General features: G+C 40.8%; 1 protein-coding gene across 3 annotated transcripts; it reads left to right on the top strand.

The window, feature by feature from the left end:
* The first annotated feature begins 500 nt into the window (after positions 1–500).
* RANBP3 (RAN binding protein 3) lies at positions 501–53,852 on the top strand. 3 transcript variants are annotated; one of them, XM_041469400.1, is made up of 18 exons: positions 501–626; positions 15,736–15,791; positions 24,223–24,426; positions 29,805–29,841; positions 29,930–30,016; positions 32,520–32,591; positions 33,760–33,825; positions 35,333–35,425; positions 36,539–36,642; positions 41,138–41,257; positions 41,803–41,906; positions 44,250–44,328; positions 45,604–45,706; positions 46,573–46,697; positions 48,901–49,021; positions 50,590–50,732; positions 52,407–52,590; positions 53,464–53,852. In XM_041469400.1, the coding sequence occupies exons 1-18, from the start codon at positions 605–607 to the stop codon at positions 53,505–53,507; spliced, it is 1,764 nt and encodes a 587-aa protein (XP_041325334.1). In that variant the 5' UTR covers positions 501–604; the 3' UTR covers positions 53,508–53,852. The 3 variants fall into 3 exon arrangements, with proteins under 3 accessions (XP_041325334.1, XP_041325336.1, XP_041325335.1); XM_041469402.1 differs by lacking the exon at positions 24,223–24,426; XM_041469401.1 differs by lacking the exon at positions 35,333–35,425.
* Positions 53,853–60,948: the final 7,096 nt, after the last annotated feature.

Raw genomic sequence — 60,948 nt, 5'->3', positions numbered from 1 at the left:
TACAAAAGGAATCAGGAGCCTGGCCCTTGGATTCTGCCTTATGCTAGCGTGATAGCTTGTGAGGGATGTAGCCAAATGAAGGGCACTGCGCATGCCGTTGTTAAATGAACCCTGAAGCAACCACTAGGGGTAAGATGAGAATCATTAATTGCTCAGTTTCTGCCCCCTGTGCCAGCGCTGTTGAGCGCAGGACGTGGCACCAAGAGCAGCTCACGGCCTGCCCGCCCGGGCTCCGCAGCCACGGGAAGAGGTGCAGAGGGCAAGGCCGCGCACGGGACGGAGACGCGCGGGCAACTGGCCCCGCTCCGACCGCCGCGGTACACACGGTGCGCGGGCCACAGGGAGCGATGGGCCAACGGGAGCCCCATAACGAGTCGGCCCACGGGGACGCTGCCCAGACCGCCCGCCCGGAGCTGCGGAACCGATTGGGAACCAACATGGCACCGCGCACCGCCCCCGACCCGGAGGCACGGCCCCGCCCTCCGCGCACGCGCGGCGCCGTCCCGGAGCGGCCGTAAATCGGGGCGTGCGCGCCGCGCGGGGCCCGCGGTGAGCGGCGTCGTCCGGCCGCGCGATGCATTGTGGGCGCGGCTGAGGAAGTAAAATGGCGGACCTGGCGAACGAAGGTAGGCGGGAGTTGCAGGCGTCGCTACTGTAGCCCATAGCGGCCTTGCGCTGCCGTGAGCCTAGTCTAGCCCGGCTCGGCCTGGCCCTGCGATCCGCGTTCAGGGGCCGCTCCGGGAGCGCCACCTCCCTGCGGCCGTCCCGGTTCCAGTGGGGCGAGCGGCCGGACAAAGGGAGCGCCTTGGCCGGGCCACCGCGCTGTCCGCGAGGCGCGGGCGGACGAAGCCAGGCTGGGGCCTTCGTCCTTAGGTGCCTCCCTCGGGTTGGTGGCTCCGGGCTCGCGGTGCGGCGACTGCTGGGGCCGGTGGCCCGGGGCTGGTGCTCCCTGAACGCGGACAGCGGGCCCGGCACTGGGCACGGCCCCTGGAGCGCGGTAACGAGCGCTGTGTCTTGGCTCCGGCTCTGAGCCGCTTTGTGCCCCGCCTTGTCCAGTTGCTTTTTGAAGTTATTGTCCACAGCTTTCGTACCACTGTAAATCTTTCCTTTGCTTACACTCATGTTAATCCTTTCTTTAGTTCAAGGATTGATTTAAGGGCTTTGTAAAACAAGGCAGGGTATCGTAGTAGATGCATTATATCTTTTTGAGCTGAAAGCATTAGAGGTGGGCTAGTAAAGTGGCTTCATTTTTTTCTGAAGAGCATTAGAAGAACCTGGACTGCAATACTGCAGTGTTTGGGTATTCTGCCCCAAGGTGTGTATAGTGGTGTTTAGGTGGCAGTGGGTATCTATATTTTGCCTTTGGAAATGACATCTGTCTCTCAGTGTTTTGGCAAAAGCCAGTTTGCCCAGCTGTCTCTGTTGTCTCTCATCATTCCTCTCAGCTAATGGAAGAGGAAAAGAAATGCCCAGAGGGAGATGAACGAAAGTGTGTGTGAGGCCCCTTCTTTCAGGACTGTTTCTTACTTTGGAACTCTGTGTCAATGGCAGTTACTGTTCTGATATTAACGTTAAACAACAGGAAGCAAATAAATATTGTAGGTTCAGCCTTTGAAGATGAAGCCTATGAACAGCTAAAAATACAGTTACACTTAAGTTAAAAAATCCTGTGATGTGGCATGTCTTGGGCTGTTGGCTTCTAGACTCAAGGTGAGTTGTCAGTGCCTGAGGAGGCATGATAAGTGGTCTCAAGAATAGTAGTAGCCAAATCTGTAATGACTATTTGTGAGAAACTTAACGTCTGTACTTAATTTATATAATGCCATTATAATGACCTTATAATAAATTTTAATGGGTTCTTTTGTTCTCTTAGAACCAGAAGCTTGGCAATAGCTATCTTAAGTCATGCAAGCCCCTCACTTTACCTCCTCTTTCTGCTGGGGAACATTAAGCTCAACAGTTTACCAAGATTTATTACATCTTTTGATGATGACTTGTCGTGTGTTACTAGCTCTACTTCTCTTTTTCTGCAGGGTCTTGTAGGCTGTCTGGAATGGCAAGGGGGAGTGTGATCCCATCCTTATGATCCATTCCTGGCTCCAGAGACTTACCTCACCTGTAAACCTCTTTAGTTTATACTCACCTATCTTTCCAGAGTTGTCACCTTCATCTGTTGCTGTTCTGTTTCTTCTTGCAATAAGAATGTGATACAAGCTTTCCTCAGATGAAGTAAGATAAGCTTGCTTTGGAACTGTTGTCTCCTCATTCTAATATCATTGACTGTTCCTTTCAGTGCCATTTTTGAGGTGTATGTTCTTTGTATAACAGTGGAAATACATGCACTTCCTGGAATTCGCATATTTCTGCTGAAACTCAGAGAATTCTGTAGTCTTTCTACTTGGCTTATTTGCAGTCTCTGTCATGGCAAGGATCTTCTCAGGTTTTATTCTCTGTTTTATTCTCATTCTTAAACACATCAGTTAGTTTTATTTTTCCATTATTTAGGTGAATGCTTTACTTCCTTGTGCTCAGGTATTTTCATCTAAATATGTGAAGTAACTATTTTGGTGCCGATAATTCTTTGACCTTCTGCTTCATATTGATCTTCTATTGTTTATAGCATTTGATAGCTCAATGTTCATGTTCACAAAAAAGCGTGATTACAGCGAAGTTCTTAACGTTCCTGAATCTTGATTGATCTGTACAACAGTGCTGTCTCAATCATACTTTGTTCTTAGGTGTGAGGCTGATTATTCTTTGGCACATAGTCGACACAAGTACCTAGAATGAGGTTTCAGTCATTCTTGCAGACTGTTTTAGTTTGGTTTGTTTAAACAGTCCAGTGGACAGACAGCTTTTATTGTCTGTTCATGGAGATGAAACTCAAGATTTTTATCTGTTTGATTACTGCAACAAACCTTTTCCTGGCCTTGAAAAGTGCTGAGATTTGTGTGGCTTGTGTCCTCTCCTCTTACCAATATAAAGCTCTTTTAACCTGTAACTTTTACCATGACGCCCATCTTTAAATTCATTGATTGGTGTTTCTGTTTCCAACAGTATATTAGTTATCTTTACCTTCTAGGTTCTGATGTCTCTCTTGAACTACTGAATGTCTTAAATCACTGCTGAGCTGTCAGTACTGCCTCCAGGTAACCATTCTACCAATGTCCTTTGCAATTTTGAACTATTTTAATGGATGATCTTTCTGATGCATTTCTTCAAAGCTACAAGCATCCCCTCTAATAATTACTTCATTTTTTTCCATTCTTATTGTTCCTCAAATATTTTTCATCCACTTGTCTTTGTTTCTAGTGAGTCAGTGAAACTGCTCCCCTACCTCTTCATATTGGAGTGATGACCAGCTGTATCTTGACAAGGGAAGGTTGTTGGTTTAAGGGGGTCCTCTGCTGCATAGAAGGGGGCTAAAAGATGGCATAGTCCTAGTGCCACTTTCTGAAGAAGTTTGTACTGTGAAGTTTCCTAGGAACAGATCCTGGTCTTGGCATTGCCTGTCATAGTGGGAGATAAGTTGATAAGTGTGGAGCTAATGAAGAGGAGGAGAGAGTAGCTTCTCCCTAGGTGTGTGAAGTTTGATCGACTTCACTGCAAAGATTTAGTGACATTGTAATAAAGGGGACTTCATTGTGAGGTGATTATTGAAAACCAGGGGTTTAGACTGGTAAGGACAATTGTTATTGGTACTAATGTATAAAGTAGTTACTAAATGTTCTTAGAAACTTTCTTTGGAGTCTTTGGTACTTCACTGCCAGATGTGTGAAGTGTCAGTTTTAAGACAATCCAGCTAGAATACCGAAGAGGGCTAGCACCTTCCTGTTGGTCCTGTATATTTATGGGAACTGGAATGCTTTTTTCATTAACTTGTGGCTAAAACACAACTAGTAATTTGCTTGTCTGTAACTTACTGCTGAAGCTGCATTTTTAAGACAACAGGCTCCCCTTGTGTGGGGAATGAATTACGTAATCTTTTCAGTGGCTGAAAGGTGATACAAATTTTTCTCAGGGCTAAAATTTGATGGTTGTGTTCACATTTTCCTTTCAGGAGGTGTCTGCAACCTACTTGGCTTTATGAAATTGCTGAGCATACAGTTCACAATCATAACATGTTTACTGTATGTAACTGCCTTAAATTAATTAGAGGCTAGAGAGTGGTGGTGCAGGGAGGGACCTGGGGGGTTCTGGTTGATGGCAAGTTGGATCTGAGTCAGCAGTGCCCTGGAGCCAGGAGGGCCAACCATGTCCTTAGGGGCATCAGGCCAACTGGGTGAGGGGAGGGATTGTGTCTCTCTGCTCTGCACTGAAGCAGCCTCACCTTGAGTTCTGGGGGCAGTTTTGGGCACCTCAGTATAAAAGACATTAAGCTAATAGAGAAGTGTCCAAAGAAGGGCCACAAGGATGGGGAAGGGTCTAGAGGGGAAGCTGTGTGAGGAGCTGCTGAGGGCACTCGGTTTGTTCAGCCTGGAGGAGACTGAGGGGAGACCTCAATGCAGTCTTCAACCTCCTCATGAGGGGAGTCTTCAGCCTCCTCATGAGAAGCAGGTACCAGTCTGCACCACACTCATGACCAGTGAGAGAGCATGAGGAAACAGCATGGAGCTGAGTCAGGGTAGGTTTAGGCTGGATACCAGGAAAAGGTTTTCCACCCAGAGGGAGATTGAGCACACAGAGTTTCTCAGGGCAGTGGTCACAGCACCACGCCTGAGTTCAAGAAGTGTTTGGACAATGCTCTGTCACATGATGGCCTTTTTGGGGTGCCCTGTTGTCCCAGTTAAGGGCAAACTTGGGAGAAAACCTCCAAAGAGGTTCCTCTAGAAAGCAGATTCAAGCAGCCCCTCCCCAACTGGTCATGAAAATATTTCCTTGGAGAAAAGTAGATCTGTTTATTTAACAGGCAAAGCATTCACCAGCACAAAAAATTGAACAATATTAAACAATAAAACCTCTTGCCGCTCTGAAGAGATGACAAACTCAGAAAGTCCCCATCGTGGGCTGTAGCTCAGCTCAATCAGTCTCCTATCAGTCCCTCCGGTGCTGGAAATGCTGTGGCCCAGGCCCGGCCTGGTGGGCCACAGGTGTGAGCTGCCGGTGCTCTTCTGGTGTTCAGGTGAGAGCAGGTTTAAACAGTTCCAGGAAAAAGAAAAACCAGAGTTCAGGGAACTTGTCTGCCTCAGTGGTACTCAGGAATGTGCATTCTCCAAAAACCTATGGCACCTGGGAAAGCTTGTGTTTCCTTCTTGCTGCTTGTTGGAGACATCACAGTGGTCTTGTTGATGACCTCAGTGGGATTTTGATGCCATCCATCTTGCCACTTTACCCCCAGGAACTGGATCTCTCGAGCAGGTCCCTTGACTTTGCTCTTCTTGATGGCAAAACCAGCTTTTAGGAGAATCTGGATGATTTTCTCTCCTTTCTCTGGTGGGCCACAGGTGTGAGCTGCCGGTGCTCTTCTGGTGTTCAGGTGAGAGCAGGTTTAAACAGTTCCAGGAAAAAGAAAAACCAGAGTTCAGGGAACTTGTCTGCCTCAGTGAGCTAAAAACTAACTAAAAGCAAAGGAAAGCTCTGTCCGTGCTGCAGACAGCACAGTCCAGGAGAAGGATGTGGGGGAGCAAGTGCAATTTCTGATAACAAACTCTGTGTTTCTTCTCCCCGCCCCCCCCCCTTCGCTCTTGGAACCAATCTTCATGGTGCAGAATTTATTTCTGGGCTAAACAGACTAATAGGAATACAGGCATCATAAAGTCACCTCAGGACGTTTCACCCCTTATCCCCATATCGTCTGCTTACTACCAAAGCTAGTATGTATTCTAACTCAACACACACATACATTTATATACACATATACACAGTATACAGCTATATACAATGACAGTGACATTCAGCAGACAGTGATATTTACGCATAGTTCTCATCCAACAGTCAGATCTCCCTGAGGTACGTGTTGTATTGTTCCATCTTTATGCATTATCTACCATGTGTAACCTGGTCCCTGAGCGAAGACAATCCCACAAAGGGGTTTGTCTGTACTCAAGGCAGAATTGATCCAAACTGTCTTTCCTAACAAACCTCTGACATGCACCACTGTCTACTGTATGCAGGGGGAGGGGTTAAGATTAGGCAGGACCTGCTTGGTTAATGAAGCCTCGGGTGTCAACTAACCAGGTGGCCTTTGCTAGATGCTGCTCCCAGTTTTTGAAAGATCCCACACCCAATGCTTTCAAGGTGGTTTTTAAAAGTCCATTGTACCTCTCCACTTTGCCTGCAGCTGGTGCAGGGTAGGGGATATAGTACACCTACTCAATGCCATGCTCCCTAGCCCAGGTGCTTATAAGGCTATTCTTGAAATGAGTCCCATTGTCTGACTCAATCCTCTCAGGGGTACCATGTCTCCACAGGACCTGCTTTTCAAGGCCCAGGATGGTGTTATGGGCGTGAGGCACAGGGTAGGTTTGCACCACAACCATCTTGTGGTGGCTTCTACCATTGTGAGCACGTGGCACTTGCCTTGGCATGCCGGGGGCAGTGTGATGTAGTCAGTCTGCCAGGCTTCCTCATACTTGTACTTGGACCACCGCCCACCATACCATAGGGGCTTCACCCTCTTGGGCTGTTTGATGGCAGCACACATCTCACAGTCATGGATAACCTGAGATATACTGTCCATGGTTAAATCCACCCCTCTGTCTCGTGCCCTCTTATAGGTGGCATCTCTGCCCTGATGGCCTGAGGCATCATGACCCCATTGAGCTAGAACTACTCCCCCTTGTGCTGCCAATCTAAGTCTGTCTTTAATACCTCTATCTTTGCAGTCTGGTCTACCTGCTGATTGTTTTGGTGCTCCTCATTAGCTTGACTCTTGGGGATATAGGCATATAGATATATGACTGATTTGCACAGTTTCTCTGCCCTGGTAGCAATGTCTTTCCACTCTTCAGCAGCCCAAATTGGTTTTTGCCTGCACTGCCAATTAACCTTTCCAGCAAACCCCACAGAGCATTGGTTACCATGCAGTGCAGAGGTAGAGCTTTGGCCACTTCTCACTTTCAGCAATGTCTAGGGCCAGTTGAATGGCTTTGAGTTCAGCAGCTGACTTGATCCACCTTCTCCTTCAGTAGCATCTGCAGCCTCTTGTGTTGGGCTCCATCTGGCTGCTTTCCACTTTTGTTTCATCCCTACAATGCAAAAAGAACCATCAGTAAAAAGAATGTAATGTGTTTCTTCTGCTGGCAGTTGGTTGTATGGTAGAGCTTCTTCAGCACGTGTCTCTTGTTCTTTGTCAGTGACACCAAAGTTTTCACCTTCTGGCCAATTTGTAATTCTCTCCAAAATCCCAGGGCGATTCAGTCTTCCAGGATGGGTGTGCTGTGTGATGAGAGCAATTCACTTGCTCCATGTGGCATGGTGGGTAGAGGGAACCTTTACAATGAACATCCAACCCAGCACTGGTAGTCAGGATGCCAGGAGGAGTTGTGCTGCAGTGCCAGTCACCTCTGAGGCAGCTTGGACTCCTTCATAGGCTGCTAAAATTTCTTTCTGTGTTGGCTTCAGACCCTCTGTAGCTTCGACTCCAATATCCTAGTGGTTGACCTCGAGTCTCACCAGGCACCTTCTGCCAAAGGCTCCAGGACAGACCATGGCTCCCGGCTGCAGAGTAGAGCATGTTCTTCATATCTGGTCCTGTCCTGACTGAGCCAAGGGCTATTGCATGAGCGATCTTCTGTTTGATCTGAGCAAAGGCTTGTTGCTGCTCAGGGCCCCACTGGAAACTGTTCTTGTGGTTGACCAAGTGGAGAGGGTCACAATCTGGCTGTACTCAGGAATGTGCATTCTCCAAAAACCTATGGCACCTGGGAAAGCTTGTGTTTCCTTCTTGCTGCTTGTTGGAGACATCACAGTGGTCTTGTTGATGACCTCAGTGGGATTTTGATGCCATCCATCTTGCCACTTTACCCCCAGGAACTGGATCTCTCGAGCAGGTCCCTTGACTTTGCTCTTCTTGATGGCAAAACCAGCTTTTAGGAGAATCTGGATGATTTTCTCTCCTTTCTAGAGCATTTCTGCTGCCATGTTCCCCCACACAATGATGTCATTGATGTACTGCAGCTGTTCTGGAGCCTTACCCTTTTTCCAGTGTTCAGTCACCCCAGGACACCTGTGCAGGGCCAGGAGTTGGACTCAATGTTCCTAATGTGTCCCTTGCAATTCAGCATATTTTGTGATTTTATGAAATACACAGAAGGTGAGCAAACTGAAGTAGTTCCTTTTAGACTAATCAGTATCATTTCTTTACCAGACTTGTAGGATGCTGACATTGCTTCTGTGCTGTTTTGGTGGCACGGGCGAGGGGTTGGGGCTTGCCCTGATTGTTTATTCTACTTGTCTCATGGTAGCTTTTGGACAGAGGAAGGTCTGCTGTTACTTTGAGAGAAAATATGTCATTCACCACTGACTGTCTGCAGACTCTAGAAAGATGATTTTTTTTTTCCCTATGGTGACCTCAGATGGATTAGTGGGTGCAAAGTTAGGCTGAGTGACATGTCCAAATAATTTACACCCAAACACCTTAAAGAGCTATTTAATTGACAAGACAGGGCTGTCTAAATGCTTTAATACTTCTTGTGAACACTTTTTTGAATTCTTTATATATATTTTATCTACATTACCAAGTAGTTGCCCTGCCTCATGGCTTTTCTCTCTGATATGAAAATAAGCTACTTTTTTCTTTTCTGACTCCTAACATTTGCAGAAGTATCTCTTTTCACCATGTCAGTTCTATTCATCATGACATCTCTTGTGAAGATTGGCCATAAATTACCCAGTTGTGTTTCTTGTTGTTTCTGACATGAGGTGTGGCTGGATTTTGCTTGTGGAGGTCTTTCTGCAGAAAAGCTCTTAGTGGCAGCTTGCTCTTTGCTTTGAGTCTATTGTTAGCTATTGGAAGACAATCTTGTGTTATCAACACCTTTTGAATTTTATAATGCTGCAAATCGTCTATATCTCTTCATATGTTACATTTAACATGATTATTCTGCTCTTTGTAATGTAAATGGTGAAAAAAAATCCCCAAGATAATTTTCTGTGGCCTGCCATGTTCCAATAAGGATAATTAAACCTAACTTTAAACTTTTATTTTCTTGACTCTTAGATAAGTGTTTCACAAGTGACAAATTACCACTCTGAGTGTTTTAAGTCAGTTAACAGCCTAATGGCTGTTCTTTTTAACACTCATTCATGATTCACAGGTACACTTTTTCTCTCAGGTGATGTATTACAAAGAGTTACAGTTGGAGTAGCTATTTCCAACTTGTGTGCTTCTGGTGTCAAAGAGTGCTTCTTGAAATTGAAGCAAGGACTTGCTTGCCAAGAATTTGCACTGTAGGGATTTTTTTCCCCCTGCCTCATGCAGTTTGGCATGTCATCAGGCACTATTCAATTTCTAAATATAATTTGGAGTAAATTTAAAAAGGAAAAGTGTTTGAAACATTGTAATTATTAGCTTTAATAATAAATTCTCATCTTAATAATGTGGCTGCAGCAGATCTGGTGAGGTCTTGAAAGTTGTTTTCATGCCATGGTTCCTTCTAGAATTTAAAGATTAACCTGAATTGCCAAGATATTTGATGATCTGGGTTGCATATCCAGGAGGAGGAGACTGGGTGTGTTCAGCCTAGAGGAAAGAAGTCTTCAGCGAGACACATCAGGAGCTTATCAGGGTCTGTGAGGAAGTTGTTAGAGAGACAGACCCAGGCCCATCAGAGTGGTGTATGTTGAAAGGACAAAGACGAAAGGTGAGAGGAGGAATAAGATGTTCTGACTGGAAATAGGGGAAAGGTGGTGTTTTTGTGGTGGTAGTAGGTTTTTTTTCACCATAAGTACAGTCAAGCAGTAGAGAAGAGATTACCCTGGGAGGCTGCTCAGCCTCTGTCCTTGGATGTTAAGACAGACTGAATAACCTGATTAACCTGGCATGACATCATAATTGACCTACTTGAAGCAGGAGATTGGACTAGAGACCTCCAACCTGATTTATGTTGTATCCTTATGGTAGAGGCAAAATGGGCCTAGCAGTGAAGAAGGTGATTGCTTTTTTGGCCCTTGTCACTGCTGTGCCATGAGATATGCTCTGTGAGCCTCAGAACTCTACAGATACACACACTCCTGCAGGTGTTTATTTCTATTTTCATAAGAATCCATAGTTTGGGTTGGAAGAGACCTTTGAAGACATCTACCCCTCCCCTCCACCCATCCCCATTGTTCAGGGACACCTTCCACTACACCAGGTTGCTCCGAACCTCATCCAGTCTGGCCTTGAATGTTGCCAGGGATGCAATCTGCAGGTCCATGAAGTAACCTGTGCCAGGGCCTCACCACCGTTGCAGGGAAGAATTTCTTCCTAATATCTCATCTAAATTTACCTTCTGTCAGTTTGGAGCCATTCCTCCTTGTCCAAAGTCCCTCTCATGTGGAGCCCCTTTAGGTACTGGAACAGGATCTAAGGTCTCTCCAGAGCCTTCTCTTCTCCAGGTGAACACCCCCAGCTCTCCCAGCCTGTCCCCAGAGCAGAGGGGCTCCAGCCCTTGGAGCATCTTGTGGCCTCCTCTGGACTTGCTTCAGCAGCTCCACATCCTCCTGTGGTTCCCCAGGGCTGGACGCAGCTCTTCGGGTGGGATATCACCTGAGTGGGGCAGAGGGCAGAATCCCCTCTTGCCCATGCTAGGCAATGAACCCAGCACAGGGTGGGTTTCTGTGTGCCAGTGGCCGGGGCATGTTTGGCTTCTTATCCACCTGCACGCACAAGTCCTTCTCCCCAGGCCTTTTCTCAATCCTTTCTCTCCTCAGCCTGTGTTTATTCTTGGGATTGCCCTGACACATGTGCAGGATTTGCACTTGGCCTTGTAGAAGTTCATACAGTTTGCATAGTCCCACCTCTCCAGCCTGTCCAGGTGGCATCCCTTCCCTTCAGCATGTCAGCTGCACCACACAGCTTGGTGTCATTGGCAGACTTCCTGTGGGTGCCCTCACTCCCACTGTTCACTCTACCAAAATAGATATTAAGCAGTGTTGGTCCCAGACTTGGTCTCCACTTGGACATTGAGCTGTTGACTGCAACTCTGAGTGCAGCCACCAGCAAATTCCTTATCCAGGGGGAGGTCCATCTGTCCAATTTAGAGACAAGGGATCTCCTTCGGGACAGTGTCAGATGTTTTGCATAAGTCTAGGTAGACTGTCAGTTGTTCTTCCCTTGTCCACTAACACTGTAAGACAATCATAGAACCAAATTTGTCAGACATGGTTTGCTCTAAGTGAAGCCATGTTGGCTCTCACCAATCACTGCCTTATTTTCCACGTGCCTTAGCAGAGTTCCCAGGGTGGAGGGTCACGGAGGGTCTGCTCCATGATCTTGCCAGGGCCAGAAGTGAGGCTTGCCAGCCTTTAGTGCCCTAAGTCTGCCTTTTCTTCCTTTTTGTAAATGAGGGTCATGTTTCCCCTTTTCCAGTCACTGGGAACTTCCTCAGATGGCCACAACTTCTCAATGAAAGGAGAGTGGCTTAGCCACTTCCTCTGACAGTTCCCTTAGGACTCAGGAATGCATTTCATCAGTCCCATGGACTTGTGCACCTTCACCTTCCTTAGATGGTCTCAAGGCTGTTTTCCTGTAGCAGGTGGTCCTTCTGCCAGTCCCTGCTGCTTTCCCCTTTTATAATTTGGTTTGGAGCCCTTCTTGGTGAAGGTGGAGTCAAAAGCATCATTGAGTACCTCAGCTCTCCATGTCCATGGAAATCAGGTCTCCTGTTTCCTGCTGGATAGGGCCCACGTTTTCCCCAGCCTTTATGTTATCACCAGTGTACCTACAGAAGCTTTTCTTGTTGCCCTTGACCCTTTGGATTTTTTTCAATGAGTAATTTCATGCTGCAATAAAGGTCTGACACCTTGTGGCTGCTAGAGGTGCATCATGTGAATGAATGTTTTGTCTAGCTGTGGGAAATATGGTTGACAAGGGAGAGTTTGCTACAGCTACTAGTGGTCATGCATCTAGGTTAAAAATCTCATAGTAAATAGTATATATGACTTGAAGATGATATCTCTGCATGAGCTATGGAGGTAGTATTTTCCGTTTCTGAATTTTGATTTCCACAGCTTGTGAAGGAAGCTCAGCACATCTAATAGTACATGTTTTTCTTACAGCACATAGGGCATTTATTGATAGTTAATGGCTTGATGGTAAAATATGTTAAAGAAATTTAGCCTGTGAAATCCAGCTCTTAAGGTTTTTGTAGTTGTTCATGCAGGTTGAAATATCTCCGAAGTGAATAAACTGCAGGAATGAATTCTGTGGATTCAATTTGATTTGACAGCCTAAAACCATTCAGGTTCCAGATCTTGAGATTGGAGAGGTACTATCTCTGATGCTAATTACTGAAGTTTTGCTTTCCTTCTTACATGCTTGGACTTATCTGAATACCTTTATCAAGACTGACTTGGTTAGAAAATTGACATTTCTCCAGATCTTTGTTTTGCCATGTTTCTGTTTGCTTCTCTGAAGAAAAGAAACAAGTATAATCCTCAGTTTTTAAGAACTGTGTGCTCTGACTGCTCATCTCTTGGTGAAGGAGATCTCATGTTCTCTTACATGCATTCTACCTGAAGTTTGAAGGTAGAGGGTTTTTCCTTCATATATATTTCCTTCCTTTATTTTCTTTTTAAGTTGCTGACAGTTTAGTGGATTTGGCAGTTCTATTTTATCATAGGTCATCCTTCAGACACCCTGGTATAACAAAAGCTTGAGAACGTGACCGTCTGGCCCAGATGTTGGCTAGTACAAATAACAGTGGAATTCTTGTTTTGAACCAGAACTTGACTGGAAAAACCAAAGAACTACCTAACATCTGCATTTCTGATCTGCAAAAATAAAACCTGGTACGGGGGTTCTTCAGTTGATGGAAACATGGTATGTGTAAGTGCTTTTGTACGAAAAACGTTAAATGCTAGAAAGCTCTATGTAAATGCATTTGGAAACATAACTAGAAATAGGAACCAAAATCTGGAGCTGGGCATTTGAATGGGAAAATTGCCAGCAGTCCCATGCTTTTCTCTGCATTCTGCACTGTTGTTGGATCTGTTTTTCTTTCCTCTCTCTCATTACTCAATCCTTTGTTATGCACTAGAGAGACAAGTAGATTTTGTTCACTTCTCCCTGGTATTTGTGGAATTTGGTGTAGAATTCTCTTGTAAGGTGTGCATGACAATCAAGTCCCACATCCTGGTAGATTTCCCTATTGATTCCTTTGGCAGAGGACATGCTGCTGTAGCAGTAGCATTAATGAGCACTGAAGTATTGTCTTGGTCTGGAAAGACAGGTATCTGCTAAGGAAGGGAGAAGCCGCCCCTGAAATGGAAACTGTAAACCTCCTTCCTCCATGTTGTTATAATTTTGAAATTAAGGAGCTCTCAGGCAAAGATATGGGAGCAGGAATAACAGTTCTTTATTAGGAAACAACACTGACAGAGTCAGGATACGACCTGAAACCCTGTGGGTCAGGGTGTTGGTAGCAGTCCCATTAAATGGTGGCTGCAGTCCTCCTGTGACAGGTGTGGTTCTGTTGAAGCAGTGATCCTGTAGAAGGGTGTAGTTTTCCTTTGAAGATCCAGTGGTGGTGTAGATGAGTCTGGTCTTCCTCTGGGAACCCAGTGGAAAAGGCTGACCATGGTCTTCCAAATCTCTCCAGGTAGGAATGCTTGGCTCTTCCCTCTGGGCCGCACACCTCACAATGGGATGATGTAGTTTTTATCAGTCATGCAGTGAGACTCAGTGGCCCATTAAGAGAGGATATCTCCCTGGAGCGAGGATTAGTTGTGGAAAAGATAAAGAAAACTGCCCAATTAACAGAAGATAACTGTTCCACTTCTAACAGATAGGTTGGAAATGGGGGTGTGTATTCTATTCCTAAGACAAGTATAACACATGGTATTAAGAAATAATTGTCACTTTGAAGTCGAAGTTTAAAAGCTTGACCATTGCCTCAGTGAAGACTCCCACAGGCAGGTTATACTGAGGCCCAGGGAATGAAAATGGATCACTGGCTTGTTTCAAAAGACTCTGGGTTTTGAGACAGGTATTACATATAAGGGTCTGTATTGTTTTCACTTCTGAAATGGATTGTCTGCACATTGCTCTTATTAATAAGCATTTTTAAGATTCAGTAGTATTTGATGGATAGATGAACTTAAAAAATAGAGGGAAAAAGAGATCAGGCAAAATGATGTCATAAGTAGCTTGATTTCTTGATTAATTTCACCTTTTGTAGAACAAATTATGCCAGTCTTGCTAAATCAGTCTTGCAGTGGTTTTTGGTTTTGCTGGGTTATCCCTTTGAGTTAGATCCATAGAAAAAAATAGAAAAAGGCTCTTCTACCCTCACAATTAAATTCACAGTTCTGGTAATAATTTTCATAATTTTGTGTAAGTCAACTAAAGTTTCACTTTTTCAGCCAAACGGATCTAATATAGCAGTTCCCAAATTGACAGTTTCATCCCTTTTTCATTATATGGTGATCCAAGTACTTTACTTGTCCTACAAGATTTTGGGATATTGTTCTTTTTTTTGGTGCAAGGGACTGCTTGATAGCTTTATATTTCCTTTTTCTTTTATGCTAGCCTTTCAAACTCTGAAAGGTTTTTTTAATTTTCTTAGATGTCTAGACTTGTTTGTAAGACTGGATAATTGCAAAGGTGGAACTTTTTTATTTAATTTCTTTGCAAATTTCTAGTTCTCCATAAATCCCTTTTCCAGTCTGAAAGACAGACTGAAATACTGTACTCATCTTTATATACAAACATACAGGAGGGCTGCTGACTGCATAGTGTGTGTGCAGCTTCTCTTCAAATATAACTCACAGACAAGATGCACCAGTTTGTTGGACTCTCAGGAATTCTCACCTCTGCTTTATCACACACACTCCCCCATGTATGTATATTTTTATTATTCAGGACTCTGAAGTAGTTGTGAAATCTCAAAGGACAATGGAAATACACGCTCATTCTATACATTAGTTCTACTCTTGTAGACTAGGTGCTGATGTGCTTATTTAGAAAATGGCATCCTGCTAATATTTGATTCAGAGCTTTAAGATGAAAGCATATGTGTTTTTAAATTATGCAGAAAAGACTGGTTCCTCTGTAGTAAGTAATATATCTGGTTTGAATTTTAGACCTGCAAATATTGATTTAGGATCTTTCTAAAGTTTTCAGTGATAATGAAATACAGGTGTAATCAAATGTCAGTATTAGGGGACCTTTAAGAAAGGGGTATGTGGGGGTGTACAACAAATTCCCTTTTCATTAATGCTTGTTAATGGGGAAGGAAAAGAATCTGTTCAGCTACTGAACTGCTGCAGCAAAGGGTCTTTTCCTTCTGATGTACTGAAGTATGGTGCAAGTACTAGCTTCTAAGTGATATGGAGGGGAAACACAAATAGCTGTTAGACATTAGTTGTGTTGTTTGCCTTAAAACACTCCTTTTTGCTTTTGAAGATCAAGTCCTTATAAACATCTATTACCAGGAACTGGTAGAAACAATATGTGTAACTGAGATTTAACTGGCTTAGGGATTCATTGGTGCTAAAAGCATCATAGAACATAATTTTCATATAGTCACATATTTTCATAATAGTCAATATGAATGTGGTTGGAAAAAACTCCAATGATTTCTCTTTTTACAGAAAAACCTGCCATTGCCCCACCTGTCTTTGTATTTCAGAAGGATAAAGCACAGAAGGTAAGGAGATACTGATACTTTTTTTTGGTTTTGTTCTTAGCCCTGACTCCTCCTTTCCATGGTGATCAGTCTTTTGTATTGTGAAGCTGAGGGTGGCCAATAGAGTATTAACATCATTAATGGGTATAGGGCAAGCAGGTACTGAAGGGCTAAAAGTGGGAAGATGTATGGTGGTTTCACAATACAGGTAGCTTTTCAGACAGAAGATGGATCAATGTGGAAGAAAAAGTATGGTGAAGGTGTATCTTGAACATGTGTCAGAGGAGTGCTGACACACTCAGCATGACAAAGCTACAAAATGTTTTTCTGATAATAGGGTTAAGATAATGCAAAGAAAACTGGTCCAGATTATTGCTTTTCATCTCAGTGTACTTAAATGTCTCTGATATCTTTGGTTTGTATGCTGTGAAGTGTCTGGTTACCTTGGGAAATGGTAATTCTGTTCCCTCATCTCAATATGGTATTTAATTTTGTCTGGTTAATAGTAAAGGCTAGTAAGATTTATGTGGGGAAAAAGATCAAGGTTACTCTTGTTTCCGTTGAAGATGGTGGGAGCCAAGAGAAGTATGTGATACAGTTTCTGTTGGATCACTGGATGGGTTTGTTGTCTGTGAAGTCAGAAATGTTTAAATTGAAATACCTAGTCATTTTTCAGTTGATAGCTTTTCTTTAGTTTAGAACAAGTACCAGACTCAAACTTTCTCACAGGTTCAGTAGGCATATTCCTCAGCAGAAGCTTGAAATAGTTTCTCAGCTTGGAAAGGATTTGTCTGATGTTCTCCTAATATTAGCTAATCAAATTAAATCTGCTAGAGAGTAAGTACTTTCAAGACATTCTTTTAATTACATTTTTTACACTGACTGTTTACATATACTGTGGAATGAAGGGAGTGGTAGTGTTGGCACTACCAATTTTGATAATGTTTCCTTTTAGGAAACAGCTCCCAGTCACCCACTGTTGCTTAGACTGAAGTCCCTTATGAGTTGCATCATGGTGAGTGTTCTCTGCAGGTGTCCTTTACTCTAGTGGTGATTATAGCAGTGTGCAATCCAGGCAGAGTAACATGGTCCTGTGTGCTTTTTGCTTGGCCTGGTCCTTACATGCCAAGATAGCAGTTCTTGTACTGTCAAGTTCCTTCATGATGCACCTTTGCTGCTGCACCCCTTCAGCGGCCTCCGTATTGCATGCTGTCAGCATTAAGCTGTGCAAACTCCTGCATTGGGCTGTGACACAGTTCTGTTGCACTCTGATAGGTCTCAGTAAAATATTTGTAAAAATATATTAATTAAAGGGATGGCATGTTTTGGGGCTCGCAGAGATGATCTAGGGAGGGACATCTGTGATTTTAATCTACCCAGCTGCCTCTGAGGATGCTGAGGTGGTGCTGAGCAGATAGCTGTATTCAGGACTGCCTCAGCACAGGCTGAAGGTCTGGCTTTGTTGGGTAGAGAGTCTGTGGGTTCCTGAGCATCTTGAAGGCACAGGAGTTAGAGATAAGTTATACATTTATTTAAATGCCAGGTGGTGGTGGTGCTGTCACTGGGGCTAGCCACTGTAGCTTTGAGCATGGAATAAGTCTGGTTTGGGTGGGGAATAGGGCCTGTTCCTTGAAACAGATCAGAGAGAGTCTGGTGGTAGCATCTGTCAGTTAGTTGCCAATTTTCAGAGTAGTAACAAACATAAATGCCTGTGCTAAACTGTGTGTTGTGTGGAGATGTAGGATTTTTAAAGAGGAAGGGGGAATGGTTAATAATTATACTAGCTTTTATTGTGGTGTATTTGACACTGCAGAGAAGAACTTACAGAAGCATCAGTGCTGTGCTTCTTGCAGTTTGATTGAATTAAGAGCTTGTTGCTTGTGCCAGTAGTTGTTTTTTATAGTATAGGTACAGTAGTATTATAGTCAGAACATGATGCTGTGACCCCAAGGTAACAGCATATATACTATGCTGTATATATCAGAACCTAGCATTCAGGCAGTTTTAATCAGCTTAATTAAGGAAAAGTGCATCAGGTTACATACTGGTTGAGATCTTTCACTGTATTTTCAGAAAGACTTAATAGCTAAGTGTTCCCAAGAAGGGTAAACTCTGTTACTGTTTCTCTGTTACTCTCTCTGTTACTCTGCACCTGTAAAAGGTGCTTGGTTAAGTGCATTGCCTACCACAAAAGACTATTCTCCTTGAAGTTATCATGGAAATCCTGTAAACAGAGGAGTTTTTCCTTGAGCACCATTTTGAAGAAGACGCAAAAGTAACTTCAAAATAGTTGTCAAACAACACACTACTTGAATATGTAATTTCTTAATGTAAATTATAATTTTAATTTAGCAAAACGTCTGTCTAAATGTCTAAAAATGTCACGTCACTTTTTTCTGTAAGCAGAAGTGTTAGTGAAGGCTTTTTTGTGCTGACACAGCAGTCTGACAATAAGCTGAGGGGAAGAAAAAGCACTGCATTGTGTATTCAGCTAACTGTCTGTGGTGGTTGTTTATATGTTTGTCTACTATTTTTGCACATGAACTTGGATGTCCTGAACAGAATTATTTCATTGCAGTGTCTACAGATCCTCTCAGTATTACATCCGGATTGATAAAATTCAGTGGTCTTACTGATTTTTCTGGAACTAACAGTAGTGTCTACTCTTAAGTTAAACAGTGTTCTTTTTCTAGAAATCCTGGTATAAGTTTGTGCTTGGAAGGTGTCTGACATTTGGGTCATACCAATGCCATGGAACACTTGAGGCTTGGAGCAGATTGGCTGGAAAGCTGCCTGGTGGAGAAGGACCTGGTGGTGGTCCTGGTCAATAGTGGCTGAACGTGAGCCCAGGTGTGCCTGGGCGGCCAAGAAGGCCAATGGCACCTGGCCTGTACCAGCCACACTGTGGCCTGCAGGACCAGGGCAGTGACTGAGCACTGCCGAGGCATTTCAAATCCTGGGTTCAGTTTTAGGCCCCTCATGACAAGAAAGTCACTGAAGGGCTGGAGCATGTCCAGAGAAGGGAACAGAGCCGGGGAAGGGTCTGGAGCACAAGGCTGATAAGGAATAGCTGTGGGGCTCGGCCTGGAGAAAGGGAGGCTTACAGGAGACCTTCTTGCTCTCTACAACTCCCTGACAGGAGGGTGGAGCCAGGTGGGGGTCGAGCTCCGCTAGCAGGGAACAAGGGACAGGATGAGAGGAAATGACCTCGAGTTGCACTGGGGTGTTTTAGGCTGGATATTGGGAATTTCTTCACTGTTCAGCCCTGTCACAGCTGCCCATCCCTGCAGGGAATTAAAAGCTGTGTGGATGTGGCACTTGGGGTTGTGGGCTACTGGTAGGCTTGGTAGTGCTGAGGGAATGGCTCGACTCTGATCTTGGAGAAGTTTTACAACCTGAACAATTCTATGGTTTTACGATCTTTTTCTCCACTAGAAATTGGGAAATATTCAGGATGTTCTAGGACAAAATTCATACTAGTCTGGAAACAAATTTTTTAACTACATCTTCCAGCTAAGGATGTATACACTTGAATAAAACATCAGACCTTGCAATTTGACACATTTATTTAGAGGGGACAAAAAATGCATAGTGTTCATAATGCTGCCCCTTAATGTTACTTTACATAAGGAGGTTTGAATTTTCTTTTGCAGTTAAAGATGCTTCAGCACATCCAGAGAAGGGCAGTGAGGCCGGTGAGGGGCTTGGAGCACAAGCCTTATGAGGAACGACTGAGGGAGCTGGGGTTGTTTAGCCTGGAGAAAAGGAGACTCAGAGGTGACCTTATCACTCTCTACAACTTCCTGAAAGGTGGTTGTAGTCAGGTGGGGGTTGGTCTCTTTCTCCAGGCAGCAACTGGCAGAACCAGAAGACACAGTCTCAAGCTGCACCAAGGGAAATTTATGTTAGATATTAGGAAAAAGTTTTTTACAGAAAGAGTGATAAAATTGTGGAATGGTCTGCCTGTGGAGGTGGTGGAGTTGCCATCTCTGGACGTGTTTAAAAAAAGACTGGATATGACACTCGATGCCATGGTTTAGTTGAGGTGTTAGGGCATGGGCTGGACTCGATGATCTTGAAGGTCTCTTTGCAACCTAGTGATTCTGTAAATTCTGTGAAAAGATAGGATTAGTCTGTCCTGGTTTTCGATTTAGATGTCAATTAATGGTGGATGTCAAGTTTGTAGTTACGAAATATGAATGAGTCTGTATTTTCACGATTTTTGTGTCTCCTTAACTATTTGAGAACTATTTTTACAAAGTGTGAAATATAATCTTGCAAATATCTGAATAGTAGCACTGCTATTCGTGTTTCTGACAAGCAGAGTTCCTAGGGCTGACACCAGTTGGAAAATTGCATCAGCTTAAGGCTCAAACTGCTGAGATCTGAAAGCAATACAAAGTCTGAACCTCACTATGTTAGGCATGGATATTTCTGTTACTCAAATAACTTCCTTATGAGGTAAGCTGTGCTTTTCATAGCACTTTCTGAATTCAATATTTAAATTGGTGGATACAACTTATATCTGTGTTCAATATTAGACACTTTGGTGTTTCTGCTCTGAAATTGATTTTAGCTTCTGCCATAAAACCATTTCATGACAAGTTTCTGGCCATAGGTTACTTGAAGTAATTTTCTGAAGTTAGCTTTTAACATGCATTTCTGAGGTGAAAGTATTCTGTCATTTTTGGATTGACACATTTTTAAGCAAGTATATTAGCTCAAACAAATTTAATCAGTAGTAGAGTAAAGAAACACTGTCCAAAAATGTTTTTAAAGTAGTGTCATTTGTTCTGCTAGTATGAACTGTTGGTAAACTGGACATTACTGATTGTCATCACATAGGATCATTATGACCTCCCTAGTCACAAGTATAGGAAAAGGTAGATTCTCCACTTGGATTTAAAAAATATTTGCACTTGAAAACACCATTGTTTATTATGTTGCTTGCATCTTGTCCTCCTCCCTCCATCAGCCTGTGTTGGGATATTGGTAGAATATAGAAAACAGCGCTTCTTTTCTAGTTTGCTGTATAACTAGTTCTGATCAGTGTACTGCTTTCCATATGTGAATTTATAATGGTGGCCTTTTAAGATTAGCTCTGAAAGAAGGTAAGTTATGTGATAGTTGGGTCATGTTCCATACCAGAGTGGTACAAAGAGTTTAACAGGTAACTGGGGGTCCTAAATGCAAAGCTTCTGGAGTCAATAAGGGGTTATGTTGTTAAATTGTTCTAGCTGTCATCATGCTCCTAACTATGGAGTTTAAAACTAGGTATAGCATTGTAAAAACGATGTAGGTGATTGGAAGATGGCATTGCCAGGTAGCCTGGAGAGCAAAACATGAGTTAATTTTTTTTTTTTAATAGTTGAAGTCCTGCTTTGATGCAGTGTTGTTTGGAAATACTTGGGTTTTGGTGGTTTGGGGAGGTGGATGACTATAAAAGATTCTTCATGCTGTGGCCATGACTTACAGGTTTAGGATAGTGGCAGAGAGATAACTGTGAATGAAGTAATTTGTGTACGGAGAGGCAGAGCATTCCCTTTCCCAGTCTGTTTCAGCATTGTTAGCATGGATACCCAGTGGAACTGAATTGTAAGTCCATAGTATACTTAAGGAGTTAAAATTTTTGCCTGAGAGGTCATAATTGTGAATATATTGCTGTACTTAAAAGAACAGTCATGAAGTTATTTGGAGAGACAGTTGTGCAGAAAAAGCTTGGAGGAATCTAGAGAGGCTCATAAAGACTGTTAGGCATACAGGCAAGAGTTGTCCTTGGCTCTAAGCAGGTAAAAAATGTGAAAATATATGCTGAGAGTAGTCTTTTTAGGCCATTGGATAGAGGTGCTAGAGTGAGGAAAATGAGGAAGGGTGTTGCAAATAACTCAACTTAGAACTGGGAGGAAAAGCTGGTCCAAGAGTGCTTGTTCCAGTCGTTATTGAAAAGTATTATTTCTTTGCCTGTATTTGGTGACTGTAGCATCATGTGAGTCTTAGCTTTTAATTATTCCTTCATGTCTCTCCTTATTTTCTGCAATACAGAGGAAGCCAAATCTCCTAATAGATGTATTTAGTCTGGGTGTGTTATTTTTAGTTTTAAACAAATATGTTTGATCTGACTGAGCAAGGTGAATTTGTGTAGATGGCTTCCTAATATTATTCAACTCTCCCTTGATCTTTGCCGTAGTATTTAGGAGGCAGGAACAGGATTCTGTCAAGTTCTCCCTAGAACTGTATTTTATAAGGAATGTTTTCTCTAGAGAGAGGAGGAGCAAGGAGGGACACATTTCTCAAACAAAATATTCCAGCAAAATGGAAGAGAGTGAAGTGTTCACCCCCTCCGAAGAACTTCCAGAGAGAGCTTAGATCAGAATTCATGAAGCTAAGAGACTAGGAAACACTTTCAATAGTATGTATGACTGAGGATTAAAATTACTTTTAAGAGTTTGCAGTTTCCTTTGGATATGCTTTTTTGAGAGCAAAGAAAGCAGCTGTACAAACATCTGCCTAGAGCAGTTCTGGTTTGATAAATGAATCCTTGAGTCCTTTGTTGGTCTTGTCTTCCATGACATAACCATATACTATTCACAAAATTCTGAAACTTACAGTAGTTTTTGATTAATATACTTTTTCTAATGTAATTTGATTTTTTAAAAATGTATTTATGTATTGGCCATGAAATTCTTGTCTTGGATTCAGATTTTTCTTCATAGAAGTGGTGATTTGCAATAGCTGTTTTTGTTTGTTTCTTTTGTGGGTCTTGAAGCAGATATTCCAATCTTGCTTAGGATAGAAGTCAGATTTATACTTATTTCCACTTTTTAAAATGCTTGACTGCAAATATTTCAAGTATTACGGAGTTATTAAGATATTTACTTAGCCTTCCTTAGGATATTCTAAACGGTGGTGATATCAATTACTTGCAAAATATTTTGTCATTTCCAATTTTAAGTGCTTAGCACAAGTGTGCATTGCATGTTCTTGCCTCTTCTTCATTACGAGCAGTTTTCTAAACTGTACCGAGAAGTCTGTAAATTTCTGCTAAGGCTCTTTTTTTAACATATATTGTAAGTGCTATGGCCAGTTCCAGGTAGCCTTTTCCTGCTGTTCTCCCCAGACAAAAAGGTAAGGAGAGGTGACTAGACTGCTAGATTTTATTAAATGTTTGGTGAAAAAATGTTTCTTTAACTCTTCTCATTCTGTGGGGTTTTAAGTTAGTGTTTGGGTCTGTTATTAACAACTAAATATTAAAATGTTACATAGCTTTGACAGTACAAAAACCCAGCACCCTGAACTTTTACCTGGTATCCATAGTAATATCCCCATAAATACATTTTTACTATTTTGAGCCTTAATTATAGTAATTTCTTCTATAATAAAATTTCATGTATCGCTGGCTTTTATTACCATGACAGGGCAAGTGTTACTTGAAGAACTTGGCTCTTGAGTGCTGCTGTTTATTTTTCAGGCTTTTGCTTACTTTCTTGCGCAGACCTGGGCAATGATGAGCATTTTTAGTCACTTCGTTCTACCAAGTGTTTTCTGGGGGCAAGCTGAGGTTGTGTCCTTTTGAGTGCCATCTTTTCCTTACTGCTTAATTCTTTAGATACTTCACCATAAGATGCGGGGAAGCTCAGCCCACAGATTATAAGTGCACATCCTTGGCCTGCATGTAATCAGTGGACTAGTGGACACAATTTGTTTGTGCTCAAAGCCTTTTTATAACTTTTTCGTTCTTCAGATGTGTACAGAATATGATAACGCTAACTTTTCTTGTACAGGCAGGGATGTGCAGCATTAAATGATGTGAAGGAATGAAAAGTCTGTGGCAGAAGTTCAGTAAATACTAATCCCATTAGGGTGCACTAGTTACACAGTCACCTCCCTCCTTGAAATAGATTGAAAGTTGCTAATTTATGAAAAAAACATTGGTGTTGCTTTTCAGATAATTCACCATCATGTAAATATGAAAGGATCATGTGTCTTGTGAATGTTAAAATAGTTAGTTTCTGTGAGAATTTCATAACCAGCCTCACCTCCCTCAAAAGTCGGCTGAAGAGGCAGTGAAGGACACTTATTTACAGTAATTGTCTATTTTTATATCTGAATCTGAAGGTAAAAAGTATCAACTGTCCTTGAGAGAGGGCAGGGGTTAAACCCCAACAAGCCTGTAGCTGGCAAAATCCTCTTTGCTGGGGACACAGGTGGTTTTGGTAACTTTCAGAAGAATGCATTTGCTCCAACTAAGGCTTTTCTCAAGGATGGGAACTAATTCTGTCAGCACATTCTGTTACAGAGTTTCTATGTATTTTAATTGGTGTCTCAGGAACAAGCAGCTCCTTCTGCCCTGCTGTGAAAACAGTGAAAATTAAACAAATGGATCCTCTCACTAGGACGACCAATCTCATGTTGCAGCCTTGCATTGAAGGGACGTTGTCTTTTCTGCTCACAGTCCCCTGCAGAGCAAAAAGCTTTGTCGGATTCAGGCGAGGACCCCCAGGGAGAGGTTGAGCCCCCCTACCATGGTCTGGGTCACACAGAACCAGCTGGTGAGTGCGACTCTGAGCACCCTGCTCCTGCTGTGGCCTCAGTCAGTGCTACCCTGAGTCCTTCTTCTGAAGCCCAGCTTGCTCCTATTCAACAAGAACTGGCAGGGGTAAGTGTCAATCTACCAAGTACTTCTGCTGCTGAGGGGATTAGAGAAAAAAGTCCCTTCCATTAGGTGGAATCTGTTACTGTTCACTGTAGGTAGTGCAAATCGCAGTCTGTCTGGTTCTTTGATCTCAAGTATTAGTCTTCTCTAAACCCTCGTTCCAATTAGAAGAAATGAAATTTGTGAGTCTCCCTAGTAGCGCAACTGTAGAAGACACCTCAAGTATTTTAAAATTTAAAGTGTAAGCTGTGTGTTTGCTAAGGGCAAGAGCACTTCTAAATAAATGAGAAAGTGGGTCTATATTTGATGGATTTGCTTCAAGCAGTTAGAGGAGAACTCTTTGTTCCCTCTATGGGCCATAATGCTGCAGCTTGACAAAGTGAGCAGGTAATACTGCTTCCACTGGATATGTCATGCCAACCCGTAAGGCATTTAACAGATTAAAAGCACGAAGCATCATAGCAGAGTTTTGGATTTGGGTGTTTGGAGTGGGTAGGAAATCAGTATCTTGTGGAAAAACTGTCAGTGCTCATAATTTGATTTTTCTTCTGGTGATGTGGCAAAATCTTTTCTGAAAGATTGGGTGACTAAATGACTCTTACCATACAGTCTTTCAGAGCAACTTTAAGTGTTCCTAATCTTTCTGGTTGGTGAACCATGTTTTCTTGGTGCAGATGGGTGTCACTATTCATTCTGGCATCACACCCTAAGCATGTGCTCAAGCTTTGTTAAAGCTGCTTCACCCAATACCTGGACCTTTTTTTTGCACTGGTTGGTTTGGGTTTTTTTTTTTTGTCCAAGAATTGGCCATTTCAAGTAAACCCAGTACTGAATGGATTGTCATGATAAGGTGCTAATAGCTGTAGGTTAAGCGCCTCTCAGTGTTCAGATTGTTGCTTGATTAACTGTTGCAGAACTCATATAGTTTCTTTTCTGAAGGTTAAAATTTTTAAGAGTTAATATTTTAAAATATAGCTGGTAAACATGTGCTGAAAATCATGCTCTGAAAAGCCAGTGTCCATAAAGGAGACAGAGGAGTCCTGCAACTTTATTTGAATAAAAAAGGAGAGGGTCCACTGGGTCACAAGTCCCCACCAGGTTTTCTTTCTTGAGGTTCTGGAGGGTGCAGCCTTCTCTTTTTATCCCAACCCATGTTGCCCTCTTCCTTTCTCCATTGTGTGAACTACTAGGAAGGTAGAGCCTTCCCGAACTGCCTATCGCATATTCCCCCTTCAAAGTGTCATTTTACCCCAAAGTTCATAAGCTCAGGCTTGTACTGAGTCCCTCACTTGTCTGTTTCAGGAGCTGGGCTGTCTGGACTCCATAACAAATCTGCTTCTTGAAGTTAGGGCAGAGTAAGACCAATTTCAAAGACGTTAACACCTATACCCTCACCCATGGAATTCTTTGTAAAGATATTATCACATGTCTTTCCTATCAAACATAATCACAGACTTTCATCTCAGTTTTCTGTCATTTGAAATTGCAGCGATACTAGAACAAGTCCAAGAGAATGGTGTTAACCAGACTTTCAGGAACGCAGAATCTTCATCTTGTTCTTAGAGAGCAGAAAATCTTACCCCAGTTAACTGTGTTCTGAAAGACATTTAAAACCCACAAATGCTGTTTGGGATCATATGCAGAAATTAATGGCTGTACAGAACATCTGCTTCAGCATTCTTGATTCTATTCAGTTAAATGTACTGAATTGTATGGTGCCCAGTTACGGGCATGTAATTGGCATGCACTGGCGAGTACTCTTCAGATTATCCCAGTGTTTTGCAGTAAAACCATCCCTTACCTTGAAATCTAGAGAAGGCTGATGCATCTTAAGAGTGCTTGTACTGGTTCATTGGAGCGTCAGTTTTCATGCAGTCTTCCCAGGGCCTGGGAAGACGGATGAGTTAAGACAGAAGAAGAGACATTGCTTATTTCTTGTTTGCTTGTTTGTACACACATTCGCAGATATTTCTGGTATGGCATGAATTTAGTGTGGCCATAGGTACAGCCCCTTGCAGAGCTGATGGTTGTGTCTTAACTCTTTGCTAACCCACACCAACCTCCCGCAGCACATGGCCATCCCAGCAAGACTGCTGATTAAGAGGTTCTGGAACAGCTTTTAAGAAAATCATGGCACTTCAATAATGCCTGTGTATGTACAGAGTGTCTGGACTGAAAACTTGCATTACTGTGCTCTGAAGTCCTTTTTATATGACTTTTTGTATCTTAAAATGCATTTTCAAAGATAAGCACTAGAAGTGTACTCTTAGAGCTTTCCCTGAATTGCGTTGACCTTTTCTGCTTTACCCGAATTCTCCGTTTCTGCTCACTAGTGTAAATAAGCAAAACCTGACAATTTAGTTTAAGTTTTGAAGTTCTTCTCTTAGCTTGATGTAACAATTGTGTGATGAATTAATGTTTGTATTTAGTTAACTATTGTGACTTATGCTTTTTAGAAGCAGTTGGTAGCCTTTAAGAAGCTCATTTCCTTAACTAGAAATGTGTCTTAATTGTAGGAGCCTCTATAAATAGAGGCATATATGTAACCTTTCTCTAGCTGGATTTCTGAAAGCCAGGAACAGAGGGAATAAGTGAAAAGTGGCTTCTGCTCTTAAATGAGAAAATTCTAGGTTGGATTTTGCTGTTACCAGTTTGTGCCTCATCAGCATCAAGTCCAAAGAACTGAATGGAAATAAATTTAATTACCTTTGTTGTTTCTTACAGGATGAGCTGGTCCTTGCTTTTGTTTCCATTTTGTGGGGTACTTATGTAAAGCAGGTGTTGCTATACAGTACAGACTGAGTAGGTTGAGAAGTGTAAAATGGAGAGGCTGGACTGCTGTTCATTGTCACTAAATGTAATTTGCTGCTTTTCCAGTCTGTCAGGTTTGTCATGCATATATACCCCTGCTTTTTGTCTAGTGCACCCAGCTTCCTCTGAAGCAGCACTGGTATGCAATTCTGGCTGCAGAATTATCTGTGGCTTCATAGAAAAGTGAAGCTTCATAAAAAAAGTGAAGCTTATGCTAATACAATAGGTCTGTGTATCCCCACGGAATCTACCTGGCATCTATTTGTCCACAGGTACACAGCTTTAATGTCCCAAAACTTGGGCTAGGAAGCATGGAAGTAACTTGGAGCAGATTCTCTGTTCTGCTTTGCCCTCAGTAGAGCACAGAGTTGGTTTTGGATAGTGATGCCTGTTACCTGCTAAACACAGTGATGGTACGTTAGTTGTGCTTGTCAGTTACAAAATTACCATGGTAAGATGATTTGAGGCTTCTGCCTCAAATCATATAGGTTTGACTTTTGGATGTGTTACTTGAGCATTGAGAATTAAGCATATGTTAAGTTTTTGACATTCAGGTGGAAATAATTTGTTTATTTTTAAGGATTTTTTGCATATAGAGGTCTGCAGTTCCACTCATGCAATTTTTTTACCAAGTGTTTTTGCTTTCAGGATTTTTGATAAAAGTGGAAACAAATTGCTTTTATATATGGCAACACTTTGTGTGCAAAATGGAATAATTTTGAGTTCAGATGCTGGTTGCTGAAATACATGATATCATGGATTTCCATTTTAGCCTCATCTTTTGGAAAAGTATTGTGTGTTGGTAAGGTCAGTGACTAATAAGACCACCCTCTGGTAGTACCATGGACTACTTCACTAATGATGTGGAAAGAGCCATGGATCATCAAGTGCAGTCTTAACATGACTAGGCTGATAGGTATGTGTGAATGCAGGGAGTTGCATTCCAGAACTGTCAGTAGCTTCTTATTCCTGATGCTAAAGTTTTCAAAAGTACTCAACTAGGGTACTAGTGAGGTAGCTGCTTTTTTTCTATGAACATAAAACAAAACAGAAAAGGCCTTAAAGGTAATTAAATAGGCAAAGTACAATGTAAATGTTTTTTACTAGCATTTAGTGGAGTACTGATAGCACAGTATTATCTGGGTTCTAAATGTATGTAATGCTAAATAGAAAGTTTTTTACTTTCTGGTATTCTTACACCCAAGGTATGCCTCAGATGTCAGTCCTGTGCAGTCTTGTGCAGGCTTTCTGTGTGTCTGCCTGCTCTCAGTGCCCAAATGGGCTGAATCATGGTGGAGGAGGAGTTTTGGGGCATCAGTGGGCTCTACCCATGAGCTGCCATTCTTCCATTTATCAGCCAATCTCTGAAGTAAGACTGTGAAGGGGGGGTGTCCATCTGCATGCGTGTCCTGGGGCAGGAGTGGGATGCAAGGGTGCCACTGTGCTAGGTAGATGGTCCAGTATGTCAGAGCTGTCTGAAAGGATGGTGTAGCCAAGGTGGGGGTTGGTCTGTTCCTCCAGGTAACAAGTTACAGGACAAGAGGATTGTAGTTGAACATTTAGATTGGATATTAGGAAAAGCATGTTCCACAAAAGGTTTCTGCAGCCATGGAACAGGCTGCCCATGGCAGTGGTGGAACCATCTTCCCTGCAGGGATTTGTGAGATGTGTGGATGTGGCGCTTGCAGACATGTTTTAGCATTGGGCATGGCACTTCTGATGGATCACTTAGACTTGATGATCTTAAAGGTTCTTGCTTACCTAAGCAATTCAATTATTCTAAGATGTTTTGCGGTAAGATGAAGATGCTGATGCAGCTGCGATCACCTTCCACAGTGAAAGGAATCTGCCATGGGGTTATTTTTTGGAGGAGCAAAGGAGATTATATTAGTTGAGGAACTGGCACAGAGATAGGAGGAAGGAGCCATAGAAATTCTCAGAAAATACATAAAACCTTTGTTCAAAGACATTTTTAATATCTATTATCATAGATATTGGTAGCCTGTGGTAGCTTCTTTTTTTGTTTTGGTACTGTGGAAGATATTAGAGGACTATCCATGGCTAATTCCAATAAAAATAATGTCGTACTGGTTTATAGAGCATACTTTGAAAGACATTGCTCTTATGCTATAATTGTGTTGAAGGAACGAATGTCACTTAGTAATTAGCTAAAGTGCTTTGGAATGAACTCCCAAATAATGGGTATATTTATGTTGAGCTTGAAACCTCATATTTTAAAAATGAAACCAATTTTAAAAACTGTAATTTTCAAATTTTTAGTATATAGAAAATGTAACTGTAGTAATTGTTACACAGTCCCTAAAGATATTAGTGCTTGGGAATCTTCAGGAATCTTACTTGTACATGAAATATTGTAAATTAATTGCATTTGATAATATCTGTGTGAAGCTGTGCCCACATATAAGTCATGGAAGATTACTGCATTGAGTGTGTATCATTGACATTAAAGAAAAATTCTCTTAAGTGATGTTTAAAACATTTGGATCAAGCTGAAGAGACTGAAATGTTCAGTATGTGATCTTTCTTTGATCAGTGTAATCTGATTTCAGAGATCTGCAGATGGATCAAGTCCAGAAGATGGAGACGGTAAGAGATTTTATTGTAAAATTAAAAGCCGTGAGTGTGTGTCTTGCTGGGATGTTTTGCGTTTTCTCTAATATTTTTTTTTCTACAGAATCTGATCGAGAGGATGGAAGCTACTGTCCACCTGTAAAACGAGAGAGAACTTCATCTTTGACTCAGTTCCCTCCTTCTCAGTCAGGTAAATGTTGCTACAGTATTATATATGAGGGATGGTTTTCCTACCTAGACATTCTTTTTCCAGTTATGTAAGCAGTCTTATTACTGTCTGTTGTACTTTAGGTTAAGACCACAGCAGCCGTGTACTCATGTTAGCAAATTTGGTGAAGCCCAAAGGAGCTGATAGGTAGTTTTTAAAAATATTTTCTATCTGTAAGTTTATGTGTATTTGTAGTTTCACCTTTTACTCTTGTGCTGTTAAATTGCAGAATTAACCAGAAATCTTCTTGATTTGTTGTGATCAGGTCGCTTCTTTCCAAATTTATATAAGTGCTACCTGTTTCTTAGTTACTCTGCTGCCAGGGAAGTTGTTTCAAGTCTCAGCTCGTGCTTTAGTCCTCTTTTCTCTCCTCCCGTTACTTTTAAAATGGGGAGGATTCAGTGCATTTCTTAAACACCTGACATATGCAAGAAAGAATGACTGCAGCCTGTGTGTGTACACAGTCAGGGCAGTAAATTCACTGGGGTAAATTCATGCAGTTCACTTGCATGGGAATGGTCATGTTTGATATTTGTTCGCTCGCAGGAACAGTCTTGATTTGTGCCGTCTCTCCTCACGGATCATATGAAGGTTTTAGCTTTGGTCAGCGGTTATTTTAGTTAAGATATGTCAGTGTTTGAGGCAGATTTTGAGACTTGCTACTTTATTTCTACTGTCTTAAGTTAAAACAAGGAAGATGAAAAACCTTGAAAGAAAGAAGTAAAAAAAAATGTTCCTATCCTATGCAGCACATTCTGGAGATGTGACTAAAAGGTGAAAGCCTGGTTTTGATTTTAATTCGAAAAAACAAATGACTGTGAAATTCAAAATGTAGTTGCTGATACTTTATGGGCTTAGCATTTTAAATTCATTCACCACTGCTAATCAGGGGAAGAAGCTCTTGTCTTTCAGATCCCGGTTTTCTGGTGTGCAGCTCAGTGGGTCTCCAGATATCGTCCTATGAATTGGGTGATCAGTGTTACTGCAGTCTGTTTGCCAACCACTCTTAGTAAAGGAATGCACAAAAATAATGAATATGGGGTTTTGTAGATTTTCTGCTAGAATAACAGTATGTGTATACCCAGGTTCCCCATAATCTCTTAACACTTGCATTCCACAATGTCTTTGCCGTATAAGATTAGAATCTCTATGCTAACATCTGCTAAGAAGTGGAGGAAAGCAATTTACTCAGCTCTTCCTTGGTTAAATACTGGATATTCCAGGAGTACAGTATCCTTTCTAAAGCCTCTGCTTAGCTAATGAATTTTGAGAGGATGTGGTGATTTATTCCTTGACACCTTTCTTCTCTTCTGATGTGTGTTGTTCTCAAGACAACTTTGATTTGAATTGCAAGTTTCATGAAGGCCTCTTTGAATATTGTTGGTGTTATTCAATGGCTTTGGTTTCCAGAAAATCTTTTACTTTTCCACCTTCGCCTTTTTTTTTTGGTGGGGTTATGCTTCTCTCAAGAATAGGGAAATTATACTTACATGAAAACTGTGTCATGTTTAAGCTTAAGGCAGACAATAATAATAAAAAGAGAGAAGGTGGAATTAAAGGAAATAAGAAAAAAATTTTCAGACTTAATTATAAAAGGCAAATGCCACATTATTTAGTACAATGGTATTCAGAGATGAGCTTTGTTTCTCTTTTCAACATACTTGAACTTTTTCTACAGCCTCATAAAAATTAAAAGAGCCAGTAAATACTGTTAAGCTTTTCTTCATGCAAAATTATCTGTTGGAGAAATCTCTCTCCTTCTGACTGTCCTATTTTATAAACAGGATTGTGATTTTTGTATAACACCAAAAGTACTAGAACTGCTGCACAGGGTGTCAACCAAACTCCCTATTGTTTGCTTCTTTAGGACCCAGCAAAGGGTGGAAAAGAAGCACTGTCTTTTACCTGTTTTTTCAAACATTTTTTCCCTTTGGTTGACTATTATGCTGCTGAGGTGACACCTGACAGTACTCTGATGTGCTCTCCTCTGTTTCTGTAGGAGTTTTGTCTTTGTAGGGTAGTTCAAACCTAAGTTGCCTCTTGGTGAATCAACGCAGTCCATCGGAGCCCAGATGTTCACTCCTGTTCTGTAGCAGGCATTACACACCTTTCTGCTCTCTCTCTGCAGGGGCCTTTTGAAATGGTATTATACATTTTGCTGTGCTATTATATATACTAACACCACTTCTGATTCCTAATTCAGGTACAATTCAGATTGGGAATCCTGTATTTATACAGGATTCAGAAAAAAAGAAATTTGTTCTTTCTCTGTTTAAGGAGACACTGAGAGGATTTTATGGGCAACGGCTTGTTTGCTTTGCTACTTCGGCTGTAATGCTGTTTTAATTTAAAAGTAATAAAACCAAAATAAGACAAATTACTAGAAAAAACACTTCAGTTTGAGGTATGGGAACAGGTTTATAATAACGAACAACGTGCACAGCTTTACAGCTTCCCTTTTTTTTTTCTTTTTCCTTGACTGCAGTAACAAAGAACAATGTCTTTATGCCATCGAGCTTTTGTGAACCCTCTACGGGCAATTCTGACTCAGAACCAGGTGAGCTTCCTCATTTTTCTGCATTTTTCTTGAAAAAATGTTTCTGTTAATTTATCGTGATCTAAAGTACTCTGATACTTCAGAGGTAAGATCTGTGAGAACGGAAGTGATGATGGTTCTGATCTTAGAGCTGTTCTCTTGCTCACTTCATTGTTCAACTTCACCATTGCTGGAGGTAATTAAAATAATATCAAAGTTGTTTAATGCTTTGGGAGTGATGGTAGAATACTGCAGTATGACCCTTTCCTGCTAGCCTCACAATAAAACCTTTGGGAAAGTCTCATATACCTACTTCAGAAAAATGTTCTTATATATTGGAAAGCAAAACAACCGTAAGGTATGGTCATGATTGTGTTCAGCTGTGACCTGTGAACCTGTGTTGACAGAACTGCTGATTTTGTTAGTCTCCATCGTTCTGGTTTGGTTGTGTTGGTATCACTGTAGTGCACATCAATATCATATGCTTATAACCAAGCACAGTGAGACTGTAAGATGCTGAGTTGTCTTATTCTGAGTACAGATATTAAGCCCCTTAAAGGAAAAGAACTATAATTATTCTTTGTCAGTTTTAAGAGATTCAATTTTTAAGAACTGTAGATTTATAAATTTTTTTTTGAGATTTTGGTCTTTAATTTAAAAACCATAACTGTAGTGAGTGTGAGCAAAGGAGTTGATCCTCATACTACAAAAGCATGAGTAAAAACTTATTATTACAATAAACTAACATTAAGCAATTAAGCTTAACTTAGTTTATGATCATTAGCAGTTAGATACTTGTTAGCAGCTGTCACGTTCAGTCATAACTTTGATTGCTCTTTCTTTAGTTTTATTCTCACTTAAAACCTTTATTATCTATATTAAGTCCTTCACAGAAGGAGCCCCATTTCTCTGGTGAACACAGTGTTTTTCTTGTTTCTTCTGAAAAAAATGTTGAACTTCTTGCTTGTGATACCATGTGTTTGTCTGATATGTATATTTGCTGTGATGATTACTGGAAATTCAGGTTTCTTTCAGAAGAGAATTTATTCTGTGGAAAGCTCCTAATAGCTTTGTATATTTATAGAACTTGTGGGTTGTTACAGTGGGGAAAACCTGAGCAATTTCATTACTGAATGGCTATTCTAATATGTTACAGCTTTGTCCTTGTAATTTTGTATTTCACTTCCAGAGGAAAAGAGCAGTGGATTCCGGCTGAAGCCACCAATACTTATCCATGGTCAGGCACCTAGTGCAGGTGAGTTCACTGTTTACTGCGACAGTACAAAGAAACCAGCTCAAGCATTTTATTTAGTTAGTAGTTTCATCAGTCAGCTATAGAAGGTGGTAAATAGAAGGTAGCAATACCCATGTGTCTGCAGAAAAAAATCTTGTCTTCTCTGGGGTGGTTGTGCCCATATTCACTGTGTAATGCGTATGGATGCATTCTTGTTTTGCATTGGATCAGCTGTGCGTGTCTGAAGTGCATCTCCCAGCTGTTGCTGCTTAGCAAGCTTCTGTTTGTGCTTGGAGTTATCCTACAGAGAGTGAATTTGATTCCTTTGGTAGCAAACCATAAGAAAAAGGGTGTTCAGTGAGTGCCTTGAGTAAGTTCCAGCCATTGCTGAGTGTTTAGTCTGTGACCAGGCCAGGGCAGCTGTAAGTGTCAAGAGAGTGCCCACTTCTGCTCTCCCTGGCTTTTGGTGGCAGTTGTAAGTGGCAGGTCCTTGATCATGCCTGTTCTGCTCTACAGGTTGGCTATGACCAAGTTTCCTGTTTACTGATGTAGACACAGCCACTATCAGAAAGATATTAGTATTACAGCTCCTTAGGAATTTGAGGGGGAAAAAAACAAACCCAAAACTATATAGTTAATGAAAGCTATTATTGCATAACTATATGGAAACTTTATTTCACTTGAAGGAAGAGTGGTGAATTTAAGAAAGGAACAAGCTGTTTTGAGCTTATGGGTGTTTGAACTTTGGATAGCTTTATAATCTGATGTCATGCCCTTTTAATATGCGTGACCTGAAATGGAACTAATTGCTATGAGTGAGTTCTGTTTAGTATTTTATTGGATCAAGAGTTCATCTTGACCTTTTCAGTGAAGAAAACTGAATTTTCTGGGCTTGCCATAACCTAGAGTTGATGTTACAGTGTTTGGGGTTTTTTTATTAGGTTGTTTAAAGTCAATTAGCTTTTTGAATCATAGCAGAATTAGAGTTGTAGTGCTGTGCATCTTACTATAACAACCAAAGAGGCCAGGTTAATTCAAAAATCCAAAAGGTTGTTAAATGACACAACATAACTATTATAGTACCAATATGTTTGAGTGCATGGATAAAATATTTTACTACTATCTGGAAATTACTTTTCCAGAAAAGTAAAAAAAGGAGAAAAGATGATTTGTAATATGTATTGAATAAAATATCAGTGCATAAATAGGATTACTGGTGTACTGTTCATTTCTCTTACATATTGGCTTTTATTTCTCTTATTTCTGGATCACTTTCTTTCTGTGCTTTCCTGTATAAGGTAGACAGTATACTTTAAAGTGTCTTTTTAGGCTAGGAAATAGTCTTCCCTATTTGGGACTAGCTCTCTTTTGAGGCTGAGTAGGAAGGGATGGAAAATAAGTGAGTGGAAGCTTTTCCATTCTAGTGTCTGTTGTTTAATTGTGTGTTCTGTTGAAAGCAGTTAGAGAAGATTAGATGAAGCTGCATTTTCAAACTTTAAAACTTCTTGAAAAAACATTGCACTTGTAGGTCTCCCTAGCCAGAAACCAAAGGAACAGCAGCGAAGTGTGCTCCGTCCAGCAGTACTACAGGCACCGCAGCCAAAAGCTTTCTCACAGATGGGTAAATAATGCTTTTGCTTTCTAAATACAGTGGAGAGAGAACAAAAACATTGAATTTGTTTAGTGTGGTGGTTTGCTTTTACTCAACACCCACCTTGGTTTTTCTAGTTTTCTCCTTTCAGAAAAGAAACATCTTAAATAGTAAGTGTATCTATATTATATGAAAGATAATATAGTGAAACCTTCAGATCTTGTGTAGGGTGACTGTCTGATATTGCCAGGCCTCTAACTTTGGTGTGATCCATACTTGAGTTTTGAAATAAAAAAGGCTTTTAAGAGTGTGGTATAGTAATCAATCTCAAATGACAGCATTGACCGTGGTGTAATAAGCTATTACTGGTAATTGATCAACAGTAAAGTATCTAAATCAGTGAGAGGTGCCTCTGGGCTTGGGGACCATTTTGCAGTTGGGGCTTTGAATACAAATTTAATTTTGAACATAGAATTTTAATTTTTAAGTTTGGTCATTCATATAATGTTTATTGTATTATGGAATTATGGAATTTGATGTAGCTGATGGAAATAGACAGGATAAAAATGTGGAAGTTAATGCAAAAAACTGTTTAAAGTCCCTGTCTCCTAAACTCCATGTTTCCCCAGCACATTTGTTATATGGAGGTTTAGTTGAACAGCAACAGGAGTAACTTCAGTTAATGCAGAATCTGGCATAGAACCAAATATTTCTAGCTTGATTTCTTGACACGCCTCCTGACACAGATTGGACTCTACAGAGGACTTAGTATTGGGGTAAAATTTTCAGTGAGAGTTCAGTATGTGAGCAGGTAGATCAATCTGAAGACAAACCCTGCTGGATATGAACAGTATTAGATTGGACGAGGATGGTTGCTTGAAGTTGTACATATTGAAGTCCTTACAACATTCATATAGATTAATTTGCTGACTTGGTTTTCTGCATTTGGAATTTTGATTCTGCTAAGAATTGCTGAATTGTGGTCCTCATGTCTCTTGCAAAATACTATGGGAAATTTTTAGTTTACATTGCAACATTTAATGGACTTAAACAAGAAAACTGCATGCAATTTGCATAAGAAAACTTTTATGACAATCTAAATATCTAGCAAGTTCGCATATTGTTTTTGTTTCTGTGTTGCAGTTCTCAGCAGTGGCACCAATGGTGTAAATATCCCTCCAGATTCTGCAGCCACATCAGAATCACCAAGTGATGCAACATTGAAAAGTTCAGACTCTGAAGACAAGGTAAGTTGGAGAAGAAGACTCAAGGTGACAGACGTAAATATGTTAGGAAATAAAGCTGGAAAGACAGACAGGGATGGGTTCCGCTATGCTTAAAGAAGCTGTATGAATGCAGAGGCTTTGTTTTTGGAAGGCACTGAATTGGTCAAGGCTTTCTAGATTAAGATCAGAGGGGAAGCCAACAAGAGGGAGATGAAAGTGAACCTTCACCAGACTTGGACTGATAAAGTAGAGGAAATAACTAACGCCCTTGAAGAACTAGAAGCTTCACAATTACAGGCCTTGGTTCTGAAGGAGAACTTTAGTACTTGAACACCTGATAAAATGCAAACATGTCCTGGTAGAAATCCTCCAGAATACTCCTGGAGATTTTAGAAATAAGTTGATGAGCATATTTGCATATACTGGGTAAGTTGACATGGGAGGTATTTAGCTGTACCTGGTATTCACAGCAAAGAACTGGCTAGAAATGCAAAGGTTGAGAATAGCTGTCATTGCAACATCAGTGAGGTTGAGTTTGAGATCCTGAGGGAGCTAATAAGTAGCAGAATAAAGATCCAGACTTCAGGAGAGAAGACTTCAGGTTATTCATTGAGCTGGTTGATAGGATTCTCAAGGACAGCAGAGCTCATGAGAGCTCATTATCTCCCTGGACAAACACCTCAGAGAATGAAGAATTTATCCCAAAGCGCATGAAACTGTGCAGATTTGGGAGGAGGCCAGTGCGTATGGGCTTGGAACTCCTTAAATCCAGAAAGAGAACGTGCATGTATCTCGTGAAAGCAGTCAAGACCACCTGAGAAGTATACAGAAGGATTGCCTGGATGTGTGGCAGAACTGGGAAACTGTAAATTTGGCTGGAGTTGGAAATTACAGGGAATGAAAAGCTGCCAGCAAAGCTTCCACTGGTACTGGTAGCAAAGGTAAAATGAAGGAAAATCATAGGCCTTCTGCAAAATGTTAAAGGGAACCTAGTGGTGAAAAAAATGAAAAAATCTGAGGTACTCAGTGCCTTTGTCTTGTTTTCTGCTGAAGAGGTCTGCTGTCAGGTCCACCGAATCCTTTTTTTAGGGGAAGCTTGAGGGAGCAAATTATTACAATAAATTTGATTAAGAACTCTTTTAGACAGTTTGACATACACAGGCCCATAGGACCAGACAGAATATATCCATGGGTGTAGAGGGAGAGTTATGGTTTAACTCCAGCTGGCAGCTAAGTACCATGGAGCCACTTGTTCACTCCCTCCACTCAGTTTGGATAGGGAGAAGAATCAGGAAAAAAGTAAAACTAGTGGATTGAGATAAGAACAGTTATTTAAGTGTTGAAAAAGAGAAAAGGATAATAATAATTGTAATGAAAAGGGGAGAGAGACAGATAAAACACGAAGAAAAGAAGTGATGCCCAGTATAGGTGCTCCGCACCCGCTGATCTGTGCCCAGCCTGTCTCCCAGAAGCCATCAGCCCCTCACCAGCAACTCCCCCAGTTGTGTTCCCCCCCCCCCCCCCCCAGCTTCTTGTGCAACTCTGTGCTTGCAGAGCATGAGATTCTGTGAAGTCCTTGACTTGGGGTGAACACAACTGAGCCACAACCAAAATATCAGTGTGTGATCAAGATTATTCTCATCCTGGATCCAAAATACAGTGTTGTGCCAGTGTTGTACTGGGAAGAAAATAAACTCAGGACAGGGAGCTGGGGGGTGTTTGTGTGATTCCACTACCTGTCCTCAGAGAATTGTGGTGCTGTGGTGGGTCCCAGTTCCTGGAAAAGAAGAGAGCATGGCACACGTTTCCACAAATGGCAAGAAAGAGGTTCCAGGAAAGTAGAAATGGCTCAGCTCCTTTCTCTCCCTTTGTGGTGAAGGAGTCCTAGGATATGAGGCACCTTAAAGGGATTGAGAGCAGCCAGCATAGATAAAACAGAGACCAACCTGATGGGTTTTTTATCCTCTGAGATTATTTGCTTTGCAGAGAGCCCTGCTTGTTGATTTTGACTTTAGGCAAGATCTTTGTATGGTCTGAAGTATCATTGTCATAGCCAAAATGGAGAGAGGTGTACTGGTTGGGTGGAATTTAAAGTGGGTGATAAATTGGCTGAAGCAGTGAGCTTTGAGGGTAGCAGTCAGTGATTGGAAGTCTGACAAGTGTCAACCACTAGGGGCATTCCTTAGGACTGTTCAACATATACACAAACAACTTGGCAAGGTGGAATAAATCTTGTTAAGTTTGTGGATACTAGTATACTGTGGGAAGGGGAAATGGTCAGTATTTTGGAAGGCAGGGGCTGTTCTGTCGGATCTCAGCAGGTTGGAAAAACCAGCTGAGAAAAACTAGGTGATGGTTAGCAAATGCAAAGTTCTGTATCTGGGGTGAAAGAACCCATGTGTCACAAGGACTGAAGAGGGACTGGCTAGAAAGGAGCTGTGCAGGCAAGTCTTGAAGGTCTTGGTACTGCATGAAAAATGTAGAGACAAGTTCTCACCTACAGAATTTATTAGCAGATCTATAGCTGATAGTATCACTTCTAAGGGTGACAGTTACTTTGTTTTGGAGGAAGGGAGATCAAATAGGGAAAGAAAAGGGAAAACTTCACATTGGCCAGCCATAAAGACTAGTAATTGGTTCCCTAGACAGGCATCTTCCCCCTGAGTGTCCTCTACAGTGGAGCAGGTGGTACCCCCTAATAACTAAGTTCCCATAGCAACTATATAGTTTTCTTCATAATGCTTAGACTTCCTGTGGTTTTGGGTTTTTTTCTTCTTATGGTGCTGTTGATGCTGATGGAAGTGTGCTTTGCTGAGAGGCAACTGCTGTATGTGGGTCACTTCTGAGACTTTGTGCGTGCATAGTGTTGCGTCTTCCCATCAGTGTTAAAAGCTATGGAGTAGGAAGTTAGGAGAGAAGCAGGAGGGAGTGATTCCCATGCAGGTTGCAATTGCTTTCCAACACTACTTTAGGGTTTTTTAAGTGCAAGGCTCTGAGTATAGTGGAACAAGAACTGTAGTATGGGAATAATCAGGAAATATGCTTCCATGGCGTGTGCAGAGAGAAGTCACAAAGCCACTTGTGGAAAGCAGGTGGCAGAGGTGCAGAATAGAAAGTCCTTAGGAGAACAAAAAGCTCAAGAACCTTCAGGTGCTGTGCAGCAGTGATGAACAATAGATTGTACATGAATAAGTAGTGTATCCTTTTATTGATTAAGAGGACTTATGGCCTACTTTACTAAAACTGCAGGCATTAAGTTTAAGAAAGTGATCTTTTCTCTTTTTATGTCACTGTTGGATGGCATCAGGAATACCATATATAGTTTGGGGCTTGACAGTACATGAAAGACACTTAAAAATCACCAAGGTGACTAGTGGCTGGAGCACAGGAAGAGTGATGAGAGAATGAAAAAGCTGAGCATGTTCTGCTTGGACTAGGACAGGGGAATTGGAGAGAGCTCTCAGCTCTCAAGGGATAGGCGGTGGCAAGATGAGAATAAAATTAGGATGTGTCTATCAGACAGGTGAGAAGCTGCCGGTGTGGTGTGAATGGGATTTCAGACGGGTTTTAGGACATAACTGTCATACTTAGTGTAGTTGAACATTGAACTGAATCGTTAAAACCAAAAATCGCGGACAAAGATTCTCTAAGTAATTAAAGTTAGAAAGTAGTACGTTTATTATGCCGGCAGGTGGCACGGGGGGTGTCCCCGAAATGCATGACCGCACCACACAATGATTTTCGCCTTCTATTTATTTCCCAAAATAATACATATGCATAACCCCAGCACCTCCCATCCCTGCTTCATATTAAAATGAGGTTATTAGTCCTTCATGCATGAGCAATTCTTCTCTTGAATTGGGTCGGTGGTCTCGAATTGGGTCAGTGGTCCCAGGGATGAAGTCAGGAAAGTCTTTGTCAGGTCTCTGTGACCCTCTGGCATGATCCAAGGCCTCCTGCTTCATGATGGATTGACACAGAGTCCAAGTGCTGGGCATTGTTTTACTGGTTCCAATATGTTCCTATAATGGTTCACTTGCTCCACTTCCTTCTACAAATGAGCTTGTTTGTAATATAACAATTAGCTTAAGCATTAATAATCATAAACCTATCATTGAATATGAATATCAGTATGAATTGGCTCTAACCCTCAGCTAAAATCTTAACCTTTAAAATCATGATTCAGAACCAGACTAACAAAATGTAAAACTGTTGTGTGTATTTTTTTGAAACTTGATATGAGATCTTGGGCAGCCTAATATAAGTTTGAAGTTGGTGCTGCTTTGAACAGAGTTTGGACCAAGTGATTGTCAGAAATTTCTTTGAACCTTAACTATTCTATGATTTGCTAAGAAAAACACTTAACAACAGAGATGTTATTTAAATGCAAAACATGCCTTGTAGATCTGAGTGTTATTGGCTTGTCATTGTAAATGAGTGTGTGACTCACCTCGTCATAAGGTGTTTTTATTTACAGAAACTCAACTTCTTTGGTTATATTTTTCCATTTCTTTAGGCAGCAGAATGTCAGAAAAAGGAGTCCAACAATACTTCAGATGATGACAGCTCTGAGAAGGCCGAACTAAATGCACAGCAAGCATTTGTATTTGGGCAAAATTTACGAGATAGAGTTAAGGTAAACATATGTTTGTTCTCTTGACTAGGAGTTTATAAATATATGTAAAATTAAAAGCTATGAACACAGCAGAGTTGTCTTAATAAAACTAGTCTTCTAAACATTTAATAAATGAATTCTGTTATGTAACATAAGAAGCTTTTTCAAAAAAATATGCATCTACTGCAATCATGAGTAACAGCTAAAGCTCAGTAGAATGTAATGTTTTCTCTTACTTTTTGGGTTAGAATGAAGTTGAAATGTGGCTCTAAGCTGCTCCCATGCTATCAAGACTTCACAGAAAAAATGGAAAAATAGGCTGAGCCTGGGCTTAAACTTGTGCATAGAATAACTGAGTTGGATTGTTAGTACCTCCGGTTGAAGACAGATTTGCTCAGGTTTCCTAGCATGATAAAAGAAAGTGTAATATTGGGACAGTGTAATATTATTAAACAATAATCTTGTTTTATTGTAGAAAGCATTTGTGGATGAAACTTTGTCTTAAGGTAGAATGAGTTGAAAATTTTGTAATTAAAATTATTGATATATACTTGTTCTTTTTCTAGCTAGGAGATGAAAGCAATGAAACTGCTGATGTGCAGAATGCTGGCCTTCTGACATCAGATATACCTTCTGCAACAAACTATTTTCTACAGTACATCAGTTCTAGGTGAGACTACAGGGAAACCAATATAACAGTTCTCCTTACTCTTTATTTTCTTTATTGAAAATTCTTTATGATTCTGCTCTTTATTGGATGCAGGGCTTAGACTGGGTCATTGGGGACCCAGACTTCTGAAGAATGAGATGGCAATCTTCACATCTGGGGGAATCCTCAATCATCTCTTCAAGGGAGATGCATTTGATACTATTTATTTGACCACATCCTCACCAAAGCCTCTTCAAAAAACCAAAAAGCATGACATGAGAAGCATGAAACTAAAAAGCATGACATTCTTCTCATGAATGATCAGAAACAGTGGTGGACTAAATTTGAGCTGCCAGTAGAATCTTGTGGAGATCTGCACTGTATTTGTGTTGTTCAGTAAGTTTCATACATGATACAGATAAAAGGAAGAATAGTTAAATTTTTTTTAATGATAGTAAGCTTTTCAGAGTGGCCTGTATGAATAAGTAGGAGCCCAACTGTGGGAGGGCCTTTGAGAGAACTTCTAAAGCATAACAACATCAGTAACATCAGAAGAAACGTGATGTATAGGTAAAGCAGGCAGCCAGTCTTATGCTAATCCTGTCTTATGTAGTAATGAGCTCTGAGCTGACAGCCTTCACTTGAGGCTAAGGTAGTGACACATGAAATCTGTATCTCTGTGAAAATGCTAGCTTAGTAGTGGTCAAAAAAATTAAGTAGTGTAAAGAATAAGAAAACAGAAGATACAGAGCTGTGAATTCATGGAAAAATGTGGGGGGAAATCCCACCAAGAGGGATGAAGCAGAGCAACATCTCTGCTCCTGGCATAAGCTGAAATTGAGATTGAGACAAGGAAATAATTGTAGGAAAAGCACCAATGCATGTTTTCTTTGTCTTTATATTTGGCATTTTTAAGATCCTGTTGTTCACCATGAAGGAGGCAGTAGGCAGTTTTGCAGTCAATGAACTTTTGATGTCAAACTTTTCAGATGTTGCACTGGAGAAGTAGAGAACACCTTTGCCCTCCTGATGCCAGATCAGTGTCTTTCCAATAGACACAGTCAGACTTATTCAATCAGATTTGGCAGACAATAACTGCTAATATGCGGCCTTCAAATACTGGAATATTTTTTCATACTTTTCAACTCATATGACACCTACTGTCATTTTATTTGAGTCTTTACTTTGGGAAGATTTATTCATGGTGAGTCAGTTGCAAGAAACCTAGGTTTGAACTTGTCTTAAAAACAATAGTGTCTCTAAGGGGAGTTGGCTCTGGTTTTCTGCTGAGACAGCAAAGCATTATGGTAATCAGCTTGTAAAAGGAAACTCCTCCCTTTGTGTAACACTGTCAATTCTTTAAAAACTGTAAATATGCTAGGTGGCGTGGCAGATATTGGTAGGCCACATTGAGTTCCCTGTCAACATTTGGAGCTCAGAACTGTGGTATTTAATTCCCTTAGGAGGTAAAGTTATCTTCCACTGAGGATCTCCTTTGTTCTAGGAATCTCCTTAATCAGAAGTAGCGACTCTGCATGTACAGTTTAAAAGTTTGTTTGGTTTCACTTGAATCATGTAGATGTGAGTCCCCATTTTCCAAACCTGGTGAAATGCACATAGGCTTGATTCAGAATGGTCTGCTTTTGTATGTTCACTTTGTGAGCAAGCTGGTGTCTTAGAAAGGTATGCCTCATGGGAAGGGATAGGAACAATGACTTGTTAAGTCTTTTGAGTCTGTAAAAGAATAAAACTCTTGTCCTTCCTAAATAGGATTAAAAATCTGTTAATAAAAATACTAATGGGAGGAAGGTGTTTATTCTGTAAGGAAGAAGTAAAGGATGATACCTGATTGTGAAATCAGCTATCTTCTTGGAGGGTCTGTGGAATTGCAGTTAGTCTGATAAAAGGCATTATTTATCCCTGCTACCTTTGCTTCAGTTACGATCTTGCAAGTGCTTTTGTTTCTGTTCTTTCCATTTCTGAGAGAATTGATCTAAACATGTGTAGTAGTTCAAGTCTGTACATGTGGAATACTGTTTTAAAAAAAGTATGTTATATGATTAGACAATAAGCCCTCACTTAGCATTCAACATTGCTTTGTATGTTAATAGTTATCTGAAGGGGAAGATTTTTACAGAGAAAAAATATTTTGTGGTCATTCTGAGAGAATTCTTGTTCTGTAAAACTGGAATATGTTCTCGTGTTAAGTTGGATTAATTTTTACCTAGGTTTTTGTCAACCAGTACTTATTTTCTTAAAGCCAGTGACAGCCACTCACTCTCTGAGAAATTTTATGAGTAGAATATAAAAGATGTGTTATTTTCTGTCTTGTAAAACCTGGCTTATTTCTTGGGTTTTTTTCAGTGTAGAGAACTCTACGAACAGTGCAGATGCGTCTAGCAACAAATTTGTTTTTGGACAGAACATGAGTGAGCGAGTCCTAGTGAGTATCCACTATGTATATGTTGTAATTTTGCCAGCAGTTTGTTTCGGATTCTCACTCAGGAATTTTGTGAGCCTTTAATTATACTTCTCACTTGAGTATGGGTTTTTTTCAGTGGTTTCCCTTGAAGGTAGCTTATTTTGAGTGCAACACGGGAAGTTCATTATGAGCTATTGTCTGCCCAGCAATACTTTCCAGGATTTCCCTTTCAAACTCTCAGTGTAAGGAGATTCAGTGCCCTCTCTGTAGTGCATGTGGTTCTTGTGCCCAAGCATTCTATGGCATGGCTTGTTGCTTTAAATGGCTATTGGAGTATAAGAGGGTATTTTATGTTTGTCCTCAATATTGAGAGCAGTTCAGTAACGTGACTTCCCCCCAGATGGGATTTCAAGCCCAGCAGTAAAGCAGCTTTCTCAGGACTTGAGGTATGATTCTGGAAATGCTGTTTATGATGTACCAACCTAAGGAATAACTTCTAGTACTGTTGAGGACTCTCCGTGTGTGGAGACACGAAGCTTGACTCCATTTCAGAAGGCTGATTTATTATGTTAAATATTATATTAAAATACTACATTAAGACTATACTAAAAGAACAGAGAGATCAGAAGGCTACAACAAGAAGAACAAAATAGAATAACAAAATCCTGTGACTGCTCACAGCCTTGGCACAGGTGGCTGTGATTGGTTATCAATGGAAAACAATCCACATGGACCAATCACGGATGCACCTGTTGCATTCCACAGCAGCAAATAGTAATTGTTTACATTTCTCTCCTGAGGCTCCTCAGCTTCTCAGGAGAGGAAAAATCCCAGCAAAGGATTTTTCATAATATCATAGCTACATAGTACCTCACTGTTTCCTGCTGTTGCTTTTATTCCTGTGCTGGAACAAAATGGAAATGTTTCATGTTGAGTGTTCAGACCTGTCTAGCTACTAAGCAGGAGTTCATTCAATTATGATATGAGTAGTTATAGCTGAAATTGACTTGCTGTGTTGAACAAAGCAAGTCAAAAAGCTTCAAAATAAGGATTAAAATTTGGTATCAGTTCAAGGGAAAATAATTCTAACTGTTCTTTAGGTCACACTCCATTCAGTTCCTTGGCTAAGGTAGTAGGATAGCTTTAACTGTGAAAGCATGTTGTCCATGAGATTCTTCTTCTGCCATACGATTTATAAATACTGGAGCTACCCTCAGTACTTGGTCACTAGTCCTGTTTAATAGAATTAGTGTATGTCATCTCCCTTCTGTTTACCTTCTCTTATTTCTGTGATAGAGTCCACCAAAATCAAATGAAGGTAGTACAGAGAGTAATAAGGAGAATGCTGCTACGGAGTCTGGGTCTGAATCGTCTTCTCAGGAGGCCACGCCAGAAAAAGGTGAAAAACAAAATATTGTATTAGGAATGGTAGTAAATCCTTTTTAAAATAACTATATTTTTCAATATCCTGTTACTTTTCAAAAAAAGATTTTTATGTTGCCTTTACTGTCTCCTGTAACCAAAGATACAGGCTGGGTGTGGAAGTTGCTGGGTGTTGTAGATCCTCTAATAGTAAACATGTGCGGGCTGCACTTGCTTTTTGATTGTCAGTCTATGGTTGTGGGAGTATCTTCAGTGGAATTAAATTAGAGGGAATTAACCAAACTGGTAGTGGGACTTGGTAGAGAACGTAGGAGAAAGGTGGCAAACTTTTTTTTAACAATTCTATTTTATTTCAAGTGACTGAATTTCTGAGTCAAATGTGTATTGCATTGAGTGGGTGCCCCACATGTTGCTTGAACTCAGAACTGGTTGCTGGATTCTATGACTTCAAATTGTCAAGATATTACAGAAATTCTGGGAACCATGGGTTTTCTTCAGTAAACTGCTTGCAAGCCCAAATGGAAGTACAAAATTAAATGCACTGTCCATGTGTAGGCACAGCTGTATGGCCGGCAAGAGTATCAGTACTGCTGGAGCATCTACAGATAAGCACGTGTCCATGCAAAGGTTTTGAATTATTGCGTGTATGGACAAAACTTCTTGAGAATTTTATCTATTTTGTTCCTTATGCTTGTAAAACAAGTATTAAAAGACAAGCTTTAACTTCTGCTTTAAATTTCAGTCTTTTTTTATGTGTTCTATTAAAGTTTGTTTTCTGTACATTTCAAAAGGTCTCAAAATTCTGGTGTACTTGTGTGAGATTTTTATATATCTTAAAAAATTTTATGCTAATCATTCTCAGACTCTCAAAATGTTGTTCAGCTAATAATATTTCAGAATCACTGGCAGAGTCTGCAGCAGCCTATACTAAAGCAACAGCAAGGAAGTGTTTATTAGCGAAGGTAGAAGTGATTACTGGGGAGGAAGCTGAAAGTAACGTGTTGCAGGTAAGAAACGGATGGAGGAGCTTTGAGTTTGTGGGGATTCATATGGATGTCTGTCACAGTAAAACGTCCACAGATAGGTTGGATTTAAATCTATACAGGGTATCTTCAGCCAACCCTGTTCAAGCTTAGATGCAAGCACACCACTGGCCAGAGATCTGGGCAGAGAGAGATCCAAACCAATCAGCTGTTTAAACCAGGAAGTTTCAAACCCCCTGTATAAGCAGGCCTCCATAATAAACCATTGCTGTTTTGCCTGGATCTCTGAGAGTTTGTGTCATCCCTGTCTCTGACCCCACGTAACAGATGCCAGTGAATGCACACCATCTGATTCCCTACAATTCAGCCTTTCTCTGTATCTCTAATATATTTTCTTGTGTTAAAATGCAAACTTTAGATATTTATGTCAGATCCTTATTTATTAACTTGTTATCCATTGTTTTTTAATTTCCTCTTTCTGAATAAATTTTAGTGTATAAGCCATCCAGGTGTATCTTAAGCATACTTTCCTGAATCCATCACATAGAAGCTTCTATTTTCTGTGAGACAATTATTTGAAGAAAATTTAAATTCATTAAATATTTTTAAGTTCTTTAATTGTTGTACTACTGAAGATTTTCTAAAATTTGGAATGGGCATTTATGCCAGCAGTCTAGTTTCTTGCAAAACAGAAACTGTATCACAAACACTCAGGAATTTAGTTTGAGATATTTAATTGAATTAGTGATGTTGTAGAAGGATATTTGGTCATGACTTGGACTGCTGATTTTAGTAGTGATATATTTAACATTGTAGTTATTAATTAACTTAAATATATTTACTAACTCCAGTGTATCCTTAAGAAAAACATGCAGGGTTTTCATATAAAATGAAGTGGTATATGTATTTTTTTCCATCTCTCTTTATACTCCAACTGTAGTTTGTTTTTTTCCTTGAGATATTTTGTTTCTCAGCATTTGAATTGTGTTATTTTCAAGGATAACTTTTTTATTCTTACAGACACGATGCACTATTCTTCTGACACCAAACAGTTGCACTATCAGTATCTAATGCCTATCAGTTACACTTGTATTACCTTACAAAATTATACTCTATGATGTTTATCTTCTTGGACTTCTTTTTACCAGACATAAATGGTCTTTAAATAGTTCTTCTGGTATGTCTCTGTTTCTATGTAATTCAGAAATGTCTGGGTGCTTCACATAATTGAACAAGACACTGAAGAGATAAGAATCCTGTTTCACTTAAGAAAACCACAACTTTTGGAGTTTTATACTTAATAGAGGACTGACTTGCATGAATATGTTGTAATTTAACAGACCTCTTGCCTAACTTTAATTTTTTTTTCTTGTGAAATGTAATGTATTAAAATTCCAAATGGGTCCTGTACACACAGAACTCTGTTAATGTTGCAGAAACATACAGAGCTAGATGTTTTGGCGTGAAGAAGATGAGAAATGGAGGGAATGAAAATGGAAGTATCTTTTCCACTTAGTGCATGCTCATCTGTGGGGAACTTGAGGGGTGATGGTTTGAGGTATAAAGCCTCAGCAGTAACAGTGAAGTTGGATCAGAGAGGGTGGTATAGAGATGTTTGGCATGGAAGAAAAAGGGAGCTTGTAGGTCAAGATCCTTCAGTATTCCTACTGTTGGAAAAAAATACATACACCTTTTGAATTTTATAACCTCTGAACCCTCAGTTAATAATCTCAGTTATTAATGACTTTGTGTTGTTCAGGCTTTGATAATTAATTGATAATGAGCTAGCATGTTTGTTCATCCTTTGCTTCCTTACAGGAAGAATTTTGCTTTGCTTTCATTATATTTGCTGGGTCTTCCCAGTAACAAATAACATATTCAGTGGTGCAATGTGTACCTAAGGCTTTTAAAAGAATTCACTGATATAAGGCATTCTTTTATGACGTTAAGTTTCCTCTGTGAAAATTTATATCTTGCCTGGAAATTACTTATTGTTTTGATCTTGAACCTTCTTATTCTTTAAGAATATCTAGCTTCTTTTAATAAAACTTGATGAAAACAGTGTATTTTGAGAAATTTATTGCAAAAGAGAGGTTGACTGTTTTGATTTCCACAGCTATAAACAATTAAAAATTCCAGTATGAAATCTGAATATTTTTTTAATCAACTGTAGGTGACTAAGAAATATCAATCAACCACTATGCCATAAAGATATTTTCTGTTACAGATTCAGTGCAAGCTGTTTGTATTTGATAAAAGCTCTCAGTCTTGGGTGGAAAGAGGTCGAGGGCTCCTGAGACTCAATGATATGGCCTCAACAGATGATGGAACATTACAGTCTCGACTGGGTAAGAGGAACCAGGGGAAATGAGATACTGGATGACAGTCATGCTATTTTCATAAGGCTCTTCCTTGGCACACAGCAACATTCACTTAAGTTTGTCTTAGCTCCAGCAACTCAGAAGCAGTTTGGACCTTTTCTTTTGCTTCAGGTAGTGAATACTGCCTCCAAAGAGAGTATCTTCATACCCTTCTATTGCAGCAGATGTTCCAGTTACTTTTTCCCCCAATAAAAGCAAGCGATGTTTAGTAACCAGAATATTTGCCTAGAAATTTATGGTAATATCATTCAGATCTGGCTGTTTTGGATGGGTTGCTTGTGATGAGGGAAGTCTGTTTGAATAGTGCAAGATTGTTCAGGCTGGCAGGAATGTGCATTAGCCTGAGATTATCTGCTCAGATACCATTGCTGAACTTTAATGTATTAACATTAAGGCTTCAGACTAAATAGCTTTAGATATGACTCATAATCTTTAATAGCCTTGTTGCAGTTTAAGCCCAGCCAGCAGCCAAGCCCCTTGCAGCCACTTGCTCATTCTCCCTCCAGCTGGATCAGGGAGAGAATTGGAAGTGTATAAAAGTTAGAAAACTCCTGGGTTGAGATAAAAGCAGCTCAATAAAGAAAGCAAAAGCAGTGCATGCAAATTGCAAACAAAGCAAAACAAATTAATTCACTGCCTCCTGTGGGCAAGCAGGTGTTCATCCATCTCCAGGACAGCAGGACCACATCATGCGTAATGGTGACTTGGGAGGACAAACACCATCACTCCAAATATCCTCCCTCCTCTTCCCCCTGCTTTATATCCTGAGCATGGTGTCTTGTGGCCTGGAATATCCCTTTAGTTAGTTTGGGTCACCTGTTCCAGCTGTGTCTGCCCCTAACCTCCCACATACTTGTCACAGCACAGCTGGTATATAGCTGGACAGATAAATCTGGCCATAAACAGAGATCCAGTTTGGCTTGACTAGTTTCTTAGAGAAAAGGAGTAAAGTCCCTAGGTGAGCAATGATAGATTTGAACTCAAAGAACCCCAGCCAATTCCATTCCATCCTGAATGCAGACATATCATTGGTCAGGGAGCGAGGCAGTGCAGAGGCCCCGACCAATCAGATGTCCAAGCACAGGAACCCCCTGTAAAACGGGACTCCAAACAATAACCCGAGCTGTTTGCCACAAGATCATCGGTAATTTCTCTCGTACCTGTCTCCAGCCTATGACCATAACGTATTACATACTCCCATCCTCCTCATCAGTGTAGTAGTATGAAAAGCAGAAAAGACCTTAGCTCTGTGCAAGCACTGCTCAGCAATAACAAAAACATCTCTTATATTATCAGTGGTATGTTCAGCACAAACCCAAAATACAGCTCCATACCAGTGACTGGGAAGAAAGTTAACTCTCCCCCAGCCAAAACCTGCACAAGCCTCCATTCTCCTCATTTAAAGTTGTGACAAAAGCCTAAGAGGGCTTATTTGTAAAAAGACTGAAACCTTTGTACAGTAACAAGTGTCTTGACTGTTTTGAGCTTCCTGATGTGTCTTTTTCCACCTAACTGATCTTGTAACTTGGCTTTAGTGATGAGGACTCAGGGGAGTCTCAGGTTAATCTTAAATACCAAGCTCTGGGCTCAGATGCAGATTGATAAAGCCAGTGAGAAGAGTATCCGGATCACAGCCATGGATACAGAGGACCAAGGAGTTAAAGTTTTTCTTATATCAGTGAGTACTGTTCATGTCTTAACCATCCTACTAAAATTGGTGCTTACTTAAACTGTAACTGAGGTAGCATTCCATATTTATTTGCACCCTGTCTTAACATCACCCCTGCCCCAAAGACAAGCCACTTGGCAGATTTGCTTGTCTAAAAAGTCTAGCTAGTTGTGAACAAATGCCACGTCAAAGGCTGCCCTAGGAAGCCACGTTGTTCAAAGCATTGCCCATGGAGTCATGGGATCTGTTCCACACATGCTGAGACCCTAACTATAGTGTTCCATGCAGATTCTTTTCTGATCTAAAAAAAAAAAAAAAATTGGCATTATTTAATAAATTTTATGCAGTAGCTTAACCAAAATTAGATCTAGTGGAACTTTCAGCACAAGAAAACTGTCATTGTCTGCAGTGCTGGAGGATGAATAGGTGCCCACTGAAAAGGAAACACTAAAACTGTCAAGAACATCATATTAGTACTTAAGGTTTACACATTTTAACTTTGATTTTCCTTTAATGCAGAGTGTTAAAGCAGTAACAGGATAGTGAAAGTGATTTCTGTGCTTATTAAATGGGGAACGGCAATTGCAGTCAGAATTACTAAAACACTTGGGATCTGATCATACAGTCAGCAAGGGAGAAAGGTCACTCCCTAATGCCTGCTAAAGCACTAACAGATTGGAGAGGTCTGAGAACATTCCTTTGATTTAGACTGATTTTACACAAGATGCAAAAGAACAAGTGTCTTGCAAAAGAATTTAGTGTTCCTAGGGATCAGAAATGGAGAGCATTAGCAAATGGTCAGCTTTCCCTGTGACATTAGGTTTGTAGGGCTGGGATCTGGAGTCCCAGAATTGAGCTTAATAATACCAAATATGCATTGATTAAGAAAAATAAGTGAAATTATTGGATAAGTTTTTCTCCATATTTTTGTAGTTCTGAAAGTTTTGAGTTAATCTGTCATCAGGTTATTCACTCTTGATTTTAATATTGATAAAAAGTATCTTCTTTGGAATTACTTTTTCATTTCAGTTTATTGCAAGGGAATTTTGCAGATACAGAATTGACACATTCAAGTGTCAGATGGGGTGGATGGAAACTTTTTTATGAAAGAATTTGGGGAAACTTATTTCTTATGAAAGAATTTGACAGGTTATCAAAAATTACTCCCTCTGAAAGGGAGACTGTTCAAAAAAGTTTTAAACAATTGCCTGTCCATTGAGTTTTCTCATTATATCTCATATTGAAATTTTATGCCAGTGCATCATGAAACAATTGGCTTGATTATGATTAACTAATGTGTGAAGCTGAATTATTGACAGGCCAGCAAAAATCTGCAAGATTTTAATTGAAGGTCTTTTTAATATGAACTTTTGGGAGGTATCGGGAAAGCTATGTGATTTCTGTGTGAAGAAGGCTATATGAGATCAGCAAATACTGGGTGTGTTAGCCAGAGAAAGTTGGAACTAAGCAGAGGAATATACTCTCACCACCAGAGTTCTGTATATCTAATGTCCTCCTGTGTGTACCACAGCCCATTCTGACTGGTTTGAAAAATACTTTATGAGAAAACTAAAAAGTATATTATGAAATTTGGCATGACTGGTGTGTATTATGTCAGCAGTGCTTTATTGTGTTATAATTCCATGCACCTATTTTCTTATTTCTGAATATTAAAAAATGCAGGCAAGCTCTAAAGACACAGGGCAGTTGTATGCTGCATTGCACCATCGGATCTTGGCCTTGCGCAGTAGAGTGGAACAAGAGCAAGAAGTCAAGAATGTAGAACCTGAGCCAGAGGTAACGCAGTCAAATGAGGAAGACAGTGATGATGATGATGTCATTGCACCTTCAGGATCAGTTGGAAGTGGTAAGTAAGAAACAATGATATTTCCTGTTTTCCATGCATTTTCCTGTGTAATTTCTTTCAAGTAGTCTGTGCTCTTTGTGTGTGTCTATGGAGTAGGACTATTGCATGGCTTTCCTTTTTGAGTGCAACTACTCCTTGCTTCTTCTTCAAACTGGTAAAAGGCACCTGTGCTGCCTGTGAGCCAAGCCACAGTTTAGCAGAGGTTTCTGTGCTTTTTATCATTTACAGGATTTCTGAGGGTGGTTCTCAGTTTCATTTTTGCCTTCATCATGGCCAGGAGTTGCACATAAAACCTGAGATGACTCAGGATCCGTAGATAGCATCCAGACTGACCTTTCAGTAGGGAGCTGTTTGGAAAGCAGAAGGTTTATAAAAGGGGCATGGAAGAAGTGTCATGTTTTTTATTGCACATGAGGAGACCATAATTTAAGAAAAATACTAGACTTCAGTTTGAGGAAGGCTTCCTTTTGTACTCTCAACTTGGAAGTCATCTCTGCTTTGCTTTCTTGTGGCTGAGAACATAGAGCCTTTGACAGTCCTTCATCCTGATTCACAGAAGGGGATAAAAAGAGGAATGAATATGAACAAAAGCAGTGGGAAGACTGAAGAGCTTGGAAACTGAGCTTTTAGGTTTTGGGATGCTTTTGGGATTCCTGAACTAGATTAGTCAAGAACATAAAATTCTACAGTAGACAGATCTTAATCTGGAGAAGGCCATGTGCATGGTGGGGGAGGTAGAATTCTACAGGTCTCATCTCTCATTGAACACCTGAATCTGAGACTTATGTAGGCTACTTGGGATGGGTCTCTCTTACTGCAAGGCAAGAAACAAAAGATATTTCTTATGACCAAGAACTATTTTTATTTTTTCAGGTCCTAATGATGAAGCTGATGGGCAGAACGTTGGCAGCACATAGCAGATGTGAGCCAATCTGCTTGCAAGGCTGCTATGAACACCATCTTGCAGGCATCTCTGGATACCCCAGGCCAGCGATTATTTCAGGCAGTTTTGAAAGCTCCAGGACTTAAGAACTGTGCATCTCTGTTCTGTTTGTTTGGGTTTTTGGTCTGGATCAGTAGATTCCACACAAAAAATAGCAGACTTGGAAACTACCTGAATGTGGTTTGGGACGTTGAAAGCTCATCATATTGATGAGCAGAAAAACAAAAAATCCAACCCCAAAACAACAAAAAACACAAAATGCAACCACCCCTAACCATTTCCCCTCTTCCTTGTAATTAAAATGGCACATTACAGCTTGTCACAGCTTTTCATTGGGACCTTTTGGCTGTTTCTTCAATAGTTCATGTCTTGCAGGTCTCCAAGATAGAACTTTTCGACATGGTTCCAACTCGAATTCTGCTTTTATAACCCTTACTTCCCTTTACGCAGGGAAACCCGGTCCTCACTAGCTCCTATGCTCACTGGCTGCCCTTTTGGGTTCCTTTATTTTTTTTTGGACTGTAGATGGGGCAGGTTATGTTTTTACCTTTTAATCCCAACATAGGTTGTGGATGTGGACACCATTGTTTGCTGTCTAGTGGGTTTGTAAACAGAAAGAAACAAAACATTATGGCTCACCAGAAAAGATTTTTTTAATGCGATAAGAGACTTTAAAGTCTGCAGGACGTTTTGCTAACTCCTTTTTTCTTCCCATTTCATTATTATTTTTTGGGGATTTATATTGTGGTGAGACTTTTTTATTTTAGTTTTTCAATAAGATGCTCTTGTGTGTTGAAAAAGTGAAACTATTGTTTTGTACTGTTCTTTTCTGTTACTATTTAAGGGAGAGCTAAGCCACTATATATAATAGATGTTGCATACAATTTTTCTTAGAAAATTTTGTTTCTGTGGCTACAGTAAAGTGCAGGAGGCATACAGGTTACACCTTCAGAACAGTTAATGACAAAACAGCTGTTAGCCCTTGGAAGAATAAAATAGGCTCATGTAGTGAGCTCTGCCAGCCATTAAAATAAATCTGTATAATAAAGCAGCTCTCATTTAATGGCTTGATTCAACAAGCCATTTAAGCACTTGCCTGACTTAACTGTATGTGAATAATCTTACTGAAGTCAATGCAACTCTTCATGCTTAAAGTTGAGGACATTTTTAAAAATCTTGCTGAATTAATGGCCTTAAATAGAAAATTTAACTTCTAAACCCTTCCTGTCCCTGTTCCATTTCCTGAAGTCTTGCAGCATGAAGAAAAAGGTAATACTGCCAGCCTTGAGTAGTTTGGGCTGAAGGTTATTGTATTCTGTTCCACCACAAATAAAAGCAAAAATGTGGTTTTCTGTGTGCAATTCTGAAGTACTCCTACTGTAACCATAACCCTCTTTTTTTTTTTTTTTTCTTTTTTTTCTCCTTTGGGTGTTTTTTAATCATTTGAGCCTTTTATGTGAAAGTTGAGTTTTATTTTCTTATTGAAACATATGGTATGTTCTTGTCCAGCAAGGTTGGAATTTGGTAGTCACCAGGTCACTTTCACTTCTAATTCCCCAAATTGTTCTATTTCCTTTATTAATAGTTTGCTGATAGATAACTTCTGACTTGTATACTTACTCTTTTGTAGGGTAATGATCTAAAATGCATCACCTAGAAGCAAATGAAAGGGGAAGAAGCATTTGATGTATCATGAATTGAAAAGAGAAACCCAGGTTATAGCACAAAATCAACTTCAAAATTTAGTATTCAAATAGCAAAACAGTCCATATTGCCTCAATTTTAATGAAACACACTTTCCACTGGCAGTCAAGAACAAGTCTTCCCCTGTTTTCTGTTGTTAATCTTCACTGAAGACTGATGCTGTTGGGGCAGAGGGTGCTTTCTCTTTTCCTGATAGCCAGTTGAAGGAATATCTGTGATTACTTTTCTGGCAATTGAAAAGGGCTAATGATAAGCTGTGCCACTGTGTCTTGATCTCTCTGGATTGTCTGCTCATGCCTTCTTGCATTTTGGTTTTCTTTTTTCCTCCTTAGGGTTAATGGGGGTTTTTACCAATGAACAGACCTGTTGCTGCACCCCCTACTCTTGGCATGCTTCAACAGGAACATGGCAGATTCCTTAGTGCCCACCACACAATTGTTTCTGCATCACAAGGTCTGGGGACTTTAGAGTAAGTGATCTGCATTTTGGATCTGGGATCTTTTTACATTGTTGAGATACTCAGATTTAAACTACTCTTTTCAAAAACCCTTGCACTGTAAAGCTGTTTCTTGTCAGCAGCTTGTTCATAAGGAAAATTAATAAGGTATCTTGGCCTGTACGGCCTACTTCTGCGAAAGCAGGCATTATTTTCTGGTCCCAGGCTCTATGGCGTCCATGCTAGGTCTCACTTTGAAGTGTTTTACCTAAAATGCAATTGATGGTGCATGAAGATTCAGAAGTATTGAGTAAGCATGCTTGCTTTGGGGTTTGATGGTACACAATCACCTACAGCTTTCCAAAAATTTTGGCAACTATTTACTGATGCAGATTTTATTTTTAGCTAGAAGCTTTGCATAAATGTTTATAGTGAAGGCAGAAATGTTGCTGTGCATCTCGACAAAATTGTGTTGCTGTGCATCCCAACAGAATTGGCAGTGGGTTGAGTTCAGGCCCTGCCCAGCAAGATACAGTTAGCCAAAGCAAAACCCTGACTTAGCTCTCTGCTTTAAGCCTTAGTAAGCCAGTGACAGGCAAAACTGGATAATGCCCATGTGTCTCAAAAGATCTATGTAAGACTGTCATATCAAAATGTACATGGGAATTACATTAAAACCTGTGTCAGCAAGCAAGCAAACAAAACACCCTGAGCCCTGCATTGTGTTTCCTGTACCAAGCAGCGGCTGTTTGAGGGGAGGGTAATGGTGACCAGCTCTGTTGCTGTACAGCAATCTTGCCCTTGATTGTGCTTGTGCTCCATCTTTCCCCTTAGGCCGCTTGTTAACTTTTGTGTGGTGTTGACAATTCCGGTATAGCCTGTTGGCTGCTGACCCACACAAGTACTTTCAGGTTTCCAAGTGGGGAAAAAAATACTGACGCGTGTAGTAAAGTTGAACATGCTTGCTGATGACTCAGCAGTGTACTCTGGCAACCGGGAGGGCCAACCATGTCCATGGGGGGCATCAGGCCAACTGGGTGAGGGAAGGGATTGTGTCTCTCTGCTCTGCACTGAAGCAGCCTCACCTTGAGTTCTGGGGGCAGTTTTGGGCACCACAGTATAAAAAAGACATTAAACTAATAGAGAAGTGTCCAAAGAAGGGCCACAAGGATGGGGAAGGGTCTAGAGGGGAAGCTGTTTGAGGAGCTGCTGAGGGCACTTGGTTTGTTCAGCCTGGAGAAGGGGAGACCTCAATGCAGTCTTCAGCCTCCTCATGATGGGAGGTATGGGGAAGGTACCAGTCTGTACACTGACCCACACAAGTACTTTCAGGTTTCCAAGTGGGGAAAAAAATACTGACGCGTGTAGTAAAGTTGAACATGCTTGCTGATGACTCAGCAGTGTACTCTGGCAACCGGGAGGGCCAACCATGTCCATGGGGGGCATCAGGCCAACTGGGTGAGGGAAGGGATTGTGTCTCTCTGCTCTGCACTGAAGCAGCCTCACCTTGAGTTCTGGGGGCAGTTTTGGGCACCACAGTATAAAAAAGACATTAAACTAATAGAGAAGTGTCCAAAGAAGGGCCACAAGGATGGGGAAGGGTCTAGAGGGGAAGCTGTTTGAGGAGCTGCTGAGGGCACTTGGTTTGTTCAGCCTGGAGAAGGGGAGACCTCAATGCAGTCTTCAGCCTCCTCATGATGGGAGGTATGGGGAAGGTACCAGTCTGTACACTGATGACCAGTGAGAGAGCATGAGGAAACAGCATGGAGCTGAGTCAGGAGAGGTTTAGCTTGGATATCAGGAAGTTTTTCACCCAGAGGGTGATTTTAGAACTGGAATGGGCTCCTAGTATGGCCTTTTTTGCCCTTACCTTACCATGCCTATGGGGTTGCTACCTGCAGCAGGGCTATGGAATCTTTTTGGTAGTGAACAAAGGGACCAGCCTGGTCTTGCCCTCCATTCCTGGTCTTACTTTACTTGTGGTTCTTAAGGAAGCTGCCCCATTACCTCTTACGGTCCCTTGTGTACTTCCCCTCAACAGATGCTTGTAATTCTCACCCATTAAAACAGGAAAACAGTTCTCAAGCTGGCTGGTGGAAACTTGACTCTACTTTTTGGGCATCTTGTTGTTTTTCTGGTTATCTCTCGTTATCTGCTTGAGAGTCAATCTCACTTCACCCAGTCTGGATGTTATAGTCCATTCTTTGGGTTCTTCTACTGGGCCTTTAACTCTGTTGGCATGAATCCATCCCCGCTCCGCAATTTGCACGGCCGATACACTGAGGAGTTAGGCGCTGATCTCTCCATGACTGGTCATTACCCAATCTCCAGGATTAATATTAAGGATTCTGAAATCCAGGGTGGTAACTGGAATGGGCTCCTCAGGACAGTGGTCACAGCACCAAGCCTGAATTCAAGAAGCGTTTGGACAATGCTCTCCGTCATAGGGTGGGGTGGTGCCTGGTCATTACCCAATCTCCAGGATTAATATTAAGGATTCTGAAATCCAGGGTGGTGTTTGAGGAATTGCCCCTTTATGTCTTAGCCCTTCTAACGTTTGTGCTATAGACATATTTCTTCATTGGCTTCCCCTTCCTCATAGGTGGCAACCTTCTGGGGCAATGTCAGAAAGGGTAACCCAAACATTATTTCATCAGCTGAGACCCCCAGATCTGATCAGGGCTAGGTTCTAATTCTTAACAAGACTGTGCAGGGCCAGGAGCTGAATTTGATGATCCTGATGGGTCCCTTCCAACTCATCGTGCTCTATGATTCCATGAAAATGTTAGAATGGTGATGTCACTGAAACCAGAACTAAACCTCTTATCCATAAAATGGCAAAAAATGAAAAAAAAAAAATGACGTCCACAGGAAACACAAACATTAAGGTAAGAGAATGTTGTCATTACAACATCTTTCTGTAGTCCAGTTCCTGGTTCATTGCTTTAGAAAAGACAGGGCAGGAAATGATCTAAATAAATGAGTCCTCAGCCATCCCACACTAGAACTAGGTGGGAGGTGACCAGATTGTTGTTAGAAGCCTGCAGGAATAAAAACCGTCCAACTTTGTAATGGGTCCTCTCTGTTCCCTGAAGTATCAATTGATGCCATTGCTTGGGTGTTACTGCCATTAAATGACTGCTCCTAACACATCCCATTCTGCAGTTCAGCTGGTATCTTGCTCTCCCAGTGAGTGTAGAAAATGGTTAATTTACTTTCTAGAAACATGCTACATATTTCAAAATTTACCATGTTTCCCATAATCTTCTCTAGTTTTAGGAATTCCAGTTATAATTGCTATAATTTGTCATACAAGATTTTATTAAACTGACTTTTCACTGTGTGCTTTTTCTCCCGGTGTTACTTGGTCTTTCTGTCCACTGACTGGCTTAAATTGAACTCTAGTCCATTCTATGGGTAGCAGGTTTTCAGACAGGATGTTACAAAGAAGGTTTAATTCTTTTTAAAGGGTTTCTTTTTTATCCCTCATGTGAAATTATCACAGACCAACACAGGTGCAAGAGAGAATTGCTAAATCAGACAGCCTTGATTCTTTTCTGCTAGGTGAAAGTATGGTATCTCATTAAGAAATGCTTACAGATAATTTCTGTAAATAAAAGTCTTGAAGGTAGTATTCAGAGCTCCCTTTTGGTTATCTCCTTTCAACAACTCCTTTCCAAAACTTTCCTTTTGTAAAGGTACAAAAGCTGAATTTGTCACTGAGAACACTGGTAATTTTGTTGCATGGGTGCGCAGTGAATGTCTTTTTTCCAGGGTTATCGGTGAATTAAATGTGGGGTTATTTTAAATGAACCACTCCTGATCAAATTCTGGTAGCTTACCTTCAGCTTCTAATGGAACTGGAAAAGCCAAGTGGTGATGTTATGTTTCATTTCCTTCTCCTGTTCTGGAGACCAGGAAGTATCATTGAGCCCCCCACTGCAGGGTGCCTGCCGCTGGTAACTGAGCATCCATGTGCTGACTGTAAATTGTCTTCTGAAAAGCATCTTGCTGTCTGTAGTCCATTTAGCAGACAAGATAAATTCCTGTTCCGGAGAATTCAGAGCACAAATTCTGCTGCAGCCAGGAGATCTATTGGACAAGGCCCTACAAAAAGCTGAGAGGGAAGGATGGGGTAATGTTTTGAACGCAGTTTGCTGATGGATGGTTCTGCCATTTTTGAAAAGGTGTTTGAGATGGAAGGAACCCCAATTGTGAGAAATGACACTCACTTAGTTCTTTTAAGAGTTTGATTCATCCTCTCAACGCATCCTTGGATGCCATGGAGTGTGTAATTCCCATTTTACTCCCAGGGTTTGAGCAACTTTCTGCAATATTTTAGATGTGAAATGAGTTCCTTGGTCTGAATCAATCCTGTTTAGCATCCCATATCAGGGGATGATTGATTCTAGAAGTGTTTTACTCACAACGCTGGTATTGGCTTTAACAGTCGGTACCGCCTGTACCCAATGACTTAAGTGACCTACTATCACTAGCAAAAACTTCCACCAGTGTACCTGGGGAAGCTCAATAAAGTCTACTTGGATGTTTTGAAAGGGCCATAAGGCTAGTTCTTGCCCTCCTCTGGGTGTTTTCCTCATGACTTTCTTATTCACTTGTTGACATATCACAGACTGTTCAGTTACTTGCTTAGCTATTCAGAAAATTCCTATGCAGCCCCAGTCCCTGAGAAATTGATCACTTAGCACTTGAGTATCCCAGTGTGTTGTACCATGCATGCCTTCTAGCATTTTCTTGGCCAGGGGTTTATTCAACATTTGCCTCCCATCTCCTAATCTCCACTTCTCTTCATTATCTTTCTTGGCTCCTAATTTAAGGAGTTCCTCCTCTTCTGTCTCACTGAATACGGGGACTTCTTGCATTTCTCTCATGGGGGCTAATACCATCATTAGTTTTCCTGTCCCTGATTTGGCTGTATTTTTAGCTTCTAAATCTGCTAAATTGTTCCCTTGCACCTCGAGCCACCCCTTTTTGATGTCTTTTAACATATACTACTGCCACTTCCTCTGGTAATTGTAAGGTTTCTAATGCTTCTTAAATGAGTTTCTTGTGAATCAGTCCCTTTCCCTTTGAATTTAATAGCCCACTCTCTTCCCAAACTTTTCCAAACGTATGCACTACTCCAAAAGCGTATTTTGAGTCTGTTTATGTTCCTCTTTTCTGTCTTAATATTTCCAGAGCTCATTTTAGGACATATAACTCACATGCTTGGGCTGACTAGTTGGAACGTAACTTTCCCTTTTCTATGGCTACC

Source organism: Pyrgilauda ruficollis, unplaced genomic scaffold (genome assembly GCF_017590135.1).
Source record: "Pyrgilauda ruficollis isolate IOZ18807 unplaced genomic scaffold, ASM1759013v1 scaffold232, whole genome shotgun sequence".
NCBI classification, from domain to species: Eukaryota; Metazoa; Chordata; class Aves; order Passeriformes; family Passeridae; genus Pyrgilauda; species Pyrgilauda ruficollis.
The sequence above is the reverse complement of the archived record's forward strand: the minus strand, read 5'-3'. Positions and strand labels throughout refer to the sequence as shown.

Excerpts from the sequence above, each read along its gene's own strand:
- RANBP3 (XM_041469400.1), top strand. The coding sequence starts at position 605 with ATGGCGGACCTGGCGAACGAAG. Across the intron at positions 44,329-45,603 it reads ACATGAGTGAGCGAGTCCTA|AGTCCACCAAAATCAAATGA; the intron begins GTGAGTATCCAC and ends TTTCTGTGATAG. Across the intron at positions 45,707-46,572 it reads GGAGGCCACGCCAGAAAAAG|CTAATAATATTTCAGAATCA; the intron begins GTGAAAAACAAA and ends AATGTTGTTCAG.